Source organism: Marmota monax, unplaced genomic scaffold (genome assembly GCF_021218885.2).
Source record: "Marmota monax isolate L192 unplaced genomic scaffold, Marmota_monax_Labrador192_F-V1.1 WCK01_AAM20220418_F8-fsc00056, whole genome shotgun sequence".
Classification (NCBI taxonomy): Eukaryota; Metazoa; Chordata; class Mammalia; order Rodentia; family Sciuridae; genus Marmota; species Marmota monax.
Window position 1 is genome coordinate 9,540,472 of NW_026695212.1, and position 72,089 is coordinate 9,612,560.

The following is a 72,089-nucleotide window of genomic DNA, read 5'->3' on the forward strand; positions in this document are numbered from 1 at the left end:
CCTCCATGCTTTGGTGAATTCAGAAGAAATGGGCTACCTAAATAAAATGGTATGATATTACACAAAACTTTTTGAGTCCTTGCAGTATTAAACATCCAACCTAATTAATGCTTCCTATGTTGTATACAAGAGATGTTAACTCTGCATTTCATAATCAGGGTTCTAGGTTATTGCTTTTCAAGTCTACTAAAATATATTTCCATACATGTAGAAAATTTGAAATCACACTATTGACAAGTAGTCAGAAATTGATATAAAAAGCCAGGATTAATAATGCAGTCTTTGCAAACTTTTCCTAATTTTCTGATTTCAATGGCCTTGTTAGCCATGCACACTCATCTTGCAACTCTAAACCTTTTCTTATATTCTTTACAGAATATCTGGATACTATTATTATTTTAAAGTATTATTATTTAAATTATATTTTTAAAGTATTATAATTTTAAAGTATATTAAAGCTTAATGGCATTTCTGTAAACACATGCCATTTTTAGGGAGTGCAGGCTTTTCCTCTCTGCCCAAGATGGCTTCAGCCATGAATGCTGCATTCCCAACTCCAAGGTTGCTCCAAAAGATGCACCTGCTGCTTTCTTTATACAGTGTCAAGATAATGTCTTAACCATGTGCAAGAAATAGGAAGGGGGTGTGCCCTTAACACCCTCTGAAGTGGTAGCTCCTTGCTTTTTTTCCTTCAGGCTTTGGGGTCAAGGCTCAAATGTGACCCACCCATACCAGATTCTACCCAAATTAACACAGAAATTTAATACACTGTGAATTCAGGAGCACTAAAGTGACAAGGAAATGAGTTATAGCTGACTCTATTCCCTGAAGCCTTACCTCCTTTTCTTGTACTTTACCTGGGTGTAAGCTTTCTCTCTTCCCTCTCTGCATCTGTTTCCATACCTGCTTTTCTAGAGATTACATCAGGGATATTCTGCTCTAACTATATGGGGTAATTTTTTTCCTAAGATTTTGAGGGAAGGCTCTTTTCATAAGATTTACATTCTATTCTTTTCCTTATGTTCATTTCCCTGTTAAAGTGATTATCCCTTAAAGAGAACCAATGAATTCACATTGGCTCCTCTCAACATCTTTATAGAAACTGTTGAAATCCTCCAATTTTTTTTATCAGTAGCAATTGTTAATGTACATAGACTGTAAACAAATTTATGTCTGTGTCATTTAGTTGATCTTTTTTTTCTGAACAAATGAGAAAAATTTTATTCTCAGAGTCTGTTTGTCTAGCAGTGTGATGGAAAGTTACCCTTATGCAATTTGGAGTAGTTTCAAGTGCTTGTAATCACAGATGGGTCAAGGACAACTATAACTTCTATTGCTCCCTTGGTTACCACTATTTCCAGTCTTCCTTTGCTGAACTCACATCTCAGGTTATAATCACTATTAGTTGGTAATTTCTGCCTTCGACCATGTTGCTCTACTGAGAAGTGTACCCAAAGGAATATAAAGTTAGTAATAAACTAATGGCTCTATGTGCCATCTCTGAACACACCTACACAGATACTGCACTTTCGAGTTAGAAGAACTTTGTAAGTGAAGCCCCTGTGTTTTAAAGTAGTAGAATTTAGTGGTCGTGAGGAGGGGGGGTGGTATGATAACATCACAAGTCTTATTGTCTTGTGTTTCATCACATTCTGCAACATATTTTTGCTAATGGAAAACCGTCCCAGGTCTTGGTGAATTTCACAAATACTGAGAGTTTCAAATTATACCTTCACATGTTTGCTGAAATTCTTCTCTGTTGAATACTTACAAAATGTATTTTGTAGCAATTTTGAAAATATTAGTGTTTTGTTCTCAAGCATTTTAAAATGAGAAAATGCCTATGTGTTAATGGTTACTTGATTCAGAGGCATATGGATTAACAAAATCCGACTGTGCATCCATAAAAGCTGGGACTTCCACCTTATGACCAACCCATCATGTTTTCTTAACACTATTGATTGTTTTGGCTTGGCACCAATTGACCTAGCATATCATCACTGTCAATGTCAGCATCTCCAATAACCTTTAAACAACTGTAAATACAAAACTCAGTCATTATTGGGAGAGTCTTAATGACAATAAGAAGATCATAAACCAGGAGGTGTAAGTAGTTTGAGGTGTATCTTTTCAATATAAAACTCTGGGAACTCATTGATGTGATTAATCTTATTTTATTCACCCTCTTTTCAGCAGAAAATGCTACATATTTGGGCCTAAGGAAAGTGTTTTTTAATCATTTATTGAATGAAAATTAAAACATTAAGTATGAATATTTGGTTTAAAAACAGAGTTTAATTCAAAGAGATGAATGTAAATAATGTTAGAATTTTCTAATAAAATTTATTTATTCAATAAAATGTTTTATGTCTACAATGTACCATGAGGACATTTTTTCAAAGAAATGTTCACAATTTGGTAATTTAAAAGCAAATGATGAATAGAAATTTGAATGTTACTAAGCATGCTCTGAAAATATGGACATCATCAAATGGTTTGAAAGCTAAATTAAATCATTTATCTGGGCATTCACAGTTTTCTACTTCCTCTGGCCAAGCAAAGGACACAAGTTCACCCTTGTTAAATGGTTCTGACATTTGGCTGCACTCAGCCTAGCTTGTAATCTATAACAACCCAAGTTTTTTTTTTAGAAAACTATTGAAAAAAGTAGTTAACATGATTAATTTTAGGACCCTTCTTCTGAGCTCCACTCCAGATGTCTATTATTTTACAAATATTTTCTCTTTTCTCTTTTTTTTTTTTGCCATTCTTTTGATCTCAGAGTTTGGACAGCCAGGAAACCCCTAGGATTGGAACATTTAAGGTCAGCTTTTAGCCTGGTCACACTATTCTGGCATGTTCTTGAGGGGAAATCTTCCAGTGCATTTTGAGTGGACATCTATGCATCTGATGCTTCAAGTATAAGAGTTTAACTGTGGAATGAGAGAAATTATAACTTCAACCTTCTTATATCTTAGCAGACCAAAAAGGAAGGAGATTTAGGTTTAGATTGAATTTGAATTGGAGATATGGCTTTGGAGCTAGTTTAAAATAATTATCTTAAAAATGGAAATTTTTAAAAGTACATTATCATTTTAATAATAACATTGGTTGTAGACTAAAGATAAAAGTATAATTCCTGTTAAGCTTTTTCAGGGGTTGTTATTCACACCTGAAATAAAGTGATGGTAAATTCATGCATATAGGAAGTTTCCTCTTTGATCTAAGTAGCTTCCCATTGAAAATGACTCACATGGAAAGATGTATATTGACAGATGCTTTTCAGCTCTGTTATTCAGAGTCCTAAAGCTATTATGTCAACTAGAAGGCACTTCACTAGAACTAAAGTTCATAAGGCTGTCAAATTGGTTCCCCACATCTGAGAAATCTGCATGTATTTTAACAGAAAGTTAAATATATTAAGACATTCCAATTCGTTTTTTTCCAGGAAGCTGTATTAAAAAAGGAATGAATACATTATTTTTAATATATCAGGTAACTGCAAAATTAAGTCTTTGATGTTACATAAAAAAGTTATAGAGTTTTATATGAAAACGAATATCTGAATTTGAAAGTATACAATATTTAAGAATTTATTTCACCAATGGAATCATTGTGCAGCATATCTCCATATTGGTTTATGTATTATGTATAAGCAAGCTTTGCTTTTTTAAGGCAGCTAATATTGGAAGAGAAACTGTAAAATTTTGTCTGCAGTTATATTGGATTCTTGATATGTGGTAATGAAGTTCTGTTTTTATTTAGTTAGTTAAAATGGATATACCAGAAAATACAATTAAAAACGTGATATTTGGAGTAGCCATCTTTGTAGGTGGTATGTGTTGTTGAGAGCTATTTCAATTGACCAAAACTTTTATGGAACCCTTTTGAAGTTGCTTTCTGAGGCAGGTTTTGAGTAATATACAATTTTCGATGTCCTGGTTTATTTGCCTAAATTTGCATTAAACAATGTTTGGCTGCTTTAAGAACCAATCCATACTAAAAAAGTAAAACTCTTGGTCTCAATACAATATAAATTCTCAAAGAGTTCTAAAGACCTTTTGAGCAAGGCAATGTTGTAAGAATTCCCTTTCTGATTTAATAATTCATAGCATTAATTTGTTGGAGATTTTCTGGTTTATTTGCTAAAATATTCATCTTACATTATAGTCAAATCATATGGGTTCCTAATTTATTATTGTTTACAATTTATTTTCCTGATGAATGTCAGAATTGCATTATTTCTCCCATATTCAACATGCATGTGACACAGACAATGTAATTTACCTGAGGTCTTTAAGTCTCATTTACTCTGCCCATGCCTCAGCCTACTCTCTTCCCTCCCATGAACAATCAGGCATTAGCTCTCCTTTCCCCCCTATTGTGTCACATTTGATGGATGATATTACTATGCATAATATATTCCCAAGACATCTCATTGTAGCTTTACTTTCACTTCCTTGAGAAAGAAAACTTTAGCACTTTATTAAAATAAAACATGCAAGACGCCTTGCGGCTGGTTGACTTGTATGGGATCATAGTTGAGAAAAGCTGAATTAGGGACAAGCAGCAGTTCAGGATATTACCATATCTCAGATGAATTAGTTGTCTTGGCATCAATCCTATGCCAACATGTGAAGGTAGACAGTGTATCTATTTAAATCCTTAATTCATTAACAGGCCCATCTTCCTACCATGTCACTGATATGCAGATTGGCCCTATTGAATCTAGGTAACAAAAGTATCATTTAAAAACTCATTGTTTAAGGGACTTATAACTGAGTTCCCTTCTTGATAATAGCCTATAGATCCTTTCCACCTCTTCATTCCTGTAGATTCTCCTACTTTCCTTTTCACTATGTTGGGAGGGAAGTGGTTCCTAATTCCTTTCCACACTTTCTGCTTTTTAAATCCCTTGATGTATATTGTCTCACTTGGAAGTGAATAGCACCTACTATGCTTGTGCCTGGCTAACAATTCATTTGTGTCTACCTTTTAAAAATATTTTGAAGCATCATCTCTTTCTGAGTCTTGCTGCTGCTTTAATTCACAACACCCTTATTTTTAAGAGTTTTTCCCCTTTGATATCATCGTTGAAATCTTAACACTTATTGGTAAAATACCTGGCTTAGAAGAGGCTCCAAAATTGCTTGTGGATTGAGAAATGATTTGGTCTTGTGCATTGGTCCAGCCCTCATAGGCCCTGAGTATTTCTCTCTAGTTTGCCTTAGTATTGCTAAATTCTACCAGCACTCGTGTGTTCTGAGATTTTTTTTTATCTCCTTTTTGCTGGCATTCATCGTACATGACAGGAAGAACATTAACAGTGCTGTTCAAACCCTTGCCACTCATATAAAAGGCCAGACAATGGGACCTTTGATAGACAGCAATACCTTGATTCTGATTTAAATTATGTCTACTGGGAGCTAGTGATAACACCCCACCTCAGGAAGATGGCATTTATTCTTAAGAGAAGAAGAAGGAGAGGAAGAGAAGAAAAAGGAGGAGAAAGAAGATGGAAAAGGAAGACAGATGGGTTAAAATTTGAATATGAAATAAAATTTAAATTTAATTTGGGTTCAAAGCCTTAAATTAGTTTCTTTTGCAATCCAAAAAGACAAGAATGCTATGGAATACTCTAGAGAAAGAAGGAAGAAAAGTTACCAGATCATGGTTGCAGAAAGTGATTAGAAATGATAAAATAATTCCATATTTATACCTGAACTGAATTGAGATGTTTCTACAACCGTCTTCTATATGCATTTTGAAATTAAGGGTGACAACAATCAAAATCCATCATAAGAACAAAAAGACAAGTAAAAGAAGAAAAGGGGATTAAATTACAAATTCAGTATAATACACTATGAAAGGGGATATTATAAAAATAGAAATAAATACAAATATACAAGATTCCACAACATTGTCTCTTTTGATTTATTTCCTTACATTGAACACGTTTGTTCTGTGGCTTAAGGAATTTCTAGCACAAAAAGTTGTTCTAGTCTCTTCCATATGACTCAGTAAGTCCTTTGAGTCTCTCAGATAGTGGAAACATGTACATAAGTTTCCAGGTGATGATGGTGCACTGGATTGTGGAACACATGGCGTAGAAGCACTCCAGAGGAAGAACAGTTTTGCTAGTACAATTTATGCATTTTATTTTTTGCTATTATGGTTTAATAAGATCCTGTCTGCTGATGGCAGCTTCCTTACTGGTGTTTAAGATGACACAGAGGGTATTGTTGATTTATTTGGGATGTGCTTAGCCTTCGTCTGAGCTCAAACATTCGCTAATGACCTCTTAGCAAAAGCTTGAATGAAGCCCTCTGGCTCATCAGTGGGCAATGCTCCCAGTGGCACTGCACGGAAACCACGTGGGTAGTCCTGTGTCTCTGTCCCCTTTCTCAGCATTCTGTCCCTTTGTAGGAATTCAAAGAATTGTTTGGGATTTTCATTAGTCCATAGCTTCTGAGACAACATGGAGACCTGAAATGAGATGCCTCCCTATGTTCTGATGTGACACTACTCCTCAATTTTTCTTGGTGCTGCTGTCATGGGCTGATCCTCAGTAAAGATCCTCACCAGTCAACAAGATACAAGTATATCTTTCTTATGGACACTTCCAACATCCATTGTACACAAGATCCACTGAGAGCCCTCCCAAACATGTTGCTCAAAACAATTATGTCTTGATTTCTATAAAATAAATTTATTGCTGAAAAGCAACTGCCCAGTCAGGGACTACATTGCTGTACCTCTGCCCCCAGATCTGCCTGTGTGACTGGTTCTCACTGATGAGAATTCAATTGGATATGTGCCACTAGCCTTTCTAGTCATGGGCCCTAGTGGTAATCCTAAGACAACAGGAAAATTTAGACTCAATATTCAATTACACATAATAAAATTTACCAAGACTCTTGTCATTATTGCAAATAATAGAAGTTTATCTTGTACATCCCTCCTATGTTTGATATATTTTCAGTTCTACTTTCCTTTACACTCTCCCCCAAAGAGTCTCATTTATTAAGCCTGTGATTGTTCAGATTTATCCATGCTTATCAATTGCTATGTATTGCTTCACTATTTTTCCTAAACTCTGTGGTAGGAACTGCTTACAACCCTTCCAACACCGTCTTCTCCTCTGCACTTATACATGAATATTGTCCGGTAATACTGTCTGCCTGCTGCTTGCTGTAGTTCTTGTCAATGAAGTACAAAGGGGTGTACTTGAAGCTTCTAGAAAGTGCTTTTCTCCATCATCTCTCTTTCTTCCTGTATGGAATATGAAGGTATGTCTGGAGGTATAAGAACGAACTGGAGAGTATGAGGTAAGCAGTCATGTACAAGGATAAAAAGAGAGTGACAGACAGAGAAAGAGAATAATACATCATTGGAATGTGGAGGGTATGTTGCAGCTGCAGTGAAATCCCCAAACTCTGAACTTATTCTCATGTTTGGAAGATAAACTTCCATGGCTTATCACTAAGTCTTTGTTTTGGAGTTTTCTGTTACATGACGCTAAATGCAATTCTAATTGATAACACCATCCGCATTCTATATCCTTCTTACTGTAGAACATGTTGTCAGGATACTTTTGGGGAATGAATTTATTTATTGTTTTTGTCTTGTCATATCTTTATTCAGAAATCTTTAGTTCATGATAGATGATTTCAGGTTGAAAATTATTTTAAGATTTTCTTTTAAGAATTTATGAATTATCACCCTTTCAAAACAGCACTCTGGATTTCCATTTTTATCCTTTGAACTCAGCAGAATATTTATTTTTTTCCTTCAGTGCATACATTGGCAGCAAGAGGGAATCCATGCCAGCCCAATCCACCACGTTGTAGTAACAAAAAACCAAATATAACCATGAAAATTACTTTTGATAACTATCACAATGAAATGATGGGGGTGAGGAGAAATATACTCACTCAAACTGAAGAGACTAAGATTTTGGATTTAATTTGAATTTCTTGGCTTCATTTTGTTGAGCTATTCAAATAGAGTCATATTGAGATAATCTGTCAGTGGTCCACTAAAACAGAATAAAATTAAAATGTTTAATAATGCCTAGTTCTAGTCTTAAGTAAGTAGTAGTGTAAAAGATAATTTTTCAAGAGGAAATGTAATTAAAGATATTATTATGATGTAAAATGGGATATAATCAGGGCACTGAGATAAATTTATCTCAAGAAACTATTTGTAAGCTTTCAGATTTGTTATCAGTGTACAGACAGAATTTTCAATTCCATACTATCAAAAATATTAGTACTACTAATTTTGGAAGGGATTTTTGAAAAAAAATTGCCTGAATAGAGGCATTCTATTCACACTTCCATATGATTGCCATGACTTTGCTGAGGGCTATATTACCTTTGTGTTTTCCAGTGAAAGAGTTGACCTACTTCAAAGATAAGTAAGTGGATATTAAAATCATATTGAAAATTGTTTAGACCCAGAATTATTTTTTGTTTTGAAATATAAATATATTTTGAAATATAAATACTATAGGTATGCCAGAAACTGATTCTTCATGAAAGAAAAATACTAAACATCTAATTTTAATGTTCACTGAATTGAATACTGTATTTTTATTTTTATGGTAGCCAGTTTCAGCTTTCCATGTGAGACCACTGAGCTCAGTTTGGAAAGAACACAAGGTCCAAGTCTCTGGATAGCTTCCTGTCACACTATCAACCTGTTTTTAATACCTTTATTATAGAAAAGATTTCAGGTACCTTGTATAAGATCCAATAAAACAAGATAAAGTAAAATCAAGCAGCAGTAAAATGGCACATAATTTGTGAGTGACTTGATTCAGATAAAGTCCTAAGTGAGGTTAGTGTGAGATTCATAATATAAAGACATGGCACTCAACTTTCACACTAGAACTGGCTCTAGATTTTCAGGTTACAATGCAGCTATAATTTGGTTTTAAGAGCCTGAGGGTACTTCCAGTAAAATGAACTTGCTGCTCCTGACCCTATGATCAAAGAGAATCTTTTCCTCAAAGCAATAATAAATGAGGGTTTTGTTGGTGTTCCAAGCTATATTCTGGACCACAACCAGTAGGTACTGCCACTGGTATTTTACACAACTGCAAACGCAGGGCAAGATGGAGGTGAAGAAGATCCAAGATCATACAAGCCAGTAATAACATTTCATAATAATCTGATTCAATTTTATTTTCTCATCTGTGATTGAATGGATGACATATTTTTTTCAGGAATAAAAGTTGCACTGAGCTTAAGATTTGTCTTCCTGAGAAAAATGCCTGCGGATAATATTGCTAAAAATAGTCCCATATGCTTTAATAATTACCTGAACTTGGAGGTAAGATTGTCATGTTCACATGAAAACTGAGGCACCCAAAAGAATACACTTTCTAAATTAAAGGCCTTCATTTCTAATGAGAGGTGTACTAAACTTATGCATGTGACCAAGAATCAAATTTCCTTCTTAATAATTATACCTATTTTAAATTCATGTTGCCTCACTTCAACTTTTTAAAGATTTTCTTTGTGTTGTAGAATTTGTTGCTGTCCTTTGTGATGTAAGCTTTCATCAAGGATTCAATAATTTTAGATTGTACTTTCATTATTGTGGGTCAGAATCATTGTATCAGACCACTTTTGGGGTAGGTGTAGAGGTATATATCTGCAGCTGAAGTTCATCTTATATTTAATCTGAGTACTGGATAAATGGTGAATATCACTGTATTATTGGAGCACAGGATTTCTTATTGGATCATTTTCTGACTGTTTAGGTTCATATCAGGGATTTCCTTTTCCTTAAGATTTACCTAACCTCTCACAGATAGTGCTTCCACTTTTAATATGTCCTTTGGGAATATTTATCAGCATTTAACTAATGTATATGTTGGTCTTGGGAGATTATTTAGATACCTGTATAATGTAAAGGTTTCTTTTTGTGTAATGAATTCACCTTCTTGAAAAAGGTCTGATTATATTCATATAGATTTTTATCTATTTTGTCTTTTGGTTCCATAATTTGTTTTAATTACTGCTTTTATGACTGCATTTTATTTTCTGTTATATTTCTTATTGTGTTGTATGGGAAATTAATTGATTATTTTCATTTTTTGCTAATTTTCTAACTGGTTACTTTCCAAACTCCAATCAGTTCTAATTATATTTCAGTTTACTGGGATAATCATAGATTTTACCTCCTCTTTTCTAATATATTTGCCTTATTTTGTTTCCTTTAATATTTACATTGACTTCAATTATAAAACATAATGACCCAATAGTAGTACACATTAAATACATCGTGTACAAAATAATCCTGGAGTTAAATCTGATTTAGTTAAACAGTTCTAAAATGTCCTTGGATAAAGAGACATACTAGATTTTAAAAACTCCCTCATTTAAAATACATGTTTCAGTTTCCTAACCTTCAAATAAAATCATAATTGTAGTATCATTACTATGCAGAATTTTATCATGGCATGGAATTTATTAAATTCTAGATAGCCAGGACTTAAATCTTAAGGATGTTGGTAAACAGAAACGGAGATCTCTGATAATCTATGATTTAACTACTAAAATAGAGATATAAATCAAACCTCTCACTTGTAGATTTTTCTCAGGCACTATTCATTCAACACCAGATAATTTGGTAGACGACTAATTATTAAGGTAAAATATGTAATTTTACAAAAGAATGTTCAGTGAGTAAATATACAACCAATTTAACAAAAGGTCAAAGATTTCAGTGAGAAAAGCTCTTCTACTAGGGATGAAGCAGCATGAAGGCCCTTACCACATGCTGGTCACTTGATCTTGGCTATACCAGCCTTTAGATTGTGAGTGTTACGTTTTGTATTTGAGGTGTTTCTCAAAAGCTCCTGTGTTAATGAAGGTGTGGGTCAGCTCTCCAAATAGAGAACCAAGACCTGCTAGGTGTTTTTTGAAGGCAGGTGGGGTTTGACTAGGGAAGGTAGGTGGAGGTAAGTCCTGGAAGGGTTCATCTTTCCTCTTCCCTTTCTGTCTGCTTCCTGGCCACCATGAGGTAAGCTGCTTTCCTCTGCCCTGCCTCTTGGCCATGATGTCCTGCCTTACCCTGGGTCCTGAAAAATGAACTTGGTTGTCTGTGGACTGAGACCTCTGAAACCGTGAGCCCCAAATATATTTTTCTTCCTTTAAGTTGTTCTTATCAGATATTTTGGTCACAGTAATGCAAAGCTGACTTACACAAAGAGTCAACAAATTTCTGTTCATTATAAATTACTCAGTCTGTAGTAAGCTGTCATAGCCATGAAAAACAAAGACATTATACAAGGCCAACTTGTATAATAGACCATTTTATTTTAATATACTACCAAAAGTTTAGGAATTTTGAAAAGTTGTCATTTATAATACCACCAATAATATAAATAAATAAATATTTATTTATAAGTTGAACAAAATGTTCTCAGGATCTGTATGCTGAAAAGTATCAAAATACAAAACTGATGAAAAAAGACAAAGAATTCCTAAATAAAGAGAATGTTCTCACAGATTAGAGATTCAATATTTTTATAATGTCAGTGAAATTCCAATCAAAATCACAGCATGATTTTGTTGTTAAAAATTGACAGAATGATTCTAAAATCTATATGGAAAAGCAAAGGAAATGGACAAGCCAAAACAATTGTACAAATGAGTACAGTTGAATGACTGACATTTTCTGATTTAAAGACTTAGAATGCTACATCAATAGCAAAACACTATGCTATTGATGAAAAGAGAAGATTCATGAATTAATGGAACAGAATACAGCTTTCAGAAATTGAATCAAATAAATATAGTCAACTCTTTCTTACAATGGTGGAAATCCAAGTTAATGAACAGAGGACAGTTTTTTTTAATATAAGAAATTGTGTGGAAAAAATTGGATATCCATGTAAAATAAAATAAAACATCACCCATAATTTTCATCTTCTACATAAATGAACATTGACCTAAATGTTGAAAGTGAAAGTAGAAAACTTCTAGAATAAAAACATAGGATAAAATATTTGTTATTTTGTGTTAGAAAAGTTCTTGGATAAAATACCAAAAGCACAATACCTAAAATAAATGAGAGAGAGAGAGAGAGAGAGAGAGAGAGAGAGAGAGAGAGAGAGGTTAATCATATCAGAATTTAAAATTTTTACTACATAAAATTCATTGTGAAAGAAGATGTAAGCTGCAAATTGCAAAAGAAAAAATATATCTGTAAATCATATTCCTGTCAAGGACAGGTATCAGAACATATATATAAGGCATTTTAAATGACATCTACAAGAATTTTAAACTACGGGAATTTTAAACCACAGGGATTTAAAACAACAATCTTCAATCCATAGAAGTGGTCCAAAATTTGAGTAGAAACTACATCAAGAAGATGTATGGTATTTTCAGGTAAATGGATTGAGCTGGAGAATGCCATGCTATGTGAAATAAGCCAATCCCAGAAAACCAAAGGCCAAATGTTTTCTCTGTTATGTGTATGCTAATTCACAATAAGGTGGTGGTGGTGGGGAACTAGGGAAAATAGAGGTACTTTGGATTAGGCAGAGGGGAGTGAGAGAGTGGAGGGGTTATTGGAGAAGGAAGGACTTTAAATGAATCAGACATTATTACCTTATGTACATATATATTTACAGGACCAATATGATTCTGCAACATATACATCAGAAGAATGAGATGTCAAAATGAATTCTACTGTCATGTACAACTAATTAGAACAAATAAAAAAAAATATAAATAAATAAATAAGGTATAAGGATGTCAAGAAAGCATATGAAAAGGTACACAAAGTTATTAATTATTAATAAAAGGTTAATTAAATTCATGAGATACCATTACATAAGTATTAGAATTTAGAAAATAAAAAAATAATTAGCAAACATTATGAAGTGCTGGTAAGGATATGGATTATTTAAGGTCTAATAAATAACTTTCATGGTCGGAATGCAACATGGCCCAGCCATTTTGGATAACAGGTTGGAAGTTTGCTACATACTTACATGTTTCAGTTAAACATACTTGCCCTATGACTCAACAATCTTATTCCTATGTATTTATCCAAGAAAATGAAAATGAATGTTCACACTGAAACCCAGGAAAGTTTATAGCATATGTATTCATAATCACTGAAAACTGAAAGTGTTTTTCAATTGGTGAATGGATAGACAAACATTGGAATAATACTTAGCAATGTAAATGAATAAATTATTTACATGTACAACACAATTAATAAAATTTAAATATTTTTCTTAATGAAAAAAGCTGGAATCAACCGGTTACATACTCTTTAGTTCCATTTGACCAAAACATAGGTATAGAGGACAAACTAGATCAACAGAGAACAGATCAGCTGCTAGCTGCCACTGGCTAACGGCAGGTATAGGGATAGATAGCATGAAGCAATTTGGAGGGAAGGCTAGAAAACTCTACTAAACTAGAGTGGTTAATAAATATCTTCATTTTTTTGTGAAGACTCATAGAATTGTATATTGTAAAGAGTGAATTTTACTGTATATAAGATAGATCCAAAACTAAAATAGGATCTCTAAAGAAATGCTATATTATTTTTGCAATACAATATTTATAAATGATTCATCTCTAGCTTCTATACTATACCAAAAGGTATTTAGCATCATCCGTGTGGCAAACAAAATATGCAATATGAAACTCAAATTTCCTTATGCCTCAAAGATTTTTAGAAACATTTTTTTAACACCTTTAAATTTCTGGTGTTTCTATCAACTGCATTTATAATATAATAGATTTTATAATTGGTTCTTAAAAGGCACCAATTTGTCAGCAATATATATTCACTCAATTAAACAGTCTATACTTTTAGAGCAATTACATGAGTGTAATTATTGAATTAGGTAGATTATTCAATAATTATAACTTATCCCATATCTTTCTCTAGTCAGATTCCTGAATTCCTTTAATGACATTCTTCTAGAAAGTCAGTACATTTTCTTTCTTTTTTCTTTTAATACAAAAGCTTTATTAGAGAAAATAAAGCAATAAACATACACATATAAAATAAAATGTAAATATTATTAGAGTAATTCCTTGTCTTCAGTGACATTGTTCTGCATTTTAGAATAAAATCTCAACTCCTTCTAATGCATCATCTCCTGTCTCACTCTTGCTACTCTTGCCCTAGGTCTTATCAACTGGAACTTCCTAGCCACTCCATTTAAACTAAAGAGTCCTTTCATTCTGCCCTGTCCCTTGTCCTTTTTCACTCTTCAAAATATTACCCTTTGTGTTTTGTCCAATTTGCATGTGATTTACATATACTTCACACTGAAATAATATTATTTATTTGCTTACTTCTTTATAGTGTTTCTTCCCCTAATGTGTAATAAGTTCTATGAAGGCATGGTGCTTTTGTTTCTTGTTCCTGGCACTGACCTCAGCACTTAGACTTATGTCTGGCACATAACTGGGTTAATTGCAATATTAAAAATATTTTTTGAAATCTAATATAAATAATTTATTGGCCTTAAATTCCAAGGCTAATTCATATTCCTTAGCATTTTATTAATTTGATTATAAGTATAGTTTAAATGCATAGGTTATACAATCATAACAATTCTTTCTAATTGTAGCAAAGGTCTACATAAATTAAGAATATTTTCAAAAGTTAAATAACAGGTGTAATTCAATATGTATGGGTTTATATCAATTTTGTTGACCACTTGGCATGGTAGAAATTCTGAAAATTCATCCCCAAAGTGAGAGTGCAGTTTGGAAAATGATGTGAAGAGGACAAGAGAGCCAGGCAATTAAAATATTATTTTCAAGAGAAAAGTGTAAAATTCAAAGTCTCTGAATATATTCTAGATACAACTGGCAGATGGTACATCAGCTGAGGACAGGGCATATGCCTTTGCAGCAAAGATGCATGTGGAGAAAATTAGGATATATATTAGACCCTAATATATCTTTTGAAGGTCTAATATCCTGATCCTGTAAGTAAACTACGTTGAACTTAAACTTATCTTAACCTGTGCTCCTCCTATTTTCCCCTTATTCCACTAATTAGTTAGTTATGTGATAGTTGTGAATTTTTTTTGTTTTAAATTTCTGTTACTATAACAAATACCTGAGATAATCAACTTCTAAAGAGAAAAGGTTTATGGTGGCTCACAAATTTGGAGGTTTTAGTCCATGACTTATTAAGACCCTTAGTCTGTGAGTGCAGATCATGGCAAAAGCACATGGTGATGTTATCCTTTCACTTCATGGCCAAGAACAAAAGAGAAAAGGCTAAGGGTTCCATTATTTCCTCAAAGGGCATGCCCCTATGACCTAAGAACTCCCATTAGATTATACTTCTTAAATATTCTACCATCTTCCAGCAGTTTGATGGCTGAAGACCATGATTTTAACACATGGTCCTTTGGGAACCAAGGGACCCAAACCATGATATTAGTCTGCAACAGACTGAATTAAAACATATTCCTGATAACTAGATCTATGATAAAAATATCCTCTTAAAATATCTGAGAATCCTATTCCATTATAAACCAACCAACCTTTCAAAAACTTTGAAAGATTTGTGTTTTATCCTACTAAAAATTTAGCTTCCACTCTTTCATGGTTTCTATTAGAAGACAGGAGACTCCTAGATCAGAAACAAAACATTTTGTTGCTCATGGCTCAGCAGGCTGCAAGAATTGCATCATTTACATCATTTTCTCCTGTCCTCTAAATCCCAGGGAGCAATGTGAAACAGCCAGTTAGAAGTCATGCATTCTATGCATTCTGTGTATGTACATCATATCTAAGGAAACTGGAGCTAAGAAAACACCAGTGTTTTAAAGGGACTGCAGGAAAACCTACACAATTATGCCCAGTAAAGAAGCATTATCTTTACCACATCAGACAACAAATAAGTTTCTCTAAAGTAGGAGACACTACCTCTATCTTTGAAGGATGTTAGGCAAATATCCTCATTAACTAAATGAGTGCAAAATAAATTTGTTGGTGCCTCTGCTGATAAAATATGCAGAGACATGAGAGACCAATGAAGAATTATACCCCAATATGCCCAGTGGGTGAAAGTAAAGCCATGTTCTCCAGTTATTAAACCAAGAATAATTTTTCCAAGCCAAGTTGAACCTTTGCCAACACAAGTCATTCCCAATTAAAAACAAAAAATCCAACCCTTATTACAATCAATGTAATAAGGGTTGTAATGACTAAAATATTTTGAGCAATTTTCATAGTTTGGCACTATTCTAACTTTACCTTTTTAATTTAAATGCATCATTTCCTTAATATCATGAAAGAGATATTATTATCATTGCTTTGATTTTATACATAATACTATTCAAGTCTATCTAAAAATTTCTATGAAATACCTATTAGTGATCCTGAGAATGTACATGTTTAATAGCTTGCAAGCAGTGGACTGATATAAAGTTTTCAATGATGCAGAAGTGAAGATTACTAAGATAATTGACTTTATATAACTATTTCATGAATTTTCCAGATGTTCCATATAATTTATGTCTAGTCTTCCATACAAATCAGAGGAAGGTAGTTTTCTTATTCATTCCACTACTTCCTTGTCTTCAAACAGCTTAGTATTCTATTAAACTTCACTTCTGTGTAGATCATTTTGGTCTCTTTACATTTATGCTTCCAATACTGATATGAGGCTCAACTTATAATGAAGGTTCCGAATATTTAGAATTTATATGACAGCAAGTCATTATCCTAGGAAAAGTCTCCCACCTAAAATTATTTTTTGCAGTTAATGGAAAAGAAATGCTGATGAGCCAGAAAACTTCTGAAGAGGGATATATATAACTTAACTATTATCCAACCATGGGATCATCATTGAGTAAAATGGCTGAGGCAGACCCTAGTGAGGGCATTGTGTTAATAGTTTTGACTTGTCCTTTAGTTTGTCCATGTGGGTTTATACTTTAATAACTTTTAAAGAACAGAATTTTCTTACTTGAATACTTTGTGGTCAATCATTTCTAACTATGATGATCTGATTAACACACATTGGTGTCTCATACTGCCAAGAGTAATTGGCCAAAATTTAAACTTACAGGGCAAGGTTAGTGGAAAGCAGAATGGAAGAATGACCTTATTTTGTAGCAATAGATTCATCATTCTAAACAATTACTATTTTTTTTCCATATGGTCTTCAAAATATCAACCACCTGGACTCAAAATATCAACAAAATTCAAAGCACTATTCATTCAACATAACCATTCTGCTACGGTTTGACTGGTTCTCCTAAAAAAAAGTATGTGTTCGAAATTTGATCCCCAATGCAACAGTGTCACTAGGTAGCGTCGGGGACTAAACTAATGAGAAGCATTTGATATCATTATTGTAGGTTCCTTACTAAAAAAAGGCAAGTCTAGTGTCCTTCTCCTACACCCTCTTTTTGTCTTGTCTTTTGTCATAGGATAGCACAGCAAGAGGGTCCTTGCCACATGTTGACCACTTGATCTGCAACTTCCAGCCTCCAAAATATGAGAGATAAATTACTCAGTCTCTTTTGTTATAGCAGCACAAAATGGACTATGACATACTCAGTGCACTGCGAACTAGGAAACATCTGATCAGGGCTAGGACAGGCCTATTGAACACACAGCCAAATGTATTAATGTGTCCATCATGTTTTTCATTTTCTATCTTATGCTTTTCATGGCAAAACAATATTTTATTATTTATAGACTAGGAATAATAAATAAAATTTCAGTATTTGCATTGTTCCATACTTTTAAACTCTTCTTCTCTGCTATTCACTCAGAAATTTTTTTTGCATTCCTATATTTTCCAGGCCTTATTCCATAGATTCTGGACTTCAGGTACCATAAAAAAATTATTGTTCCAGCTATCCCATCTCTTGAATTATCAGTCTACTACCAGATTAGAGCACTGATAGCCAGATGACTATTCTCAACTATGGTTTGAGTGATATTGCTACAACTACATTTGCTATGGATAATAAGTCCTCTGCCCACTAAGTTTCCATGCAACTTATGTAAAATTTCACCACCTTTCAGTATATCTACTTCCACAGCAAACTTCCATTCCTGATGTTACTCAGAAATCACAGAACCACCATTCCCCTTACATATCAGACAAAAACTAAAAGAATATGAACATAAGACAGATAATGTCTGCCTGTTCAAAGAATCATGTAAATACACACCAACCAGTGTTTGGAAATATATCCACAGAGAAGATATTTACTTGACTCTCCTGAACATTAAAAAAACAGGTGTTAGTGCCCCAAATTGCAGAAGTACACCTTTGAGGTGCACCTATAAATATACTTCATATTCTCAGGTTACCTTCTTAACTAAGCCCTTCAAAAGACTCTTGCTTACTCACTTCAGCAGAGGTTACTGAGAATAGGCCAACTCTATTACTTCTGCTTTGGAATAATGTAATGTTATTCAGATTTGTTTCTTTTTTAACTATTTTTATCACTGGAACCAGAGATCATTTCTAAGTTGGGACTTATAAATTATAAATCGCATCACTCCCTGGCTTAATTTTTTAACATTTTTTTTCATTTTTTTGGCTTAAAATTTTAATATGTAGCTTTCATATACCTCTACTTTCTCATATACCTCTTTTGCCTCTGAACTACTTTGCAAGGTAAGCTGTTTTAGTCACCCATGTTTGCATGTAATTTCCTTAGTTTGTACTGATCAGTGCGTATGTCCCCCTTCCTTCACTAATTCTTCTACTTTAGTGTTCAGAATACCATAAAATGCAAGCTCTTAGAGAGTGTTGAACATGCCTTAATTGCTATGAATCAACACTGCCAATCAAATTAAAGGTAATAATATATTGTTGAATGAATTGTAAGCATACAGTTATCAATTTATTATGTTCATGTGAAGAACTGTCACATTTCAGAAATATACTGGAAGACACTTATTAAAATTGATGTAGATATTTCCTTGTGGGCTAAACTTCAATGTGAAATTTCAGTAGAAGGCGATTGCTAGGTTACAATTAATACTCCAGTGTATATAACTAGATGCACATAATTTTTTATTCTTGTACAACATGAAGAAGTAATTTAAATTCAGGGCCAGATAGCTTTCTATTGATAGATTCCATGAGAGTGTCAGAACACTTCAACTGAACTTTATCAAACTGAGTGGCAGATTGGTTTATCTAAATTGAGGGTTTTTTTTTCCCCCTCTACCTTTTAATTGTGGATCATTCTTAAGGTGTTTTATTATAATTGTTCACAGCTTGTGCTGCTTTATTGATTAAACTGCTGTGAAGCTCTTGGTGAAAGTGCAGCATAAACCATGTGATATGAGCCTTTTAAGGTTATTGTTATGCTTGTAGTCAGATGGCTGCAGTTGTGATGGCTGTGATTGAAAAACAAATGAAATGTTTTTAGGAAACTGTAATCACATTAGTCTTGACATTTCACTACTTCCCCCTGGGTAACTAATAGATTCTTTCCATTTCTAAAAGGAAACTTCTAATTAAATATTATTTCCTTCTTCTTCTTCTTTTTTTTTTTAGAAAGAATTCTAATTCTATAAGGCCCTCAGACATTATAAGAAGTTCCACCACTTTCTTCACATTTGAGTTCTTACTATGCATGCTGCAAAATGTGTATGTAAATATGTGTGTCAAGAGATTTAGGTATATTTACTTACTGTTGACACATATAGAGAATTTGCTTATAAATAGTTAGATGTTTTAGGAAACATTTAAAAAAACAAAAAAAAAATGTGATTCAGAGTGGATCTGCTATTGGTGATGATCATGAAAGTACCAACTTCACTGAGCGTGAAGGAGACATGAACAAAACACAGACTGAGTTCCTGAGACTTCATAAACAGTGAGATACTATTATGTTGGCATAAGTACAGCAAAACTTTCAGCAGTTTTAACAATCTGATTGCCAGAATTTGAATCCAGGCTTATCATATACTTGATCCTGGGAAAATTATTTAACCTCTGAAGTCTAGGACAACATTAATGCCTAACTAATTTGGTTAGGCACTCAGTATTAGCTCATCATACATAGATGAGGCATAGACCACAAGAGAGGTAATTTTTGTTAATTGGGATATTCAGTAACCATTGGATGCATGACACTACTCTGAATGCAAACTTGTTAGAATTAAAATGTTGGCATCATTTCTCCTGGGCAGAAAAAAAAATCACTGGAAGCATCAACTAGTCAATAGATGGTAAGTGTGTTGCATATGAATAGTGTTGGTGTTTAAGGAAAACATTACACTGAGACACTAATACTGATGAATTAGTTAAGGCTGTGACTGGTCAGTATTTTCCTCAGAATTGATGTTACCAGTTACTTTGTATTCAGAGATGATGTGTAGTGCAATTGCACTACTTCTGAGCTCATTACATGTGCAAGTACATACACATAGTCAACTGAAAAAGAAATACTTAATTTTCTGTTGTAGACAAAGTCTCAGGATATACCCATTATAGATGAATCTGGCGGGCATTAATTATTTGGGCATTGTAACATCAATATTCAATTTACCAATGTTAGGACCCTTCTCAGGAGTAAAATAGCCATGATTTATCTTTCTAAATTAAAAAGGTTGAATGGTATTATCTCATATACATAATTCATTTTAATTAAATGCATATTCTTGAATAGCTTCTTAATGGCTATCCAATGCCTCATTAATCTTAAATGTAACAACCTGAGATCCTTTGAGAAGTCATGTGATAACTTAAAATTCACAAACATAATGTGTAACACCCAAGTACATTGTGTACTAGGCATTCTATTCAGGCTGAGTATATGTCAGGTATGATATTTAATTATGATATAATCAGCTCAAACAAATATTATAGAGATAAAAGACATATTTGAAAGACTGGGTTTTCTACCATTTCCATTTAAAAATTTTCTTCTAGGTAATACTGAGATATTTGTGATATCCTAATTTATCTTCAGTGAAGAAAGTTTATAGCAGTTTGGGGCCAACTGGGTTAAACTAAATCAGATTTGTTTTCTCTTGTACAAGAGTTTCTTGTATACATTAGCCTATGAGTTTATCTAAATCAGAAATTACTGTAGGATTTGTTTACTTTCTGTGTCATCAGAATCTAGAAAATTGTCTCACATATAGGCAATGATAAATATCCCATGGGCAAAGGAATGAGCTTTGCACTAGAGTGCATAGTGGCTGCCCATGTTGCAACAATGATCTCTCTTCTTTTTGCATTTGTTAAGACACTTAGCCTCCAAGGAAAGTAATTTGGGTAACATTTTTCTAGTCCACAGTTTTGTCTCCTATCACAATCCCTGGTGGAATCCATGTCAACTGTGGCCCATCAAGCTAAAATATGTGATGAATGACTCTGCACAGCCCACAGTGTTACTAGGGGAGAGTAGATGGGACCCATTAAAACAAAACAAAACAGAACTCTTATCCTATGAGCTCTGAGAAATAGATCACTGAAAAATTAGACTTTCAAGAAATAGGCTTCGCCTGTTTCCCTTTTAGAAAGTTTTTATATTTCCCAATAAGATGTAAAATACAACATACCATCTCTCAATATTTGGGCATAGTTTAATTTCAATAGCAAGCTTTTTTTTTTTCAAAGAAGATACTTCTGAAAGAAGAAAAATGGTACATAAAGAGACACCTACACAGATGCACACACATGCACACACTCTTCCATGATAGGCTGTAAAGGTGAGGAGCCACAAACACATTGATTTGACTATTAAACAACCATCTTGGGAAGTTTAAGGAATGCAGGAAGCATTCTGCTCTTTGAAAGCACTTTTTTTTTTTGTTAATTAGTCAATGCTCAGAACAACTTTGTGAGCTGAATTGGAAGTACATTCCCCATTTTACAGATAATGAAACGGTGACACCATGAAGTAGGAGCAATTTGTTCTATGTCATGTGAGAAATAAATTGTGGAGATAGAATGAAAAATTATAGCCTCTAAATATTTACATGAATATGGCTATGAATAAAACAAGGAAGAGAGTTATGATAAAAAAGGAATAAAATTGGACAGGAAGTAGAGATTACTGTAGAAACCCGATGATAACATCACTGAAACTTTTGCCATTTTAAGCAAAGTTCCACAAAGGAACTTATGTTGAGATAGAATTTTATAACTCATCATACACTAAGAACACAACAGCAAGATTCATAAAGATGTTTTCATAAATGAAGCTACTCAAATGACCATTCTTTTAATCAAGTTGACCTTCAGTTTTTTTCATACATTGTAAAAATATTTAATATTTATATGGTTCTTTTATTATGCCATGTAATTCTTTTTGCTTTGCATTTACTAATTCATTTAATTTGCTCAACATATGGTGATATTATTATTTCCATTTAAATATTAGAAGATTGAGGCAGAGAGAGAGATTAGTTAATTAATCAAGGTCACATACCCAGGCAGGCTTCTGAGAGGATGCTCTTTGCTACTACTCTATTCTGCTTCTAAATGCCTGAGCTGCTGTCTTTTTCACCCTCCTAGATTAAGAATGTAATTGAATTGGGGCAGTACTAAACACAGAAGTTAAACGTGAGAAAGTTAATACTAGGAACCTGAACCTTCTGAGTTCTAGTCCTAAATTTATTAGCTGTGTGGCTTTTGGGCAAGTTATTTAATTCATTTAAGACAGATTTTTTTCCCCTGCTGAATGGAAGTAAAAATAGAATTATTGGAAGAATTAATGAAAGGATAAATACAAAAATGTTTAGCAAAGTAAGTGACATCCAGAAAAAAAGCCAGTTAATGTTAAAATTGTTATTATTGACTGAATCAATCATTTTAATATCATAAAAGTTTCAATATCTAGAGAAGAATGGACTGAGTAGGAAGAATTTATGCAAGTGCCTTTTGCAATCATCTGATTGATTATTGTGAGCTTGCTTTGCTTGTTGCTCGAAGATTTTGAAATGACATTTGAAAGTGTTTGCATTGAATATGGTTTTTCTAAAAATTGCCCCATTATTAAAACTCAAGGTCAGAGATTACAATGTGAATCTAAAATGCAGCAAAAATTTTTAAAAGCACACTGATTGAGGTTAGAAATAAGTAAAATTAAAAGATGATATTTCAAGAGGCATTCCAAATAAATTTTGTTGACTTTAAAAGAGGATGAATTGTGATTCTAAGTGAAATTTTCATTAAATATTTTAGAACTCTATAGGAATAAAAAAAGAAATAGTTATTTTTCATTATGGAGCTAAAATTCAAACAATAAATAAACATATCTTAAGAGATATGCTTGACCACTTTATATGTCTGTGAAACCACCATCTCCATGAAAATGCAGCCTATTTTTATCTCTATAGGAAGTGCCCTAGGTTCTTTTCAACTCAGCCCTACCCAGAATTCCACCCTCTGCCATCTTGGTCTTCACTTTCTGATTTTTACCTCAGAATTCATACAGAACATATATGCCATGCTTCCTTCGATGCACATAATACCTTTTAAATTCTTTTAACTTCATTTTTTACATTATCAGTCATGTTTTATTCCTGAGTATTATTGCATTATAAATAATCCAATTTTTAATCACTATTCTTTTATTGATGGAATAATTTCCCCCTCATTATTGACTTTCACACCTAAGCTACAAACCAAGTTTGAGCATGGATTATTTTACATTTCTGTTATATTGTTTTTTGTTATTATATCATTTTTATTCTTATTATTTTAGGATTAATTGCTCTTTTAAAAATTTGTTAAAGTAAAACTTAAAATTATTGATCAAGACCTTTATCTTTTAGAGTACAGCAATACAGCTATATTTTTCTGTAGTGATATTTTTAGTGATATTTTTCTGTCTATATAATTGTTCTGTGATTGGCTGCCAAAAAAATGGGATTATTTCTCCAACCCAAACTCACTCAAATATTGAAACTTATGATGTCATATGTACCAACACACTGTAAAAATGTCTGTTATGTACACAGTGGGATTTTCTGGATCAAGCAGGACAATCCCAAGTCAGTTTAGGTAGCTTAAGTGAGTTTACTTTTTATAATGGCTAAAAGAGGAGTCTGGCAAGATTTCATGTCTGTGCAAGTGAGCCTGGACTTGGGTGATGTCAATGTTTTACTAGTCATATCAATAAGTCCTTAGGCCAATAAGAGAGTCCTTAGAGATAATGCACAAGGACTTTCTTATTGGCTTGCTCAGATGAAGAGATGTGGGACAAAGAAGAAAAAAAGTGACAGGATAAGATCATAAGCTCTTAGTAGTTAAAAAACAAAAATGGAGTGTTTCTTTTTATTACATCAGTTCCTATCTACTGATATATTGTATCCCATTAATTTTGTGTTGTGTTTTATCATCATTTAAGTAATATTTTTAAATTTATCATATGATATTTCATTGGCCTATGAGTTATCCTTAGATGAGCACCTTAGTTTCCAAATATTTGAGGATTTTTTTCACATTTTATTCTTACTGATTTCTAATTTAATATAATTAAAAATATTTTAAACATTGCTTATGTTTCTATTAATATGTTATAGTTATATATAATACTAGGATTCTTTTCAACATATTCATAATTACATGTAACATAATTTGCTCCATAATTAAACACCCTTGAGTTCAATCCCTGGTACAAAACACAAGCAAGCAAACAGTCCTTCTCTTTCCCTCTTCTCCTCCCTCCCTCAAACCTCTTCCTCTCCTCTATTGTACTATATTAATATTTATATGGAAACACTCTCAACGAACCCAAAGCCAACATCATATTAAACAGAGAAAAATTAAAATCATTTCCTCTAAGATGAGGAAAAAGACTGGGATGTCTACTCTCATCACTCCTATTCAATAAAGTTCTAGAAAATCTAGCCACAACAATCAGGCAAGAGACGAAAATCAAAGGGATACAAACAGGAAAAGAAGAAGCAACATTATCTCTGCTGATGATATGAATATAGAATATTCAAAAAATTCTACCAGAAGACTTCTATAGCTAATGAACATATTTAGTAAAGTAGCAGGATACAAGATATATATACATAAACCAGTCACTTTTCTATAATCCAATAATTAATCGGCTGGAAAATAAACAAAGAAACAAACTCTGGAAATTAATCTAGAGAAGGAGGTGAAACACTTCTACAATGAAAATTACAGAACCCTGGAGAAAAAAATTGAAGATTATGGGGGAGATCTTGCCAGGTGCTGTGGCATATGCCTCTAATCCCAGTGGTTTAGGAGATTGAGGCAGGAGGGACAAATTCAAAGACCACCTCAGCAATTTAGCAAAGCTCTAATAAATTAGGAACATGCTGTCTCAAAATAAAAAAATTAAAGGGGCTTTGAATGTGGTTCAGTGGTTAAACACCCTTCAGTTCAATCCCTGGTACAAAACACAAATAAGCAAACAACAACAACAACAAAAAAAATGATGCAAAGAGCTTCCATGTTCTAATTTAATTTAAACAGAAGTTTAATTGAATAAATTCCATTTGGTCAGAAAACAAAACTTAGATATTTAAGTCCTTTGAAATTTATCAAGTTGTATCTCATGGCCCACCATGTGCATTTGAAACTAATGTATGCTGGGCTGGGGTTGTATGGCTCAGTGATAGAGCGCTTGCCTAGCAAGTATGAGGCACTGGATTTGATCCTCAGCACCACATAAAAATAAATAAATAAAATAAAGGTATTGTGTTCATCTACAACTAAGAATATTAAAAAAAAGAAGTATGCTGATGGGTGTGAGTTTCTATAAATATCATTCAGTCAAGGATGTTAATGGTGTTTTTCAAAATTAACAGCTTTTGTTTCATTGTTTTATCAATTACTGAGAGAAATATGTTGAAACTTCTAATATGATTATGGACTTTTGTTTAGAATTTCTGTTTTTGTCCTTTAGTTCTTCAATTTTTGCTTCATCAATTGGAATCTTTTTGTTAGGTATACATACTTTGTTTTAGGTACATTTATATGCATTTCTAATGAATTTCACCCTTTTAAAATATTCTCTTTAATTGTAGATGGATATAATGTCTTTATTTTATTTTATTTATTTTTTATGTTATACTGAGGATCTATCCCAGTGCCTCATGCCTTCAAGGCAAGCACTCAACCACTAAGCCACAACCCCAGCCCTGAATTTCACCTTTTATCATCATGAATTATCTCTATCTCTGCTAATAATCTTTAGGTAGCTTGTTTAGTTCATTTCTAAGTTTTATCATTTTTAATATTGGTTAAACATTAGTTTTGACATTCTAACTAGAAGTAGAAGATCCTCTTATTGTTTGAAATATCTCTTGTCTATGTGAAAGATGTCATCAGTCAATTAGTAGATAATCTATTGCATATGCAAATAAAAGCATTTCTATATCTAGTTTTCTCTTTACACACATTTATGCAGAACAACTGGATTTAAGGCAAAGATGAAGAATCTTGAGCTGCAGAAAGATCTTACCAATCTATCTCAGAGCTACTGCTGTGGTACCATCAGGGGTTCATCATAGGTCATTCAAGTTGTTCAGCTTGACTAGTCATTGACTGCTATTGTTTTACTGGGTCAATCACAGGTCTCAAGGCTTCTGAAAGCTTCAGACTCAAGGAGAACTATATGAACATGAACTATGAGCAGCCAGAAAGAAGTGAAAAAATTTCTGCAGGTATGTGAGCAGCTATAAAGGTCACTACAATATCTGTTTAGAAACTTGTTTAGAATTTCTAAACTGTCTTGTTCCTTCTGTGGTGCTCACCACTAAGGGAGAGATTATTCAAAATAATAGCCCCTACTAATAAGCAGTCTCTAGTCTTAAAAATACACTGCAAAACTGTGACCATTCAACTCAGCCATGGAACTATTCTTTGGATAATTATCCTTTATATGGCTGCTGCTTTTACATCTCTCCCTTCAAGTACTTCTATTTCTTAGTGCTCAGAACCTTTCCCTACCCTCCCACTCTCTTACAAAAAAGAGTGTGTGATTTTTATTTTTTATTTTTTGGTGAGGGTGGCACTTTCTTTTTTGGTGAGGGTGATAAGTTGCTTTATTTCTTTTAAGTTAATCTTTATTTTAAAAACATTTTTAGAAATTCACAAAAAATGTGATGATGGTATGGAATGTTTTTATGTACCTCAAGCCCAGTTCAACTTATTAACAACTATATTAGAGTAATATATTTTTCAGAATAAAGAGTCTAGTTAAATCATACTGGTTGGATTTCCTCAGTTTTTATTTATTGTTTAAAATCCTATTACAAGGTTTGGGGAAATAGCTCGTCTTACATTGCATTGGTATAGGTTCTTACTAAATTGTACAAGGTCCTGGGTTTAATCTTGAACACCAATAAATAAATACGTAAGTAAGTAAGTAAATAAATAAATAAAATCCTATTACAGGATCTTCATTCTGAATATTACATTACATTTAGTTGTTGTACTACTTTTTCTTTTCTTTTTTTTTTTTGTTCGTTTTAGTTATACATGACAGAAGTCTATTTTGACATATTTAGACAAGCATGGAGTACATCTTATTCTAATTAGTATCCCAGTCTTGTGGTTTTACATGATGTGTTTTACATGATGTGGAGATTCACTGTGGTGTGTTCATATAGTACATAGGAAAGTTAAGTCAAATTCATTCCACTGTCTTTCCTATTCCTGTCCCTGCTCCCTGTTATATTTCTTTAAGGATTTTCTTGCTAGTGATAGTTTTTAAGACTTTCATTGCTTTTGATGATCTTGCCAGTTTTAAGGAATATTGGTCAGAAATATTTCAGGATGACTATTTATATTTTCTGATTTTTTTCTTTTTGATTAATCTCAGGTTATGGACATTGGGAGGAAAATCACAGAGATACAGTGGCCCTCTCATTTCATCGAATCAAGGGTACATACTGTTGATGTTGGCTTTAACCGCTTAGTGGAGGTGACATTTTTATTGTATTAAAATTTTTTTTAATAATTGTAATTTTTTTAGAGAGAGAGAGAGAGAATTTAAATATTTATTTTTCAATTTTCGGCAGACACAACATCTTTCTTTGTATGTGGTGCTGAGGATCGAACCCGGACCGCACGCATGCCAGGTGAGCGCACCACGGCTTGAGCCACATCCCCAGCCCATGAATTTAAAATTTTAAGGATTTTTTCCCTTTTAGTCTGTATAGATTTTACTTCTGTTTGTTACCTTATTGCACTAGCTCCTATTAGGAAGTTGAAACTGAATAGGTGTGATGAGAGAGAGGATATATTTTACAAATTTTTGGTGCAGAAAGCCATTCACAGTATTTCCTTATCCTTCAATGTCCACTATTAATCATAATGGTGACCTCCTTTTTCTGTTCTGTAATCAGTAGTTTATTATTTCTCTCCCTTTTTCTTGATTTGCCTACCTGATTAGAGGTTTGCCAATTTTATAGATCTTTTCAAAGAACCACTTTTTGGTTTTCTTTATTTTCTATATATATTTTTCAGTTTAAAACTTTGTTTGGTTCTGATTGAATTCTTATTATTTTTTTTTCTGTTTGCTTTAAGCTAAAATTGCTTTACTTCTCCTAGTTTTGTAAGTTTAATTAATTAATTTTTTTGGCACTGGGGATTTAACCCCAAGGCACTTTACCACTGAGCTACATTGTTAGCCCTTTTTCATTTTTTTGTGTTGGTATAGGTTCTTGCTAACTTGCTGAGAGTCCAACCAAGATTGCTAAAACTGGCCTCAAACTTGGAATACTCCTGTCTCAGTCTCCTGAGTTGCTGGGATTCCAGGAATGCACCACTACACATAACAAAAGTTTAGATGATTAATGTAAGATTTGCCATCTTTTCTAATATTAATTTTTCAACTTCTTTCTAAATATTTTGTTACATCTCAGAAATTCTGTTTTCTCATTTTCTTTTACTTCAAGAAATTTTTAAATTTCTCTTGAGATTTTTCTTTGATCAGTATATTATTTATAGGAGTATTATTCAAACTCCAAATATATGGGATTTTCAAGCTATCTTTTGTTGGTTTCAATTTTGATTCTATCTTGTCCTGAGAACATATTTTTCATGATTTCTCTTTGTTCTTGAATAATGTTAATTTTGTTATTGTTTAATGGAGTGTTCTGTAAATGTCAATTGTATTAAAATTCTTATATATTGTTTCATTGCTTGCTTTCTTCTTCCATTTGTGATATTTCTATTGACCTATTTCAATGCTTCTTGATGCTCTATTCAGTCCTATCCAAAGGTATTCTTCATTTATGTTAATGTATGTTTTTGATATATTAATAATTCCCAAATGACAGTTCTGAAATCTGTGTCATATTTGATTCTGGTTCATCATGTTACTTCAGCTCTTCAGAATATGTTTTTTTCTTGCTCTTTGTCATGACTTGTAATTTCTTGTTGTGAGCTATACATGATGTATTAGATAATAGTAACCCATGTATACAGTTCTTTAGTGTAAGGTCATTTATTAATCTCCTTAGAATTAGGTCTTTGCTTATTTGGTATTTGTCATAGCTATGAGTGCCAGAGGCGTCAAGTCCTCCTACTGAATCTTTTTTTTCTCTTTATTTTTCCTGTTTTCTTTGGGCTGTTCTCAGAAAACCTCCTCATGCATCATCTTTGTCTTTCATTGTTATTATACTGGAGACCCATTGGTTGAGGGATTGGCGTGGAGGAGAGCAAGTATTCCATAATCTGACATTCTGGACTTTGACATTCACAAATGTTTCTTTCCTCTTCCCTTTAGCTGAGACAGGAAGGCTAGTGGGAAAGTCTGAGAAATTCCCTGTCCCCTAGGTACGATATGGATCTGGTAATACTTCCCTGCCTCTGTGCAGTGGGCTGTTGTATGGAAAATTCTTTGGTCATATTTCTTAATGATTACTCTTTCTTTCCACATCCATAGAACCCTACTTAGAGGTATGTGAGATCTTGCCTAACTCACCCTTTATAGAACATAGGGGATTCATTAACATAAAACACACAAAAGATGTATGGTTCTCTTGGGAGTGTCCTCCACTAATTCTCATTCTCATGATTCCAAAAACAGCTTGCAACAAATAATTAAAATTTCCATTTATGCTTTTATGTTAGTTAGTTTTCCACCATTGTGAAAGAATACCTGGGGAAAGCAATGGAAATGGAGAAAGATGTGTTTAGGCTCTTTGCTTTGGAGGTTTAAATCATCAATCATTTGACCCCATTGCAGTGGGCCTGTAGTGAGGCAAAATATCATGTCAGAACATCATATTGCAGATCAAAATGGTTTACTTCATGATGGTCCTGAAGGAGAGAGAAAGAGAGAGAGGGAGGGAGAGAGAGAAAGAGACCTTTTTTGACAGAGCCTCCTAATCTATAAACCCATAAATGGATTTTGGTAAGGTTGGAGTCTTCACAATTCAGGCACCTCCTCTGTGGTGACTGAAGGCCACATCTCTGAGCACTGCTGCTTTTGTGGGTCAAGTCTTCAACACATGAACTTTGGGAGACATGTCAGATCCAAACAATAATAGCTTTCCTACTAGTTGATATTTTGAAACACTTCCAATTTAGGTAAATAGATCTTAGCCATGACTCTGTGTTTGCTTCTATCTTCAGATTTTGGGGTGATAGTTTGCCCTCTGACCTCCCTTCTCTTATTGACCCAAGAAAAGTCTTTGATTTTTGGTTTATTTATCATTTTTTCTTGGTTTATTTATCATTTTTTCTTATAAGGATAAGAGTGATTTTTTTCAAGATCTTTATATTTTAAAACTGAAATTGGAAGTCACCATATGTGTTTTTGAAGTAGAAGGATACCACCTATTTTTTGTAGTTTTCTCTGTTATAAAGTGACATTTTAAGCAGATAGTCAAAATTTGGGAAAGAGTGAAAGTATTGGAAAGAACAGTATACATGGAGAAGAAATTATGGGCTCTGTATTATTTCAGTAGTTTGTCTTAGTTACTAGCTTATTATCAATAGTTCTGTGTCTGCAGTGAATTTGTATGTATTCCAAATGCATTACTGCAAAATTTCCTTCAGAATATGAAACCCAGCATCAAATCAACAATAATCATACACTGTACCATTTCTGTTATTTTTTTTCTTGGTTTAAACACAAAACTTGCATTTTAAATCATCTCTCAAAATTAAACAGGTTGTTATATGTTTATAGTCATTTTAATTTCATGATTTTCAGTGCCAAAACATAAGATATTTTTTTACTGAAATTGGAAGACCAATGAACATAAAGAGAAATGCATAAACTGTATGGTTCTAAAAATGGTCTACTTTTCTGTTGCCCTAAGCAATCCCTCATCTAATAACACCAGATACTATAAAGGGACCCCTAAGAATAAAAGGCTTCATTTTCTTCTTACTCCATTGTGTGATGATGGGACTCTTTACTTTCATAGATGGGAAAGCAATTTGGGAATTTCCACTGCAGTGTTATAAACATATTAAAAGTCTGAATATGCAATTAAAATGTGATGTGGATCTCTCCAGGACAGCCATAAAGTAACTGTGCCTATCTATATCAGATCTTCTATAGCAATGGCAAGTACATGTGGTTGTGATTATGTGGTCAAGCTCTTCAAGAAAGATGTTTATGTATTAACAATGATTAAAGCAAGTTATAAACAGGTAAACAAGAAGTTGCTTCATGAATTTGTACTTAATTTCAGGGTTTATGTTGGATATATAAATTTAATGTGAAGACTGATATAGATCAAGTGTGAAAAATGTTTTCACAAAGAGTTTTATTTTAGTCTTTAGGAATAAAACTGCAACCACGTTTAAAGTTATATTCTAAAGATAGATTAAATTATATTAAACATGTAGTGTAAAAATAAACTATGTGTGCGTTTCATGCATATGTTTATTTAATGGCTTTTGAGTAAATTGAAATTTCTATTCTCATCTTTCTGGCTCATACATATAGATAAGCCTATATATTCCTAATGTGAAATGTTTTTGATATTCAAAGAGTGAGAAGAAATATCAAACAAAAGAAAGTGAATTTGATTAGCTCAGATGGGCAACTTTTATCAGTAACAGTGAGAATGTCTGTGTTATAGGAAGGTTATCAAGTTATCTTTAATCAAATTATCTCTTGAAGTTAGTTCAATTGATCTAAGAGCATCAGTCAAAATCAAAAGAAACATTATTTTAAATAATAAAATGAGACGAAATGGGTTAAAATTTTATAAGATGCATAATTAAAAAGTTAGAGTCTTCTAAAAAGATTCAAATTAATCTCATTTTGAAGATTGAGGTAGCAGTTTTTTAAAAGCCCCCAAAACTAAAACATACATGGGATAATACTAGGAAGTAAATATAACTTCAAAATAATAATTATTTTTTAAAACTTTCTATGCATGTGAAAGAATTCTAGAATGAAGGAGAGAATTTTGATGATTCATTGTATGTTTACATCAATAGCCAGAAAATTTATCTTCTTGTTTGGGGACTAATGCTAGATCCAAGACATTTGTTGGAGAAATATATTTTAAACAAAAGTTTGCGTACATACCTTATTTTCTAGTCCACTCTCGTAAAAGCATTTTTAAAGCTAATATCAACTGTTGCCTTTCCACTCCTTTGTTCACATCTTTAAGTCTGATCTTAGCAGGAAAGTAGAATACAGTGTCTTTTAATGAAGAATATCTAGCACAGATATTCTAAAAGAGTTGCTCAGTGAAAGTAACAGCTCAAATCAAGACAAAATGCCAAAGGGATCTATTTGATAAGAATTAAAGCTGCTTCTGAATTTTCAATTTTTAGATGAGGTTGTTTTCTATTTTTCCTTTGGTGATGGGGGGCGGGTCATGGTTTCTTTTTTCATCCAATATTTGCTTACCAGTTGCAATGATAAGTGGGGCAGCATGGGAGAGGACCATTGTTGTAAGGACACAAGATGCTCCAAAGAGAATAATGACAAATTCTGTGAAACTTGGGAAATAAAATTTGTGTCCACACAGATGGCTACTAAGTATTGTATGCCTTTAATTTTCCACCTTACATGATTGGACCACTGTAATTAATTCCACATTGCTTAACATTTTATAATATTGAAGTGAAAATCATGGAAAAATTGCCTATTAAAAAGCACAGGAACATAAATTTTATCTTGATTATTTTTTAGAACCTTAAAATAGATGAGGACAGGGTACTGAAACTAATGATGCTGATTGGAATCCAGTGAGTACTATAGGCATCTGTGTGCAGATTAAATTTCTAAATATGGACAATAGCATAAGAGTAGGTTTTATATATTTTATTCATATTTTATTTAGAGTTATTGTAAAATTTCTCAAAGGTGACAAAATTTGTGAAAAAACATTCATAAACACTTATGTATTTTAATAAAAGTTAACCATATGTAAAAACTTGCCTTTTTTGTTTTATTTCTTTTCTCTCTATTTGTCCATTGGCACCTTCTACATCATTAAAGAATAAATATCAAAACAAATAATTCACATAAACTATTCATCATTTAGCTTCTAAAATATGACCATTGTTTTTATTTACAATATAATTATCACACTCAAGAAACTCCACATTGATTGATATATTTTCTAATACGCAGATCATATTAAAATATGGTCTAAATGCCCAATGTGGTAGTAGTCTAAATGTCATCTTATTTAGCTACTTTAAAAAAATCCAGGATGTACTTAGTGATTTTGCTTTGTATTTTATTGTTATATCTCTTTAATATCTAGCATCCAGAATAGCAAATCGGCCTTCCATTGCATTCTGTTCCATCTGTATGACATTGACATTTTTGTAGAACCCAAATGAGTTGCCTTGCTGAATGACTTTCAATTTGGATGTGTCTGATTGTTCCATCATGATTATATTCAGGTTAAATATTTTGAAAAGGAATATTTCTTAGGTGATGTTGTTATCTTCACAGTGTGTCACTGAAGGAACAGGACGCACTATTGAAATGCCATGTCAAGTGTGAAGGGCTCAGTGGAAGTAAATTCCAGAGCATCAGGAGACTGGAGAGTAGGTAGATTGAAGGGTCATGTTTAATTCAAGACACAGTATGATCCTCATTACTGAGTTATTTGGGCACATGAGTGTTTGGACATATAAAGAGTAGATTAATGGATATTCAACACTGAAGTTGCTAAATAGTTGAAATGAATACAAACGAAAGTGAAAAATACAATGTAACTTAGATAATCCTTTGAGCTGGTCTTTCTCTAACTAAATCAATTCAGATGAGCTGGGCTCTGGTCACCCCTGGCATGCTAATTATGGTGTTTTGATAACTGTAGCTATAGGAACAAGTCCAAACAGTGAACACAAATGCTTACTTTATCTTCATGTCCCTAATTTCTGGAAATCATCGAAAATATTAACATAATTAGAAAGCTCAAACTCATAAAAAACTAGAAAGCAAACCTTAGGACTATGTGGATGACTAGAGGTCTCAGGTATTTCCTGACTAGAAATTACAATTAATTTTAGCAAATGAAAACTTATGCTCCAGGATTTCTCATGTTAAAAGCAACAATAATATCAGCTTAACCATAAGCAAAAACACACCCTGCTTTGAACTTACCTGCCCTGCACTTTATCCTGATATCTTTCACAGCACAACTTCTCAGAAAGAGAAGTTTTCTATAATTGCTGTTTCCACTTTATTGCTTTCCACTCTGTTCTGGTCTTACTCAGTCTTTTACCTATAACACTCCTCTGAAGCCATTTTGCTCAAGGTTTTCAGTAACCTGATCATAGGTGATGAGTGGTCACTTCCCTGTCTCATTTAGCCTGAATTCTCAGTAACAGGAGAGCTGACTCCTCCCTCTTCATGGAGCTCATTCTTCATTTTTTTTTTTTTTTTGGTAATGGGGACATCAGGTTTTATAGATTTCTTGTATCTCCACACACACTTTTTCTTACTATTTTGAACACCTTCCTTTCTACTCTGCCATCTGCCTACTTTCGTCCAGAAATATGATTATCATTCTACTCCAGACCATTATCATCTCATGACAGGATACAACAGTTCTTATGCCCAGTGCATCTCACCTTCCAAATGAAATCCTTCGGAAGATGACCTGTCAAACTCACAATGAATCCAAGCTCCATCAACAGCTTGAAGGTCTAGCTTCCCCTGTTCAACAACTTCCTAGTCATTCTGTGGAGACCTTGATGGCCTGACAACTTGAACTTGATTTCCAAATCAGAGCCTTTTTATCAGTTATTCCTTCAGCCCTAAATGTTCTGTTAAAATCTCAAAAGCAACCCCTTCTTGTCATCTAGCTTTTACTGTAACTATCACTTTGTTATAAAGCCCTGCTCTACTTAAAGTGTTCCACACTCTGTTCTAAGAACATTATATATAGTAATTAATCCTCTCAGTAGCACTCTAAAATATTTTACATTCTCATCCCCATTACAGAGGCAGAGAAACTGAAGATCAGAGCAATCATATCAGTTCTGCAAAGTGGTGAGACTAGACATAAATTGAATTGTAATTGTCTGTAAAGCAGATTTCTAAACACCAGCTCCCCATGATTGTCATCATTGCAAACAGCATTGCTGTCGCATCCCCTGGCCTCACCTCCTTTGATACATTTAAATTGCCTGACATTTCCTTTTATGTTAATGAATTGTTCACTCTATACTATTTATTTAGTATTATGTCTAAGACAAAATATTTTTTAAACTTTTTATTTTTAGTTGTCAATATACTTTTATTTTTTAAAATATGTGGTACATGAGAATTGAACTCAGTGCTTCACACATGCCAGACAAGTGCTCCACCGCTGAGCCAAAACCCCAGTCCCATCCAAGACAAATTTTTAATTTTGTTCAATGCCCTATTCCAAATAATGCCTAGAACAAAAGAATTGCTAGATTGACAATGGATCAATAAACTTCATGGAGGGGAGGAAACCTCAATCAAAACATAAAGGAGATGGTGGTGAGAAATTTGGAAAAGTTTCAAGTATGCTGATTGAAAAACAGGAACGGGTCTTGGGGAATCTCTGAGCCTATGGTTTATAAAAGGAGTGTAGTTAAAGTGCTCTGTTTGGCTGGATCTTCTTTACTTCTCAGTTACCTTTTGAACACAAGCACAGGCCAGTCAATAGCTCCGTCTCCAATTGTGACTCTGAGATGGCAAAACTGAGTAATCTGGTTAGACCACTTTAATATGAAATAGAAAAATGACATAATAATTGCACATTTTATTTACATTATATTGTATATCATAAAAATATTTTTACATGCAATTTTACTTAATACTGAGTTACTTTAGGAGAAAGACATCCTTCTCATTTGAAAGATAGGAAAGTAGAGAATTACAGAAATCAGGTTAATGGACAAACTGTAGTTAAGTTGTATGTAGGGGATTTGAACATAAATCTTCTGTGGTCAAGTCCTGTGCTTTCAGTTTTTTAATTACAATACAGTTGCCCTTCTTGGGATTTTTTATTTACTGTTTTCATCCAGGATTCTCTTCATGATATCATTGGAAATAGTGTGAAGGAAGCTTTTGATGGGTCTTTCATTCTCATTAATTTTACTTCTGTTCTTAATGCATTTTGTCTGACTTTTCAGCCACATTGTCTTGTGAAATGGAATTAATCAAATAATGGAATAAATGTAGTTGACTTACAATAATAAAGTCTTAGTTTAGAAAGCAAGGTTGTGACTCAGTGTTAGAGCACTTGCCTTGCATGTGTGAAGCACTGGGTTTGATCCTCAGCACCACATTAAAAAAAAGAAAGAAAGAAAGAAAAAAGAAAGTAAATTTGGAAAGGTAGTACTCTTCTTCAAGAATATACTGATGTATAATATTGAAACATAAGAAAGTAAATCTAGATGTTTGTTTGAAAGAAATAGCATGTTCTGGGCATGGTGGCACATACTTGTAATCACAGCAACTACAAGGCTGAGGCAAGAGGATCACAAGTTTGAGGCCAGCCTTAGTAACTTAGTAAGGCCCTAACAACTTATTGAGACCCTACCTCAAAAAAAAAAAAAAAGTAAATAAATAAAAAGGGCTGCAGTTGTGAAAAACCCCTGGATTCAATTCCCAGCACAAAAAGAAAGAAAATGAAATAGCATGATGTAATGGACTGATTGGCAATAAATTATCTCAAAATATGCAAAATCGAGGATAAAATATGAATGTTAATTTCCAACATTTTATTTCAACATTCTTTGTATTCTCCAAGTATGCATATTTTGGAATATTTTGCAGAATGAATATAAAATTTTATCTTTTCATGGAAAAGCAGTGATTAACATAATTCTACCCCAAATTAAGGAATTAGACAAAGACTTGAAAAGTAGAGGCATACATATTAGAATTTTGTGGTACTAAATATTTGGTACCACAAATTTCATTTCAATGTCTAAATGAAACACTCCCTTTGCTGAATCCTGGGGATTGCAGCAATAAATGGAATCTACAAGTATTTCTGCACATTATATATAAGCTGAGTGTATCTATACTGTGCATCACTTGATACCCTGTTACAAGCAACATGGATATAGGCATGGGGAAAATGTATGGACTTTAAATTCAGCAATATCTGAGTTCATTTGAAAATCACTTCTTTCAAGTTCACTGACCCTGAGCTAGTTTCTTAACTTTGCTGAGCCTGTGCTTGTAAAACGGGGATCAAAATACCATTTCTCAAATGCAATAATGAACTTAACATATTCTGTGCTCTGAAGGGCAAATGTTCTATCCAGGGAAATTGAATCAACAGTCCTCACCGTGTTCAACACACTACCAGAAACTAGGGTGGACTTATTGGTCAGGAAAACATTTAATTTAAGGGTTAAAACAGAAGCTTTCATACATTATGTATTTATGTGTCTCTCCTTACCTCTACTTCTCTATTATTATATCTTTTATTTATCTACATATTTTTTGTAAGACTAGATTATTCCCTTCAAGTTGAATTTTAATTGGAATGCTATTATGTAAGTCAATGTAAATACTCTGATAACTGCAGAAACTACCTGACATTAGGGCACAATCTGGAAATCACTGGGCTAACTAAACTGTGTGGGTCATATATCTATCTCCATACAGAAAAGTTTTGCAATTTTCTTAGACTTCATCTGCTTTAAGGCATAACTGATACCACTTTATCGTAACAACCCAAATTTCATTGGCTCAGTTATCTTACTTTTTAATAAAGGGTTTTGGAACCCACCCCAAATGAATTTCTACTAATCTTCAGGAATAATTCACATTTGATAGTGATGTTGTTATTATAGTTAAAAAATAACATATCAATACAACTTCATTCCAAAAAACACCTCTCATGCTTCTTTTTTTTTTAAAGAGTGAGAATTTTTAATATTTATTTTTTAGTTTTCGGCAGACACAACATCTTTGTTTGTATGTGGTGCTAAGGATCGAACCCAGGCTGCACGCATGCCAGGTGAGCGCGCTACTGCTTGAGCCACATCCCCAGCCTGCTCTCATGCTTCTTGGCCACCTTATGTTCTGCATCTGTATGAAATGAAACATTATGGATTTAGGGATATGGGAAGATAATGCCCAGATAAAAAGATGTAACTTGGCAAAATACAAGTTTTCACATCTCATAAAGTGAATATAAAAGTGTAGAAAAAGGTTAGGCCCAATATACTTTTTCCATGACTATATCCTTGGAAGACTACAAACCTTCTAGAGAAAATTCGCATATATCATGGCTTCATGCTCCCGTGCTGTGGAAGCAGCATAGAACCAATTACTATGGTTGGGTGTAAGTAGATGCATCTGGATAAATTCACATAATTCCCTGGACTCCTCATTATGGTCAGTGAAGAAAGTCCAGCATCCCTATGCCATGATGATGTTTTAGAAATATGCATAAGTCCAGTCAATACAAAATTTGGATTTTAGGTCACATCTTAGTCCACTTAATATTACTATAATGAAATACCTGAAGATGAATAAGTTTATAAAGCAAAGAGGTTTATTTAGCACATAGTCTGGAAGTTCAAATGTTTGTTGCTGGCATCAGCTCAGGTTTAATGATGAGGTGAATGGCATCACAGCAGGAATATGTATGAGAGAGAAAGCAAATCACTAGATAGGAGAACAAAGAGCAATGCATGGGTCAAGCTATAGCTTTTATACTTGTTTTCACCAGTGTGCCTTTCTGAGGTCAGGGCCTCCAATGATCTAAAGACCTCCTACTAGACCCTATTTCTTAAAGGTTGTATTACCTCTCATATCACCTTCCTGGGAATCAAGCTTCCGACCCATAAGCCCTTGAAGGACAAACCACAGCAGACCATAGGGCGCCATAGAATAAAGGTTACAAGGGCCAGTGTGCACTCAGTATACCAAGTAAGTCAAGCTATATCCCAGAGGATGAAGCAGAGTACCACTGGATGGAGTCTGCAAGCCAGAATGAAGTATGATGTATGTCACTTAAATCCATTCAGGCTTAGTCTTGAGGATGTAGAGATGTATAGATTCATGCCTGGGTCCTGGGAAAGAATGAGAAAACTGATTTTAAAAATTGCAAAGTGTTTCAATTCATTCTGTAAATTGTGCAAAAGCAAACTTGCCACAAAACTTCCTTATCTGAATGTAAAATAAGAGAAATAAGTATTACTTTCTCTTTGTGCCCATCATAGAAGCCATTGGAGGCCATCATAGAAGCCAAGTACTGTCCCTGATTTTGAAATGCCAAACTCCTTAAGAGAAGGGTGGTAGTAAGGATGAGGATTTGTGGTTGGAAAGCCTTGCAATACCATTTTCTTCACAGATCATTGATTTGAACTTTGTAGTGGACATGAATTGTTCTGACAACTCATTCTACCATATTGAATATCCTTGAATAGGATCTAGTAAGTTGTTGGCCAAAGGTAGCCTAAGGCTAAAAAACAAAATTGTACTCCATTTTAAGAAGTAAAATTGCAATATGTTTTTAAGGTTTCTTTGAAAAAGTTTAAATATTTACTTAAATATTCATTATACTGTGTTCATGAACATGGCTTCTTATTGTATTGCCTAATACCACTTGGCATCACCACATCTCAACAAGAAATCACAGTCCCCCAGCAGTCAAAGATGTGGATCCAGCACTCCCCAAAGTCACCCCCTAAGTGAGAGTTATGAGTAGGAGAGCTATTGGGAAATTCCTGGGCACTGCAGGGAGAGGAAGAATACTTATTTCTCTTATTTTACATTCAGATAAGGACGTTTTGTGGCAAGTTTGCTTCTGCACAATTTACAGAATGAATTGAAACACTTTGCAATTTTTAAAATCAGTTTTCTCATTCTTTCCCAGGACCCAGGCATGAATCTCTGCATCCTCAAGACTAACCTGGATGGATTTAAGTGACTGTCATTATACTAAAAACTATTATTTCTCTCTAATAACTCAGATTTTTTTTTTTTTGGTTGGTTGGGTAAAATTTGACATGCCTACCTGTTTTTCTCAGCATGAGATTTTCCTGAGAGGTACATTAGATTATATTATCTTGCAGGTTTGCTAGACTTGAAACACAGTTAGATACAAATAAGAAACACCAATGAATCTCTATTTCACTTTTGGTGTTTTGAGTTACATAGTGGCATTATTATTCCCTCTATATTCAAAAGGTATCTGGGAATGTGGAGAAGAGAACTGGATGTGGAGTTGGAAAACCCACATTTCTTTCATAGTCTTCTACATATGTGCAGTGTAACATCTGACAAATCATCTGTCCCCTGAGCTTTAGTGTTTTCATATAAATTGGGATAACTGTAATACCCACTATCCCATAGAGGTGTGATAACAATAACAGGAACAAAATTACATGAACATACTTTGAAAAGAAACATACTCCTGTGATTTTTTTTTATAACTGACCTTAACTCACAGAATCTATCATATGTAGTCTGTTGTCATGTGCTAAAGCAAACAGGTGCTCTCCTAAAGGATTGAAAAAGTCTATGCATTTGATTAGGTCTAAAAAATGTGTTTACCTTTAATGTAATTTGTATATAATTCACTTTCATAACATAGGTGATATTTTTCTCCTACTTCTTGGATTTGGGTATTTTTACTTAAAGCTGAGTACACATTTCCACAGTAAGTTGGAACAAAAGAAAATATCTTTGTTGTGGCTTAAAACAGATAATCATTCTAAATATGTTTTCCCTGCAATTTGAACACTCAGGAGCAACAAGACTACTGAAATCCAGCTATGCATTATGATAGCTTTTTAGAAGTAATATTACTAGGCAGTATTGTAGTGTATCTTAGTTCTGCTTGGAATGCTTTGTTTGCATGGGGTTTTCTATTGAAATGGGATATGTGCACATTACAATTTTTCCCACATTAAAGAACAGAACATTGTACTTCATTTTCTTCTCCAAATGGCATTTATGCATGGAGACCTTACTGAATTAAAAAAAAAAAAGTCCATAGGGTACTACATTAGATGAACTTCATCAAAATACGCCTAAAGTTTAAAGACACTAATCACATTTTTCTGTTACTGTGTCTGTGCTTGTCATGTTTTTAGTTAAAAAAAAGAATTAGCATAAATCATTTAATTTTCAACACTTAAAAATAGAGCCATTTCCCATATTACATCTATAAACCACTCAGTTTAATCAACTTCAGAGTGAGTTTTCAAATTACTGGACAGAATCATTTATTTTGGCCACATGTGGACAACATAATTTTACATAAAGAATGCTTATTTTGCTAACATTCAAATATTCCAAAAAGGGCCACAGTCATTTGTTCCTGTATATTTCTTCCTGTATGTATGTATGTATGTGTGTGTGTGTGTGTGTGTGTGTGTGTGTATATATATATATATATATATATATATATATATATATATATATATCTTCTTTTTTGCTGACTTTGTAGTTCTCATCAAGAGGTAGAGAATATTCTCCCTCTCCTTAATTCTGGACAGACCTAGTAACTTGCTTCGATCAATAGAATACATAAACGGGATATGCTATTTCCGTGGCTTGGAATGCTATCCACCTGACATATGGATAAGCTATATTGGCATACTGGAGAATGAAAGGCTATATGGAGTATAGCTGCATTTTCTTAGCTTAGATCTTGTTAAACCGGCCAGTTCCCAATTGACCAATGAACTGATGCATGTGTGATCCAAGCCAAGATCAGAAAAGCTGTCAAGCTAAACCATAAATCCATGAGCTATATAAATAGTCATTATAAGCCACTGAGTTTTGACATGTTTTATTATGTAGCAACAGATAAACTGATAGGGAAGGACTGGTACTTGATATAGGCAAAGATATTTCTGACAGATTTGACTCTATGAGTGAAATTTCATTTTCTTCAAGCAAGTTATTAAGTCAAGAAACCTTGAAAGGCACAAAATTTAAGTATGAAAAATTAGAATGATAATTTATATATGTACTTGATGTTTGTAAATATTAAAATGGCAATTGAAGTTTTTTTTAGTTCTTGAAATCAACATAGAATCATAAGAGGAAAAAGAACTCTGAAAAAATTGAATTTACTGTTCTCTGCATATTACACTGGTACTATGTAAGGATTTAATTAGCAAAACATTTCTAATGGTAATATAAAATATCCACTTGGAAATTTGGGTTGCTGGTTTTGACTAAAGTGTAAAATGTCCCATCTTACTCATCATATATGTGTATTTTATCTCCACATTCAAATGTTCATGCCCTGTAGGTGACACAGAGCCAATGGAAAATCATCAGTATTCTAGTCCAAAAGTACTTCTTCCTACAGTTTGCTGAAGACAAAACTTTGGTTCACAGTCCAAGGAGTTTATAAAATATACTCTGAATTAGGATAATTATATTTTTTAAAATTATCTAATTCCTCATTGCATTAACTCAAATCACTCACATTCATGTGGCCATGTGTGAACAGATGATGATGTGGTTGTTTGTTGATTAATGATGGACATATTCTTTTCTTTTCCCTCCCTCTCTCCCTCCTTCCCTCTTTCCCTTCATTCTTTCCTTTTTTTTTTTTGTACTGGGGATTGAACCCAGGGGCACATAACCACTGAGCAACATCCCCAATCCTTTTTATTTTTTACTTTGAGATAGGGTCTTGCTAAGTTGCCCAGGGTCTTCCTAAATTGCTGAGGCTCACTTTAAGCTTGCAGTCCTCTTGCTTTGGCTTCCTGTGGCTGGGAATACAGGCACCCACCACCATGCTTGGCAGTGATACACACATTCTTAAGCAAGATGGAAAGCCTGAATGTTTGGAAGGCAGTGTAACAACAGTGAAAAGTGAAATCACAGAACTAATGGTTCTCCAAACCAATACTTCTCAAACTAGTATTCAGGGAAACAAAAGTTACTAACCATGTTTTCCATTGCCTTGGAACCTTTTTTTGTTTGTTTGTTTCCAGTGATAGGAATTGAACCCTGAGCCTCAATGCATGATAGGCAAGTGTTCTACCATTGAGCTATATCTTTAGCCCTGAAATTTCTTAGCATAATTCACCTACTGTATTAAACTAGATGTTGGAAGAGTGGTGAAGAGCAATTGTATTAAGGTGTAGTCTGATGTGTTAGCACCAAGAATTCATTTTTTTTTAAAGTCATTATTACCAGAGAGCTTTATTTAAGAGTTTGCAGTAATGGCTCATTTGCCATAGCTTCAGGAGAAAGCAGGCTTCCTGAAACACCTTTCAACATTCACTTTTAGTCCATTCTGGTCCTTTTCCCCTTAGTAGATGGATATCACAAAAGATTTATTGAATGGACTGATGAAGATCAACTTCTAAAAAAATCACTTTTATCCATGAAAACACATCTTGTGTGAAAACATGATTGTCAGTTCCCATAATAAAATGTGCTAAGTTTTAATTTGTATATATAGATCACTGATGTTTATGGTGATAATTGATAAGAGTAGTTCAATCAGTATCTATGATATTTGTAACTATTTTCTATAAGCTGTCCTCTTTTTATACCTTTTTTTGTTTTCAACTTTTTGGTTATGGTTTCAATTGGGCATTTCATATTTTTTCATTTCTCTTCTGTCTTAGCATATCAGTTATACTTCCTCTTCTTTTTTTTTCTTTACATTTTTAGTGGTTGATTTAGTTTTATAGTTGGATAAGTTGTAAATATACATTTATATATATAAATGTATATTTGTATATTTACAACTTATCCAAGGCCATTTTTAAATAAAAGTATTTCATGGATAGTGAGTACCTTATGATAATATTGAAAATATAAGTGAAATATCATGGAAAAAATAACATTTGAAATGGCCCAAACTTTAATGTGCATGCACAAATATTGTTAAAATGAAGATTCTGATTCAGGTTCAGAGTGGCCATGAAAGGACTTCCTCACCTTTCTTTCAAATGGTCATTCACAGACCATAATTGACTTAATAAAAAAATTTCCCATAAATATGGGAGTAATATATAGATAAAGGATATGCATATAGACAAAGTATAGAAAAGTAATGGCACTTCTAGCCACAGTTGATTATTTCAGTTTTCTGGTAACAGAATTTCTAAAGGGTAAATTTATGCAATAATGGTAGAAAGGTAAGTTAAAGTTATTATCGAAGCTCTTGTAAACTACAATGAGGAATATATACCTAGTGAAGTAGCCAGTGACAATTATTTTCTTTTTTTCAGGAGTTAGAACTGTAGTGTGTTTGTATGTGTATGAGAACTCATTTTCCTTCTCTCAGTTGTGGTAAAAAATCAAATGAAAAGCATTTTTTTTTGTAAAATATCAAAGGGAAGTCAAATATAACAGAGCCAGAGGGAGGAGTCACTAAAATTAAACTTGATGTTTAGTATCAAGAGAGTATCTTCAAGTTACTGCAATGCAGTATGTAAAGCCAACATAGTACCTCTCCTCATATTTACCTCTCATGAATTTGGAGTCTATGAAACTTCTAATTTAAGTTTGGCTTAAGTTTCTTTCAGAAAAATATTTTATACTGTTGTTGTACTGTTTAGTTGAGAAATATGTGGAATTATTGCTTGACATCATTGGCTGAAAAAGAAGCAAACCAACATAAAATAAAAGCAAACCACCCCCTAAACCTAATTCAGCTAATGGCCCAGTGAACAATTTTATATTTGCTTTGGTTAGGTGTAAAGAGCTGAACAAATATATGAAGGTGATTTCAGCTTTTGATTTACTTTTTGGTTGAATTGTTAAATAAAAATGCTTGTTGGAACATCCAGAATGGATTTGGAAGCGTTCAAATACACAGCACTAAACTCAAAAATCTCTGGACTGAAACTGGTGGAACTTGTGGGAGCTTATCTAGTGGCTGTAGTTCAGCAAGGAAATCCCAGTGGTATCTGTGACAATATGTGTATGGCCATCAGAAAACATTCTCAGTAGAATTTACTCAAGCCTTGTAGTTTGGTGACTGAAGGGAACCTGACAGGTTGAGATCATAATACTATTCAAACCCCTCACCTTGTACTGATTTGCAAAATAAATAGTCACTTTTTTTTAAAAAAAATGCAGCTTCAGCTAAGCTCATTGAATTGGCAGTTCTTTGAAAATTCCTTCAATATGAAAGATGGATTGTGGAAATCATTTAGTGAAATTGTTTGCTATATTATAGGAAGACAAAGATTATTTAACATTTTTGTGCATGTATATTAACTGTGCCTGATACTGCAAAAATAAGTATGGATATATGTAAGTGACCAATGGATTAAGACTAGAACTTGCACAGATTGACTAAACTGCATAGTTTCTACAAAATAACCATCTTGTGCTTACAATGTTTTCATATTTTTGAAACACCACACAATTGCATAATATGGCCTTACAAGATATGCACTTAGGATTTGTTTGTGGAATTTCATGAAAACTAATTAGCTATCATTCCTACTTTTCTGGAATTAAAATCCAAATGATCTTCCTCATCATTCTCTAGGCTCCTAGGAAGTCAATGTAAGAAGAAAAGTGCTTACAGATTTTAGAGACAGGCTGATTTAATTAAAAAATCAATTTTCCATTCATTATGTGTGTGATCTTGAGATAGTTATTTAAGTTTTCTGCACTTGATTTCTTCATGTGTTAAATGGACATTTTAAAAAGCTATGTTGCAAATATTCTTATATTTTTTTCTATTTTCTACTTAATTTATTTTCTAAATTGGCATAATATTTGTTCATGTTTAAGGGGTACAGTGTTATAATTTGATATACACATAATGTGTAATGATCAAATCATGGCAACTCACATTTCCATCTCCTCAAATATTATCATTTCAATGTGTTGGGAACTCTCAAATTCTTCTCCTCTACTTATTTAGAAATGTATAAAAAACTGTTGTATACTATAGTTTATTACTGTGTCATGAGATGCCAGAACTATTTCCCTTATTTTCAGTGAGCTTTGGTACCCAGTATCCCCTATCTCAATATCCCTCCCACGAATCCCCTCACCTTCCTAGCCATAGTGTCCTATATTTTACTCTATTTCTATTTAATCAACATTTTTTAGCCTTCACAAACTTCTGTTCCCAGGCTTATTTTACTTAACATAATGTCTTCTAGCTCCTTTCACATTGCCTTAAATGACATCATTTCATCTTTTTAAATGACTGGATAATATTTTATTGTGTGTGTATTGCATAAAATCCATTCATCTGTTGATAGACAACTTGATCAATGTCCATATCTTGGCTATTGTGAATAGTGCTATAATAAATATAGGCATGGATTATATCTCTTATAGAATGATATCCTATGTCCTATATACATAATACCATTTTCTTTGGATATGGTCCCAGTAATGAGAATTTGGAAATCCATGGTAATTTTAGTTTCAGTGTTCTGAGAAACTGCTACACTTTTTTCCCCCACAATGGATGTACTGACCCATGTACACCCAACCAACAGAACCAACAGTGTATGGGTTATTCTTTCTTTGCATCCTCACCAGCATTTGTCATTTTTTTTTCCTTTTAGTTAATGGACATTCCAACTTGGCTGTGATAATATCTCATGGTAGTCTTGATTTACATTTCCATGATGATTAGTGATGTTGAATATTTTTCTATGTAATTCTTCATGTGTCTGTCTGTTCTTAAGAAATGTCTATTCAAATTATTTGCTTATTTTTAATTAAATTAATGCATTTTTCCCTGTTGAGTTGCTTGAGTTCTTTATATTCTGGATATTAACCCTCTATAAAATGAATAATTTGTAGAAATTTTCTTCTGTTTTGTAGGTTATTTTTGTTCTGCTGATCATAGTATTCTTTTTCCCCAGAGGCATCATAGTTTTGTAAGGGTCTGGCGAAGCGTCGGAGAAAGAGACCACCAAGTGACCACTCATGCAATTGGCAGAAGGGGATTTATTGATCTAGCATGCTAGGGCTCCGTGCCCACTCAAGAAGGAAGAACAGCCCAGAGCCCTGAGCAGGGGCTGAGCACTGCTTAAGTACACTTTTTTTGGGAGGGCGGGGATTTTACATACATCACAGTCTCCTTTAACAAATCATTATACACCACGGGAAAATCAAACAACAACTCCTAAACATGATTAGTTCATTCATTGGCGGGAACAGGTCAGGCTGGAGTGATAGGTCATTCCTAAGGAGGGAACACATTCAAACTGATTGGTTTTAGGGCCTAAATGACTACATGACAAGTTACACAGAGTCCCAAGTTATTAGACAACCAGGGAGTCAGTGGGAATATTTACTGGGCAGTTCCAGTATTGTCCTAACAGCTACAGGGATTTCAGGTTTTGCAGGTAGCATAGAAATCTAACAATACCTAATCCATAATTCAGACCTTGCAGCTTAGAAACTCTACAATACCCGGTCTTTTACCCTTTAACTTTTACACTTTAACTTCAATTTCTTTTACCCTTACAGTTTGATGTAATTCATTTAGTCTACATATTCTTTTATTTTCTTGGCTTTTATAGCTTCATCCAAAAAGTCTTTTTTTTATCCTGATGTCTTAAAGTATTTTCCCTAAGTTTTCTTCTGGTAGTTTCATACTTTTATGTCTGACATTTAGATTCTTGATTCATTTTAAGGTGATATTTTTATAAAGTGAGAGGTAGTAATCTATTTTTTTCTTTGGCATATGTATATCTACTTTTCTCAGTATCATTTATTGAAAACACTATTTTTTTACTTCAAAATATGATCTTAGTGCTTCTGCTGAAAACAAATTGCTGCAAATACATGAATTAATTTCTGGATTTTCTATTTTGTCCCATCAGTCTCTCTGTCTGGTTTTTGACAATACCACACTGTTTTGATTGCTATAGACTTATAGTATGTTTTGAAGTCAGGTATTGTGATGCCTTCAGCTTTTTATTTTTCATTTCATAATTGTTTTTGTCTATTCAGGGTCTTTTGTGTTTCTATTTGAATTTCAATTATTTTTCTAGTTTGAGAAAAATGTTATTGTTATACTGATGAGGATTAATTGAAGATCACTTTGGGTAGTAGGGACATATAATTCTTCTAAATAATGAGCATGGGCTGTCTTTTCTTGTTTGTGTCCTTTATAACTTCTTTCATCAAAATTTAATAATTTTCATTGCAGAGATAATTCACTTCCTTTGCTAAATTTATTCCTATACTTTATTTTTTGGTAGATATTATGAATGGTAGTGCTTTTTAATTTCTTTTCAGCTTATTTGCTATTAGTGGTTAAAATATTATTGTGTATAAAATGTATGCCAATTTTGTACGCTACAACTTTACTAACTTGGAATTTATCAGTTCCAACTTTTTTTTAGGTGGAGTCTTGAGGTTTTTCTACATTTAAATTCATGGCATCAGCTACAAGGATAATTTGCTTTCTTCTTTTCCAATTTGTATGCCCTTTATTACTTTTTGTTGATTAATCTCTCTGACTTCCTACTATGTTGAATAAAAGAGATGAGAGAAGATATTGTTGTTTTGTTTCAGATCTTATAGTAAACAATTTCAGCTATAAACTTTCCTATTAGGATTGCTTTTGCTATATTCCATGTTTTGGTATACCATTTCCATTTTTGTCATTTATGAGAATTTTTTAAATTTTCCCTTTGATGTCTTTATTGACCAAATAGTAATTCAAGAGTATGCTGTTAAGTTTCCTTGTATTTATACAATTTATACAATTTCTAAATTTCTTCTTGTCACTATTTTTTAGTTTTATATTATTGATGTCAGGAAAGTTAATACATTATGTGGATTTTTTGAAATTTGGTGGCCTAATATGATCTATGCCAAAGGATATTTCATATGCTCATGAGTATAATATGAATTCTGCATATTGGATGAAACATTCTGTAAATGTCTTTTAGGTCCTTTGTTCTATATTATAGTGTAATACTAATGCTTTTGTTGATTTCTTTTCTGGATGATCTGTCCATTGATGAACGTGGACTATCAAAGTTTCAACTTTTATTGTATTAGTTTATCACTGCCTTTAAATATAATAATATTAGATTTATATAGTTATGTGCTTCAGCATTAGATACATGCATGTTTATACCTGTTATTTACTCTTTTTCGATTATTCCTTTTTTATTATATATAGTATCTTTTTACAGTTTTCTATTTAAAGTCTATTTGTCTGATGTGATTTGTATTTAGTCTGATTCACTTTTGATTTCCATTTTAATAGGTTATTTTTATCTAATACCTCACTTTAAGTTTATGTGTGTTGCTACTGGTAAAGAAACTTGTAGGCAACATAGTCTGTTTTCTTTATTCATTCAGCTACTTGATATCTTTCAATCGGGAATATAATATGTTTACTTTCAAAAATTTTTATTTATAGTTAAGAATTTATTTCTGCCATTTGTGTAATTATTTTCCGTTTGTTCCATATATTCTTCATTCTTTTCTTTGTTTCCTACCTTTTATTGTTGTGGCTCAGTGGTTTTCTGTACTGGTAGGGTTTGCTTCTTTTCTGTTTTTCATTTGTGTATGTGCATTATCCATGAGTTTTATTCTTTCAGGTGTTTTCATGATAGTAGTAATTGTCCTTTTGCACTCAGATTTAGGACTTGTTTCTTATTTCTTGTAACACTGTCCTAGGGATGATGAATTTCCTGTTTATGTTAGTCTAGAGATGTTTTTTTTTTTTTTCCTCCTCTTCATTTCTGAAGCATGGCCCATAAAGTTTCTGCTGAAAAAATCTATTATTACTCTAATGGATGTTTTATTGAATGCTCTTTGGTGCTTTTCTCTTACTGTTTTAAAAATTCTTTTCATCATAGATTTTTGAAATACCAAGTGTAACATTCCATGGTGAGGATCTTTTTAGGTTGAATCTATTTAGGATCCTTTGGGCATCCTGGACCCTGATACTCACATCTTCCCCAAGATCAGGGAAATTTCACCAGTTATTTCTTTGCATAAGTTTTCTGTCTTTGCTTTTCTCTTCAATTTTAGGAATACAAGACATTTGAATTGTGTGTTTTTTTTTTTTTTTTTGCTTAATGATGCCCCATGTATAGTAAAGCTTTTTAATATTCTTTTCTTACTTTCTTTTTCTTCCTTTTTCTCCTTTTCTCTCTGACTGGGATATTTCAAACGGTATATCACAAATTCTTTCTTCTGCTTGATCAAGTGTGTAGTTAAGCATCTGGACTGTATTTTAATATGAGCATATTTAATTATTTAATTCAAAGTTTTGTGTTTGGTTCTTTTTCATGATAGCTATCATAAGAGAAAAGAATATCTCTTTGCTGATTTTTACAATTCTTTGTATGTATTATTTTCCTAAATTAATTGAACCATCTCTATTCACTTGTATCTCATTCAGTCTTCTTAGAAATATGTTTTTGAATTTCTTATCATGAATTTTACCAACATCCTTTTGTTTGAGGCCTTCTAGTAACGAGTTATTTTGTTCCTTTGGAGGTGTCATGTTACCTTGCTTTTTCAAACCTTTTGTGTCCCTATATTGATGTTTATGGATCTGGCAGATAAACTGCCTCTTCTACTTTTGTAGGATGACTTTTGTAGTAAATGACTTCTCTTACAATTCTGTCTTAGGGTGTTTGTTAGGTTTTATTGGCTTTGGCTCTAGTTGGGTGCTGTAATGCATTCTCCTTGTGGCTTCAGTTGTCATTAATGGCAGTGGCAGCAGGGACAGAGGTACAGTGCGCACACTTTGTTTTAGTGATAGTGTGTGGGCCAACATGACAATGTTGGTGATGGGGGAAATAAGTGTGGATTGGTTCCATGTCCCAGGGACAAGTACGCCAGTCTCTTGGTTCTTGGGGGGCGGGGGGTGTACCGCTGCTATCTGAGGCATTCTTCTCCTATGGCAAAGGGTGCTGAATGGGTTTGTGTGCTGTGATTACAGTTTTGCTCTGGGGGTCTAGTTAGGGTTATGAGGCTGAATTCCTTTCTGCTGGTGTGATGGAATGTCTGTGGTTCCTCAGCAATGGGCATGTGCAGAGGCTCTGGTTCTTTAGAAGTATGAATACTGACAGTGACTCCTTTCTCAAGATGGTGCTGCACTGCAATGGCCTGAGCTGAGGAGAGGAGAAGGATACAACATGAGCTCCTTCTCTGAAGCAAAACAACTGTACATACTCTCAGTAGTCTTCTTAACTGATTCCAAGTTTATGATGACTGTAAAACTCTTCCGTAGCTAGAAATGCTGATGTGCTGTGTCTTTAGTGATGGGTTCCTGCAATGGGGAGCCCTCCCAGCTTTGGAGCCAGGTTATTTCTGCTGTTGGGCTTTATTCCCCTCTCTGTGCTGCCTTCCCAGGTCTCTGTATCTTACAGTATTTCTGTGTTTCCCTTGTTGGGTTCCAGTGCTGTCCCTCAATTACTTATCTTGAATACAGCTATTCATTTGTTGTTTTAGTTCTATATATGGAGGAGGAGATAAGTCCTGGGTATCTGTATTTAGTCATTTTAGAATTCTCCTGTATTATAAGTTAGTGCGAGGGTTGTTCCTGGTATACAGCAAATATTTGACAAATGTTAGCTATTGTTGATGGATAATCATCACACTTTTTGTACTCAACATGACGAAGTCACCAATTGATTTTCAAAAGGTCATTGTTTTTTTTTAAGGGTTGTTTAAACTTCTTTTTTTTTTCCTGCTTACTCAATGCTATCTGGAACTACCTTGGAGCGAGAAGATTGAAAAATTCTGAAAAAAAAAATAAGCATTTAAGCACTTGGATTGTAAAGTGTTGAGAGATCCCAGAAGATAGGATAAATTTTGAAGATCATGAGCAAAATTACCTCATTATTGGTGAAGATAAGTAAAAGTTAGCATTTTAAGTGTTTTCCTTTTTTAATTTTTTAAATTTGTTTTACTTAGTTACACATGACAGTACAATGATCTTGACATATTGTACATTTGAATCCGATGCAAAATAATTTCTCATTTTTCTGAGTATGTAGGTTGCAGAATCACAAAAAAAGAAACAGAAGCAGTAAATACACTACCTAGAGTGTAATTTTAAGGTCAGCATCATCATTTTTTTGAAAGTTTCTTTATAATAATGAGAAATTTATGTGGGAAAAAATAATGTATGATTCAATATCTTATAGACTTTCTTAAAGACACCAGGCTCATCATCTCTATATGACATATTTTAGTTCAGACTAAGATTTAGTCAGTGGTGTTTTGGGTCAAGAACACAATACCCAAACATGATACTACTCTTCTATGACTTGGTTTCTAGGAACACATTGTAGTAAGAAGCATGAAATTAGATTTCCCAGAACATAATAATAATTAAAACAAATTAATAAAAAGTCTATGAGGACCAACTGGTTTCTCACTTCTACATAAAATTACAATTTCATATGCAATTACTATGTGAATTATATAAGGTTATTAAGAGCTGCATGTGTAAATGTGTGCTTTCTTATTCTTCATTTTATTTGTGCTTATAATTTTATATAATCTAGGGTTTAGTTCATGAGAACACTCTGTTATTAAACCTGAATGATTATCTCATCACATAATCAAACACTAAACACTCAATATTAACTTGATGAAGTTGAAGTACTTTCATTTTAAATTCCCAATCATGTTTTTACTCTAATATACAAGTTAAAAGTTAAAAACCTTGAGAAAATTTTTACATTGATAATTGTTGAAATATGAGAAGTTTAAAATTCTAATGAAAATTATAAAAAATTCCATTTAATTTTTGACTTTTTAGTGTAAATTCAAGATTGAATGGCATCAAGAAATATTTAGAAAATGAATAATGTTTTTTTAAATAACTGAATTAAAGAAGTGCCTGAATTCATAAGTTGTAATGATAACAGATAAATAGGAAAATAATAAAATGTTTCAGACATTTGGAACTTGAAGAAAAGTGGTCAAAATTTTAGGTTTAAAATTTTAATCACATGATTAAAAATCAGTGATTCTTAATTTTTTGCGTATTAGTGTGCAAGAGAATTTAGAATTCAACTAGTTAACTTTCTCTATATATATCTATAAACCTCTCTCTATATATAAATTATATATATATATATATATATAAGTATTTTGCTTCTCATGGAAAAATAATAATTTGTCCTTTTTTTTTGAAAAGTTCTAGTGAAAAGGAGGCTTTCTACCTCTACTTTTCTACTTTTCTAATCTCTGTTTGATTATTCATCTTAATATTAATTTGACATTGAATTCTGTATCATTTATAGCTATTTATATCACAAAAAACAGAATCTCAAGAGTATTATGTATTTTGTATGTGAACTTCAAATATTTTTAATCATGAATTGTTTTTCAAGTTTTACAAAATAAATATAATTGTAATATGAGAGAATTTCACTGGCTCTAATCTGTTCACAAAATCTTTTATTCAGAACAAATATACTCAAAAAAGAATATGAATACTTTCACAAGCTTCACAATTCTGAAGATTGATAACATAAATAATAACCTTTCCTTTGAAAATCACTTTTAAAACACTGTTAAAAACATGATGCTAATAGCAAGTTTATTCATAGTTACTCTTATTGGGAAGCAACCAGGATAGTCTTCAGTAGGTGGGTGGATAAATAAACTGTGATACAACCAGACGATGGAATAATAATCAGCACTTTCTCTCATGAAAACACATGGAAAAATCTGCAATGCATTGTTATGGTTTGGATGTGAGGTGTCCCCCGAAAGCTCATATGTGAAACAATGCAAGAAAGTTTAGAGATAAAATGATTGGGTTATAAGAGGTTTAACTAATCAGTGCATTAATCCCCTGATAGGGTTTAACTTGGTTATAACTATAGGCAGGAAGGTGTGGCTGGAGGACAGACGTGGGTCAGTGGAGATATTAGGGTTTATACTTTGTCCTTTCTGAGCAGGTCTCTCTCTTTGCTTCTGGGAATCATGTCCTCAGATGCTTTCCTCTGACATACCCTTCTGTCATGATTTTCTGATTCATCTCAGGCCCCAAGGAAAAAGAGTTGGCCAACTATAGACTGAGACCTCTGAAACCATGAGCCCCCAAATAAATAAACTTTTCATCTTCTCTTCCAATGATTATTGTCAGGTCTTTTGGTCATAGCAGTGAAAAAGCTGACTAAAACAATTCATGTTACTGGCTTCTTTTGAAGACACTCTGAAAAGGTAACCTATGGTTATTTATGATTCTAACTATATGATATTCTAAGAGAGGCAAAATTATGGAAGTCATAAGATTATTAGTGGTTTCTGGCTACTAGTGTGGAGGGAAGGATAAAGAAGGAGAGAACTGAAAATGTTTCAGGCAGTGAAAATACTCCTTATGATACTATAAATAATGAATATATTTCATTACATATTTTTTAAAAATTAATAGAAAGTATAATGCCAGAAAGGAGCCCTAATGTGGACATTGATTCATTAGGACTTGTCAATATAGGGTTATCAACTGTATCACATGTTACCATTCTGGTGGGAGACATTGGTGGGAAGAGGTTGCATATGTTTGGAACAACATAAACAGGTGTATGGGCAATCTCTGTACTATCTGTTCAGTTTTGATGTGAATCTAAAACTGCTTCAATAAAGTCTTTTAAAATATTACTGCACTATGGAGAAAATAAGGAAACTCCAGAGATTAAAAACAAGGTGAGAAATTGGTACTTTGGAAGGTACCTGAATGTTGACTATCTCTTCTGATCATGAGTCTTTTGCCCAAATGTACTGTTTTAATCTAGAGTTTTGAAGCTCTGGAAACTGTGGAATTATGATCAGGTAGGTATGAAATAAAGTCTCAGAAAGCTTTCCATGAATAGAAGACCCCAATAAGCTACTTCATCTGTATATAGTCTTTTTTCCAATATTTGTATTAGTTGTTCATGGACCTTTATTTTATTTACTTATTTGTATGTGGTGCTGAGAATTGAACTCAGTGCCTTGCGCATGCTAGACAAGTGCTTTACCACTGAGCCACAACCCCAGCCCCATCTATGTATAGGTTAAAAAAAAATTAAATTTACTCATTCTCCCTACCCACACCCTCACTGAGTGGAGACAAACAAAATAATCTGCAAATTAGTTACTACAAATCTGTCCCTAAGAGAATTGGTGGCTCATTTTATAGACCATACATAAATAAAAATACTCCAAGCACAGAATTTAATTTAAAGTTAGTCTCAGTTTGAAATGCACCTAGACTTGGAAGAATTCAATACAATACTCTTTGTAAGAATGCAGTTTCAAATGGTCTTAAAGAAACTGTGCAGTTAAAATTTCAAAATCACAAGAGGGCAGGGGGCAAAAAGTATAAAACACTTAAGGACACAAATCACCATGAGTAAGAGTAAGCAGAAATAGCACCAGTAGACTTCAGTCAGTGAAGACTTTAATCTTTGGAATAATATAAACCACAATATAAAATAATAATATTTAATGTGTTTAAAAATAGAAAATATATAGAAAAAGGTAAACAGAAAATAATTTGAAAAAAAATGTAATTTCTTAAAATGAAATCATAATTGAAATTAAAATCTGAGGAGATGGGTCAATCAGAAGATAGATACTTTTACAGGGAGAATTAGAGAGGAGAAAATTACAACTCCAACAATTCAGTCATAAAGAAAGCTTTCACCATGGGATAAGGGGGATGATTTTTATTTTCTAGAGTTGCCTAGAAGTTAAATTATATCCTCAGGAAAGGATCAGAATTTCATTGATCCAAGAAAATGAATATTTTGGTTCATTTTTGAGCATTTTGCCTTTTAAAAAAAGTGTGTGTGTGTGTGTGTGTGCGCGCATGCATGCATGCATGAATGTGCATGTGTGGGTGTTTTAGTTTTTCATCAGAGAACATATTTAGAAGGTTTTGGAAGAAAAGGTTTAATGAAGGTTAAGTGAGTGGAGGATGCATAGGATATTGTAAATCAATAGTAACATTGACATAATCATCAATGTTAGATGCTTGGAAAGGCTTAGGTTTTATGTAAGGAATGATACAGTTGTTTTCTGTAACTGCAATGGTGAATTTATTCTTGGAGAAATACATACAAATATATGTAGAAATATAAGGACTCCAATGTAATCAGATCTCATTTCACTTCACTTGTATTGCATTCCACAAATATTTCTCAAGTGACTATTTTTATGAGTGTTAAATTATACAAATCTTAAGGATTATTAGAAAAATCACTAAAACAACATTGGAAATCAGTGCTTGAAGTTTAGATACTAAATAAGGGCATTTTATATTTCTGTATTATTTTTATCTTGGTTTTAATGTATTTGTCTGCAAACATATATTTAGTAGTATTTCATATAAATTGAGACATTGGTGCATTTGACCTTCTAGCAGTAACATACATAGTATAAGATTGATCAGATCATGAGTTCAATCTTGACCCTGTTCTTTGTCATCTGTTTTACCTTTGGCAAGTAATCTATATTCTGTGTCTGTAAAATAAAGACACTAACTTCCCATATTTCTTTGTATAATTCCGAAAACTGAGTGAGATACAAATGTATATTTTAAACATTAACTCAGTTTGTAATTAAAATATTAAATATACCCAGTTCAAGGTTAGTATTTTTATCATGCACTAATTTTCCCTTAGGTTGACATCAAAACATAAATGTGACTTTGAGGATATTATGAGCCACAAACTCAATTGTTTGCACCATGTACTCTCCCACAATTCTCTGGATGAATATCTTGTTAACACTCAGATATATGATGCCTATAATATTTCTATAAGTGCCATATGAGGCTTATTGAAAACTTTAAACTCTCCTAGTTTTTCCCTGTTGCAGGAGAGATAAGAAAAATAAGAACATTTCTACCTTTCAAAATCAGTCCATTATTTAACATTATAATGGGATTTTAGAATTTAATTTTTGTGTTCTTGATGGCTTTATTTTCCAATAAAATTTTATTGGATGCTTAAACAAACCCACCTTCTTTTACACATGACTAAAATTACTTTATTTATGTCCTTGTTTGAAACTCATAATATGCTTGAGCTTGAAATATAAAAGAAATGATAGAGACTTGTGTATAAAATAAGATCACAGTTTTAAATTAATGTTCTGTCTTATGGGACATGGTTTTCACAACTTTAAAAATAGTTTTTTTTTAACTCTCCATTGTTTTTCTTTTCCCCCAGGGAACAGCAGTAAATGATGTCTGATGGCTCATCCATTCCTTTTGTTAGAAATAATGTAAAAATGCAATTATTTTATAGTAAATTATGGTTCTCTATTATAAAACAAAATTATGTTTAGTGGGATTAAATCGTGGTCTCTTTAGCCCCTACACATAATACAAAAAAAAAATAAAGAAAGTGGATTTGTTCTAAAAAAACATTTTCTATTTCTGGAATGGAGATGATGGAGACATAAAATTTACTCTTCTCAGTCTATTTGCAGCTAGAGTTACAAATTGATTTAGGTTTGGAAAAATAGATATACTCATATAATATTTTAGTTTGTATTTGAGTAATAGGAAAACGAGGGGTATGTATGGGCCATGAAAATTTTGTTATATATCATGAAAATGACCTTGGAGCACTGTGCCACTGTGGCATGGAAAGTCATTTTTGGAAATGTAGCAACACAGTATTTCTTCAGCCCTCCCAGCAATTCTATGAACTGAATTCATACCCACTAATATCCTTTCTCAGTTTTTCAAGGAGTGCAGTCTCTTGTTCACAATTTCCTATATACAAAAATATATCAAGATCCAGGAAAACATCAAGATTCTGGTTCATAGAGAATCTAAAATCTTAATAGAAAATTAAATGCAATATTTTTAATTAAAAGCCAGAAGACATTTGATTACTAATGACCTAGATATTTGTATTTAAATATGTAGAATGGCTAATACTTCATTTAGCCAAAAAAGCTATTTTATTATAAACCACATATGTGGAAATCAATTAGAGGAATGATTTCCATACAGACTTGAGAAATGGAGGTGAAGGCTAGCTTTTTTAACCTATTATTTACTAAAATAAAAAAACATTTTAATGTATTATTAGACATGGAAATTTCTTGGTATGATATGATTATTTTTATTCATGAATATGGAAAGCTGTAACAATGAATTTATTTATGTTGTCTATTGTAGCAATGTGTTTTAAGAATACTGTACTTGAGAATGTTTAAATTTCTGGCTTCCTTTGTTTCAGAGAGGATGATGATAGTCATTAACTGAGTACAATTATATTGTCAAAGAAGAAAAGGAAAAATTACTGTCCATAGATTTTCATGACATTTGTATTACATGTAACATATGTATGATCACCCTAGTAATCATTACAAGTTTTTGCCCTCTTTTTTTAAGAGTTGCATACATTTTTATGTTTACTTTCTTCAAAGTCATACCAACAACAATTGCCTATCATTGCTTTCATAAAGTGAAGTGTATGTTCACAAAAGCAATATTATCACAGTTAGACTAAAAAACCTATTGTTGATGCAAAGAAATAGAACAGGAGGTATATTTGGTTCAACATAATGATGACCATAACCCCAAGATGAGTAGGTGCTTGTTTCTTATGGTGAAATCGAAGCAAATGCATGGTGTTCAGAAATCTATACTGATATCTGAGGAAATGTGGATCTGTATTTATCATAAAAAATGTACTTTATTTAACTGTTGTTTTGGTGCTGTATTTATTTGAGCAATTGGAACATTGACAAATACAAACACAGGATTAAAAAAAAACCCACCCAAAAAACTAAACCACATAAGGATCTATTTTATAAGAAAAAATGAGGGAAAAAATTATGACTATTCTTTCTGTTTTTCCTTAAATGTCTTCACAAACTAATGAGGGTGTTTAGAAGTAGGTCCATTCAGGCAGAAAGGAAAACTATAAAGGAAAATTACTTAACAATCTATTTTAGAAATAACAAAAGCTTAGGGTTTGAACATGTCTCTAAAAGTGGGCCAGGATCAGCAAGGTGTCTCATTTTATCTAAAATAGGTTCCTTAAAACTTGAGTATTTCAAACATGTCAAAGATTCCATTACCTTCAAAGTTTCTTATTTAATCAGTGTGAAAAAGCCAAAGGATGCTAAAGAAGAGTGCTACGAAGTTCATTCTGGATGACTTTTATTAAATCCTCATTTTTTGATTTATATTGATAAATACTTATACATTTTCCATTTGCCAAGAAACATTGAACTCAAAAAAAAAGTTATTTTCTGAAATTTTGTTGTACTTTTGTTTCCCCTTTGGACAGATATTAGTAGGTAAGTAAAGAGACTAAAATAGACGAATTTAATAAAGCTCCATGTAGGTTCTTTGGGTAAGAGGAAAAGGCATTTTTGTTTTTCCAGTAATAAGGGTTTCTAACATAAGAGCAAATAAGTACATTTACTGTTTTTAAGAACTGTGTTTCCAGGGTCAAAATGAATTTCTTCAGTTACATGTTAAAATTAAATCAATAAATGATCATCACAAGATGAACTAAGGACATTGATAATGATGAGAAAGTATTCTCTGGTTTATTAAAAATGGTAAATGCACTAAAAGTGGAAAAGAACTATTTTTAGCAGTAGCTTTTGTTTCAACTGTGCTCTGGCCAGGGGCTAATGTGTATCTTTTCAATTGAAGCTAACTCAATTCCATATCACTTCCTTGTTTCCTAGGAAATAGGACAATGATCATAACCCCATTTGCTATGAGTGACCTCAGTGGGAAGACAAAAATGGTCATCAGTGTCATTGTTTTTATCATCAAAAGGCACAGTTAAAAAAGAACAAAAGGACAGGAAGCAAAAAATGTTAAGTGAGAAGACATTGGTAGAAAGGAAATAATAGAAGGTAAAAAAGAAAAAAAAATATTGGGTAATGCCAACAATTGACTTTGGACTGTTTAGCTTCTCCAGAGGTAATACTTACATTCATAGGATTACTTCTATCAAGTAATGACTATTCTTTGTCACCTAATATGCTGGCAGATGAATGCTAACCATCATGAGGGAAAAAGAAAAGAATGGACCATCCCACTCTTGTATTTGAGGAGGTTACATATTAGTTATGTATTTTCTATGAGTTGAATGTCTCCTTCAAAATTCAGGAGCTGAAATGTAATGGTCAATACGATATTATAAGAGGTGAGGTATTAAGTGATAATTAGGTCATGAGGGCTCTTTCCTCATGAGTGAGATTAGGGTTTTATAAAAGAGGAATTATGGTGTTCCAATTTCTTGCTCTTTCATGTTCCAGCATGTGAGGACACAGCCTTAAACCTGCTGCAAGATGCTGCTCTCTTGAAAGAGAGCAGCCCTCACCAGACAACTGAATGTGCTGGCACCTTGGTCTTGAACTTCCAGAACCATGAGAAAATAAGTGTATTCTTTTTAAACTTCCCACTTGGTAGTATTCTGGTAGAGCAGCATAAATTGACTAAGAAATCTCACTCTATCACATGAAATAATAGTAGACTTCAAGACAATATCCATTCAAGCTCTGGCAAATTTGGATTACAGAATCCATTGGAAGCTTTCTCTCGTATGTCACTAATAATGTTTGTGGATCATATCTGTTTTCCTTAAGAAGAAATTCTGATACACCAAAGAGTAGCACTATCTGAACAAAATGATACCTATTTCATTGAAGATTTTTTTTTGGCCAGTTTATTTCATAGCCAAACTAGAAATAAAGTGACAAATTGGACCATTATTTCCCCACATTTTGTCCTTGGTTAATTCTTATTCGCTGACTGATTTTAAAAGGCTAATTTTGAGCATTATCAAAGGAAATTTAAGATAGTGGCCCTCTGACATGAATGTTTTGAAGGAATAAGTGGGGAATTATAAAGCACTTAGAAGGGAGACATTAGAGGTTTGCTGAATGATTCTGTATTTTATATGCTATTTCATATATTCATAACATCAAAACAGAATTCCATAGTGTGGGCATATCATGTAGCTGCTAATTAGTTTGTTTGGATTATTTGTGTAAAGGGAATCTAAATGTGACAGCTATATAACATGCTAGTTGCTATCAGTACAATTTGGCAGTCTCTTCAGTAATGTTGATTCCAGTCCTAGCTCTGTTTATAATTCAAAGAATAATGGGAGATAGGATAATTGCTCTTATCACAAGCAACAGAAGGACACAGAGAGCTAAGCTAAGTGTACAATGACATGCTGTATTAGGGATGTGTCATATTGATTTAATTCTGCTGATCAGTATACTAGGTCCTGATAGTTCACACTTCCTGCCTGCCCCTTTCCATTCTGCCTGATTATATCACTGTTGTTGTTTGTACTTAAATCTTTTCTTTTCTTTGCTCTATAATACTCCCTGTTTATTTTTCCAAAGTAGAACTACTCATTCTGAATTTTTATCCACTCTAGCTACTTTGGGGTTAAGACAATTTATCCATTATTTGTTGCACATCTAGATCCTTTTTAGAGAATTTCATTTCCCTACATTTTCTTTATAGAGCGTTTCTATAGTCTTATAAATTTTTCCCTATTAGAGATGACCTTAGCATCCATTCATTTGAAGTGAGGTAGAATAGCAATTTTACCTTGAAATTAAGTTACCTAAGAGACTTTCAAATTCCTCATTTTGGAACCTACAACTATAAAGTTGTCTCTTCTGGCATATGAATGAGCACAAAGACTATCACCAATGAAAACCACATTTTTTTTATTCACTGTACATTCATGAGTGCACCTTAAGCACTTTTGGGATAAGAATCTTTTCACTGTGAAATCTTCACTGGAAACTATTTTGTTGCCAAGCTGTTCAACAAGACTGCACTGTGTCTGCTTCCCAGCAGAATGGGTGAATGCATAGGTAATATGTGTTATGACTTCTGTACCCATGTAGTCTACTAACAGTGATAGTGATAGAGATTATCAATTATTCATCGTTATTATCCCCTATTTCTCTGTCTGGGATACTTCTTTCTTCCATTTATGTTGCCACAAAATTCCCAGCAAGTGCCTAGAATATTACTCTCTACTTTGGTGAGATAACATTACAAGTTTCTCTATATGGAAAACATTCAAGGATAAGGAGGTTTTCAGATCAGAAAAATTACTATACTTTTATATAGAGTTCCATCACACTTGACTTTAATCCATGCTGGAGAATTTGTGTCAATGCATAATGTAGCACTTCATCTTATTTGAAGCTCAAATTGAGCAATATTAGGATAATCTTTGACTAAGAGGAAAAGTAAAAATGAACTAGTGTTTATCGAACACTTATTTTTTATCAAGTGTTTTACATATACCCTACTTCATTTAATTTTCAAAATGACATTGTGAGGTAGGCATTACTCTTCTTTATACACATTGAGAAGTTAGTATTGGGATAAGACTTAAAAGTTTCTGACTATAAAAATTCATGATCTTTTCATTAAAATTTGCTTTCCTTGTGTCACCAAAGAAATAGCAGAAATATTTCTTCGATATGCATCTGAGATGCATAAGAACAAGTGAGTATCAGTTTTTGAAGAGAATTAATATCTGACTTCATCATCATCACTACATATATTATTCTGGTCAGAAAGGCCACACATTTAAAAATACATCCAAAGCAGCTACCACTTCCTATTTTTAACTCAGTCTTCTACCAGCAACTTTTACATTCCTAAGCATTGAATGATCTTTTTTTATGCTTATTCTAAAAAAAAGCATTAGAAAATTTTATTCTAGCTAATTGGGTTATGTATAATTTTAAACCAAAGAGATCACGGTGTGCTATTCACTTTGTGTTAAAATTGCTACAAATAATATTTTTTGATCTTAGTGAAACTATTATTTTAAAATTAGTCATAATTTCTACACTAGTCTATAAAATTGTAATTCTCACTTACTTTAAATTTATATATTCTTGAAAGATCAGTTTAAAATAATCATTCATAAGATGAACAGATTTCCTTTTGATTTGAAAAGGATTCAAAACATCTTCAGAGTTGTTCTAAGAGGGATTATCTTCCGTATTTAAAACTATTGTTTGTTATTGGGTGTCTGTGTACTTGCCAGGCACTGTCCTAAACAGTAAGCACCTTATCTCTAATCCTCATAACACCCTGCAAAGCAGATTTAAATGGCCTCCTTTTCTAAATGCGGAAAGTCAAGCTTAGACTTTTTAAATAATTTGTGTAAGGTCAGAAAGCTAGCTAGTGGCGGAATTAGAAATCTAACAGCATTGGTCATGAATGTCCACGTAATAAATTGTTGAAGCATTGGATGGATTATTGCATCTTTTGTTTTGTGCTTTGTTGAGTCACTGACATTGGAGCCCTAGGGCTAGAGTCGGGCATGGAAATACAAGGCTCTGCTGAATTTGGTGGCTAGTTTAATATATGATAAAACACATGGCATGCTTTGATCCTTATTTAGTTCTTAGCATTTGTCTTTAACACGGTTGGTGAGTGATTAGCTTCCTTAGGATTACAAAAACAAAACCCAAGTTTTCTAATTCTAAACAGGAACCTTTTTCACTTGACTGCCCTGCCTCTTTCTCTTTTTAATTTCAGGTGAAAAAATATGAGGCATTATTCTTCTTAGGTTTATACACACTGAGAATTTAGTGATGCAATAAGACTTAAAAGACTTTCTTATTAGTAAATAATACCAATAATAGAATATTAGCATTTAGATGTGAGGTATACCCCAGAAGCTTATGTACGAGACAATGTAAGAAAGTTTAGAGGTGAAATAGTTGGGTTGTGAGAACCTTAGCCAAATTTGTGCATCCATCCCCTGACAGGAATTAATTGGTGGTGACTATAGGCAGGTAGGGTGTGGCTGGAGGAGGTGGGTCACTGGGGACATGACCTTGGGGTATATATTTTGCCCTTCTGGAGGGGAGTGTCTCTCTCTCTCTCTCTCTCTCTCTCTCTCTCTCTTTCTCTCTGTGTTTCTTACTAGCCATGCCATGACCTGCTTCCCTCTTCCACACCCTTCTGCCACAATTTTTCTGCTTTACCTCAATTCCACAGCTATGGAGACTACCATCTATGGACTGAGAACTATGAAACCATGAGCCCCCAAATAAACTATTCTCTCTAAAATATTTCTTGTTGGATCTTTTGGTCACAGGAATGAAAAAGTTGACTAAAACATAGCATAGAATATATAAAATAATCAAATAAAACCCATATTCCCATCATCAAGCTCTATCAAATTTTAGGTTTTTTGCAGATCACATATTAAAATCAAGCAAACAAATAACAACAAAATCTTCACAGGTCCCTGTGGGCCTCCAGGTCTATCTCATTTCCTCTTTCTTAATAAATTCCCTGTATTCTGAACTTCTAGTTCATTACTGCCATCCATGTTATTACACTATCACTGTACACGCAGATCGGTAAAACAACATACTCTATTATTTTGAACCCTTTCCAAAAAAAACATACAGACATTTTCATTTTTCAGTCATCTATTTCTGAACAATAAAGTACTCCTAAAACTTGATGACTTAAAACATCCACATCTCCATTTCTTTCACCTTTGAATTTACAGTTCACGCAGAGCTGGGTAGTGATAGTATGCCTCTGTTTTACTTAGCATCAGCCGGGAAAGCTCAAATACTGGTCATGTAGCAAGAGCGCTTGCCTTGCATGTGTGAGGCACTGGGTTTGATCCTCAGCACCACATAAAAGGAATAAATAAAATAAAGGTATTGTGTCCATCTACAACTAAATGACAGATGATGCTGGTTATTAGGACTTTTAGCTGGGCCTGTCAATTCAACATATACACATGACCCTTCATGTGCATTTCTTCACACATGGTAGCATAGTTTCAAAGGTGAACATTTCAAGACAGAGAGCAAAAGATTTAAATTTTCCTTTGTGAAAAATGAGTAAATTCTAGCGATTTACTGTACAACATTTTGTCTATAGTTAAAAATACCATAATGTGCACTTAACTATGTTAACATGATTGCTCTTATAGAAAAAAAGTTTAAAAATTTTACACAATAAAATTTTAAAATATCAAAGAAAGAAAATAGCACCCTATCTCCCAATTTTTGCAGAGGCTGGCTGTAGAACCTAGATAGGCAACAAACAGGCGGCCTGATTTCAAGACCAGTTTCCCCCTAATGTCTTCCAGTACTTTTCCACTGTCAGCCTGTTGCCTAAAATCCCTCCTAATTTTTGTTCCAGTGGAGTTCAGCCTCTTTCTTCATTGCAATTGTCTTCAATAGAATCTTCCTTGCCTACTTAATTCTGTCCACTGAAACTTTACTGTGACACTAGTTCTAATTAATATATTCTCTGTGTATATTTCTTTCACTGTGAAGCTAAAGTCATTCATTACTCTTACATTAGCAGATCAATGAGATTTAATCATCCTGGAGTGAAAATAGAATAAAAATGTTAGAGTGGAAAAAGATTCTTTGGAATAAATGGTTAAATTAAAAGACCAGATGTGAAACTAATGCACTGGAAGAAGCAGAAGGAAAAGAAAAATATGAAAATAAAAATGGTACAGTAATCAAAAAATTGATAAACATTTCCTCTACATATTTCTAGGTGTTGTCCACAAAGAGAAAATTTGTAAACATATTCGTTGTTTTCAGATGATCAGAATACCTTGTGGTATTCTCAAAACAAAAAGGTAATATGCCCCTACAGCTCTGTTGAAGTTAAACACAAATATTACAGCAGATTATTGCCATGAATATATTTCTAGTAAAGTGAGACAATAAAATAAATATGAATATTGCTTAAAGCTCCTGTCTCTGTCAAACTTCTATCAGTGTATGCTACTTAGGATGGTTGTTTTTTATAACCATTAGTATAATGCTATTTAATTATGATTATTATTATGTAAATTTTATGTAAATCACAATGATTATTATGGAAATTGAAGGTAAATTTCATTTGTATTCTATTAGTAATGCTTTGGATGAGGATGTAGGTTAATTATGAAAGAGTTAGTTGTTTATGATGAGCTTTAAAGAATGAAAGAGAAACATTTTTTGGTGATATTTCAAAAAGTATGTATACAAATAGTAGTAAAAAATAGCCTTTGGACATTTATTTCATCTTTTTTTTGGTGAAATAATGGATGGATCAGTATGTGTATACTTCTTGTGACTGAAACTTTGAGTCTAGAAATTTTGCATTTGAATAATAAAATTTTTAATTCCTTATTTTTATCTATTACAGAATTGTATATGCTTATTATGCATGACAGTGCCATAAATTAGTTTTGACTTTGATAAAACACACACGTATGTATATATTTATTTAATATATTAGTATATACACATATTTAATTGTATATATATGTACATGAGTGATAAAATTATATTGTCCAAACACAAGCCATTTTGCATGTTCTTTCAACAATATTCTACCATTTAATATTTTTTATAGGAGAATTTTATTTGTATTAATCAAAACTGTAGTATCATATGGTAGAACAGATGGTTAGTAAAAATACCTTATTGTATGGAGAATAACAATTCATGAAGCACTTTCATTTCCATTATTTCAATTAAATTCAATGAGATGATTAGTGGTGATTTTTGTTTTCAATAGTATTTTCAGTATTAGAGTAAAAAAGGAACCAATTTCAATGTCACTCTAATTTTCAATAGAATTATTATGTTTTTATTTTTATAAATGTGAGCTACAATAATCTCATTTAAAGTCTAAAGCTTACTTCATGTAATTAACTCATTAATTGGTCAACATCTTTTGATAACTTTTTTGAGAAAGGATTAGGAAACTTGACAATTTAATAAGTATTACATATCTAAAATATTTAATTATATTAGATAGATAGTGAGTTATCAGCTTTGTTGAGAATAAGGAAGAAGGACCTCTATTGGAAAACTACAAATACTTAAACAAAATTGAAGTGTTAATCTGGCTTGTTGGAGGAAGAGCAGAGAAAGTGTTTGCATGGAACAGAATATATAGTCATATAAATTTATACAATCTATACTTTTCTTAGGTGTTCTGCATCAGATGAAGTGTAAATTTTGAGAATATATTATTGGTTTTCAGATTACTGAAATTACCTAGTCCATATTCACGGGACTATCAAGAGAGGCTTTTGGTCCATTCTGAAGGCATTGCTAGCTTCTTCCAGGATTGTGTAGTTCAGAGTATAGTAGGGGTCCATTGGAAATCTGAGGAAATGGGAGAATGACTTGCAAAGATAAATTGATAAAACAAAAACTGACCTTCAGAGTATAATTTCCTTGCTTTTACTTTTTCTAAAATATTTTCTTATAGGTTCTCAGCAATAATTGTAAGGACATGTTTTCATTTTCTTTTCCAGTACTATCACTAGTAGTAAAAACATTAATATCAATACCTATCTGCATTTTCTAAATACTTACTGTGCACCAAGTATGGCCATGTGTCCTTAATGATTCTACTGCACTGAGGTAAATATTGTTTAATCTAAATTTCACAGTATCACATGTTGGAATAGAGACAATAGGACATGAGTTCATAGCTGATCTGACTATATAGCTTTTCTTCATAACCACTAGTTATTTTGTTACTTAGTTCCTTTTGAAAGACAGATTGTCAAGTGAAGATATGGATATGTAAACTGCCAATAAAACCAGGCTTCACTTCTGTATTGGGGCATTTCCCTGACCGCTGGACACATCTTATTGCATATTGCCTATTGGTCCATTTTGTCTATCAGCATTGGGACATATACCCACAATTTTTTGGAGGAGGGGACAGTTCAAACGTAGGAAAAAGATTGGAATTCATTTCCTACTATTAAACCCTAAGGCATTATGTGATTTAATCTAAACCAATTAGATGTTCCCAATCCTGGACTTGGTTTTCAAGGGCATAATATAAAACCACAGTTGTCTCAAGAAGAGCTAAAAGTTACCAGAGATATATATGTTAGGTTGATAGACAGTGGCACCCAGCATTCAATGACAATATGTCCAATTTGACATCCTTCAGCAGATTGTTCACACTATCAGAACTTGTTTTAGTAACTCCTGCTTCAGAACTTGTTTTAGTAACTCCTGCTTCACCTGTTCAGTGCTTCTTGGTTCCTTCCTGGTTTTGATACTATTTCAGCTTTTGCTAGCAGTTCCTAGACTGTGGGGGTGCTCTTATTTCATCATTGCATGGTACTGCAGGATTTCTTGGTTTGCTTCTTGGAAATATTAACAAGAAGAGATGACCTTAATTCTTTAGTGCCTGGAAAGAAGGTTATGTTATTATATTCTGTACAAACGCTGAAGGAAGAAAATATCCTCAAAGATCTTCTATTTGTAAAAAAAGAAAATCCCACTTTTAGTGACAGGCTTTGAAAAAAAAAAGGAAAGAAACCATTTTTATTCTCTTTGTTTTGGGATAGTAAGTTACAGACCTTGTGGGTAATTCTCAAAGGTGTTTCCCAGGCAAAGGGCTAGAATCTAACTCTGACTAATCAGGATTTGGTCACTGAAGGGTTGGGCTAGTTAACTTCCATCTCTTCCAATTTAAGAGCAAAGAAAGCTCTTAAGTTATCTATATTTAATTCTTGTTCTGATTAACTCACAACTAAAAAAAGATCTTGGAGTTCTACTGGGCAAAGAGAACTTGCTACTCATGAGTAGTGACAAATTGGAGACTAAGAAATTTATCGAGAAATGTAATTCATTACACAGTAATTTTGTAATTTGGAATTAAACTGATGACTATGACCATTGTATATAAGAAAGTGAAGCCATTTGAAGCCTTTTTATTCCATTAGATAAATTTTCATATTTTTCCCCAAGTCTGGCTAACTGTAAGAAGCTTTGTAGGAGGAATTTTTAGAATAATTTCTTTAAAAACTTATTCAGCATGCAGATGTCCATTTATCTGAAAAGTCCCCTCTTGATGGCATTGATTGCTTCCAGTCTTGGACTAATGCAAACAGTGCTACAGTGACTATCACAGCCTTTGCTTTATGATTTGTTTTATTTTTACTATGACTACTGTATTCCTAGGTTAGAATCTGACATATGAGATTGATAATTGAAAGCTTATAAACACTCGTAATCCAGTTATTTTATGTCAACTTCCTCTCCGTTGTTTGTAATATGTTACATTTCCCATGTCAATTACGTGGTCTATAAGGAACTCTGACCTATTTTTATGAAACATAACTCTAAACATGGGGACCATAAAGAGACAGAGAGTAAATATGTTGGGTTTGACTGGCCATCCAGTCTGTGCTATGACCACTTGGCTCTGCTGTTTAAGGATAAAATTAGTCATAGATATTATCCAAGTGAATGAGTACAGCTATGTTCCAGTAACACTTTTTTTAGAAAAACAGGTGGTAAGCTAGATTGGCCTGTTGACTGTGGCATGTTGCTCTTTTCTCTAAAACACACATTTTAAGAATGTGTTAGGAGCTGGGGTCATGGCTCAGTGGTAGAGTGCTTGCCTAGCATGCATGAGGCACTGGGTTTGATCCTCAGCAACACACAAATATAAAGATATTGTGTCCACCTAAAACTTAAGAATAAATATTTTTTTTAAAAAAATGTGTTATAAAGTAAAACATCTGGGTCCATTCCTCTCTTGCAAATTAGGCTTCTGATGAAAAACTAGAGGTTCATACCACAAGCATTTGAGTAAATGAATCAATTCCTGTTTAGTAAAGAGCAGAAATAAAATATATTTAATAAACTCTCAGAAAGTAATATACTCAACAAGTCTACTGACTTGTGAGATTTTCTTTCTCTGTTACAGTAGGCTTATTGATCAGCTATTTCAAACATGTTTATGTAAAAACCTCAAACATACACTGAAGAGCTTTTGCTATCTATTGTCCACAGAAGGCATAGCATTGAATAGGGAATCCGAGATCCAATGACCTGGAATACTGATATTCCAAGATACGAGTGAGTGTTTTCTATTAGAGAAAATGAAAATTCCTGATAAGCGATTAAAGATTAAATATAACTGGTTTAGTTTCCAGTTCTTCATAAGAATATCCAGACACGGGGACTTTATTTGAATAGTTCCAAAGATAGCAAGGAGCTAAATGATACAGGAGTCCATTCCGTGGTAACTACTAGAATATACTGACTTAGAATTTGTTGATTTAATTTACTCACGATTCTACCCACGGGGACAGATGCCTGAATCTACACGTGATGCACACTGTTCTTCCTTCTGGCGATACTTTAAATGTAGTGGTTTGAACTGATTGAAATCCTAAATTACAAGTTTTCTGACAATCACTAGAGCTTTCTGTATTACTCAATTCTGCTAGTTGAATTAAATATTACATGAGTCCATATGTTGTTTTTCTAAATTGTGTATTCCAGCCAGACTGGCATCACTATCTTTAAACAATGTACCTTTTTTTTTTTTTTTTTTTTTTGTAATCCCAGGCTTTGGAACTTACCTCCCTGGAAGGAAATATTTCCTGTCCTAGTTCAGACATCCTTCCCCTTCCTCTCAACTTTTAGTGGGATTTCATCAAGTTTCAAGGATTGTGCAGACTGAAAGAAACTCAATGAGTAAGGCATATTTGCTGCTTTAGAAGGAAGTAACAGTGTAAGGTGAAAGAGATGAAAACAAATTCAATATGATGTGCCATTGTTAAAACAGAGATATGTGAAGGGAGCACTCTGAAAGAAGGTGGTAGGTTTTTCAGGGGGAACTGAAGATACTTGGTTTCAAAGAAGGACTGTGAATTTGCTGTACTGTTGTGTGAACACAATCAGGAAGAACAAAAGAAGAACATGGCATGATGATGAAATTTTAAGATTTTCAATTCTAGCATGGAAGAATTAAATTGAAAACTTTGGGCTCAAATCTCAATTTTACTTCCTAGATTTTTTCATTTGGTTACATCATTTAGCTATTATATTATAATAAATTTTGAACACCCACATATGTGTGTATCTGTGTATACACATATGTGTGTGTGTGTATATATATTTATACACAGAAGCCTTGCAAATTCCAGGGGAAGGCCTGGAGGGTTAACCACAGTGAGTTTAAGTGAATTTCAGCTCTTAGCTCAATAACTGCTACCCATATCCCATCTTCAGCTCCATGGTAGGTAGTGTAGGAATTGCAGGAGTAGCTTGCATGGTTTATGGGGCTCAGAATAGACATTCATTACCCTTCCTCCAGACACTTGGGGATGCATTCTGATTACTGATTGCTGCTTCTTATCAGAGAATTACAGGCAGGCAGCCACTGTTGCACTCTACCCTACCTGGAACTTCACAGTGTTCCAAGTCCTTCATCAGGGAAAGCAACTCAGGAGATTTAAAGGGATAGTACTGTCTTTTCCCTCCCTCCCCTTTACTCTCTCCTCTCTCCTCTCTCCTTTCTCTTCTCTTCTCTTCTCTTCTCTTCTCTTCTCTTCTCTTCTCTTCTCTGTCTCTCTCTGTCTCTCTCTCTCTCTCTCTCTCTCTCGCTTTCTCTCAGTCTAGATATGAGATGTCCTCCAAAAGTTCATTTGTGAGACAAAGAACTTTCAGAGGTAAAATGATTAGGTCATGAGAGCTGTAAATTAGTGGATTAATACACAGATAGGGATTCATTGGATGGTAACTCTAGGCAGGCAGGGTGTGTCTGAAGGAAGTGGGTCACTGAGGGTGTGCCTTTGGGATTTATAATTTGTTCCTGATGAGCAGAGCTCTCTCTGCTTCCTGATTGCAGCATTCTGAGCTGCTTTCCTCTGTCATGCCCTTCTGCCATGGTGTGCTGCCTCACCTCAGGTCCAGAGGTGTGGAGTCCAGAGTCTATAAAATGAGAACTCTGAAACTGAGCCAAAATAGATTTTTCCTC